Below are 72,089 nucleotides of genomic sequence, written 5' to 3'. Positions count from 1 at the left end.
GAGTAAGTTTCATCTTGATTAACAAATGTCTCATGACCCTAAGAATGAAACCAAGCCAGAATCCCAGTACGTTGCCCACAAGACAGCTAAAAGACGACCGTAAATATTAAAACATAACATTTTTCAGATTCTACATGTTTCGATTTTTAAAAATCAAAACTGTTTTCAATTGGAAAATTGTCCAATTCTAGTTCCCTAACTTCTTGTATAATTTAATTTGAAATGGATTTTCCTTTCCTGTATCCCTTTGCGAGATAAAAGTGTATAGGCTCCTTTGGTAACGTCCCTACGACTTGACTGTGTATACTTTGGAAATAATATCAAGGGGTTCTACTACTATGTCCTTTTCAGCCCAATATAGAGACATTTAGTGATAATTCAGTTTCTCTGGGTCTTAAAGTTTGGCAAATAGGTTTGTAATCAATTCGAGATACTATTTGTCTTAGGAATTCAAGTTATCTTTCATTGACTGGGAACTTCTTTTGTACAATGTACTATTCCTTTCCCTCCCTTAATTTAATCCTTATTCCAGCCATGTGGAGTGGATATTTATCCTCATTTCCGCGACAAGAAAATTATTTGATGAGGCTATTGGGATCTATTTATCCAGTTAGACGTGTCATGCCAAAACCAGAGTCTTTTCGCAATTCTGGGTGATTTCCAGAGATGTTCTTTGTGCAGACACTATCAGAGCTGAGAAGTGGACGAGTCAGAGACCCACCTGATCTTCTCACGAAACCATCATTTTACATGTATACTTCTGCAGGCATGCGGCCAGACAAGCAGCTATAGGGAAAGGAAATGCGCCTGGGAAGTTCCAGAAGCATGCGGGAAAGTGAGTCCCACTGTGTCCTTTCCTTTCCGTTAACACAAATAAAGTTCCGTCCAAGTTTGTCTTACCACCCCCAGAATTAGTTACAATTTTGGCTACCTAATTTCAGGGAAATTAAGCAGTCTTTTTTTTTTCTTCTGTACAAAATGTTGATAAGAAGGAGTAAACTGCCGGGCCCTTTTGTCCTGTGATCTTGACCTCTGGATTTCTAAAGAATGTACTCGTTTTTCTTTGTCACCAGCTCTGTTGGAACTGAAGGGAAAAGAAATTGAATTCTGTAAACAGTTCAGAAAGACGCAGTCTGGTTCCAGGAAAGGATCCACGCTGGCTCTTTATTCAACATGGCTTGAGCTGGCAGCTTCAGATTTGCTGGGAAGCCCCTGAGTAGCTCGGAGAGCTGATTGTACAAAGGGCAAGTGCTGTCATTAAAAACAATGACTGTTTGGGCTCCTGAGTGACTCTGTGAAGAAGAAAATATTTATTAAAGTTTGATCTGTATATTCGAGGAAAAGCTAGAAACCCAGAGATGGTAGTGACGGCGGCAGCAGCAACAACAAAAAGCAGTGGAGAAAAAGAAGAAAAACGCTCAAGTGATTCCTATTTATTATTGTTATTGGGATGGTTTGTGTTTTACTCTTGGTGCTATTTTCCTTTAAAACAAAGGCAAACTGGGAAGAATAATAGTGGAGCTACTTAGGTAAAGAGGGAATTTTGAGGTCCTTGTTACTTGGATTACAATCCTAGCTTCTGTTTCTACTTCTAAATACAAGTCTATTATATGATTTATTTAACCCATCTGTCTGATAAGGCTTTTTTTCCCCTTCCTTATGATTCACTGCCTTAAATGTGAATTAAGCAATGACAAGACCTTTGTTTAAAGGCCAGCCTTCACAGACTTTTAATTTCCCTCTGGATCTCACAGCTAGCCCTCAAACAATTCCTGTTCAAACAGCTGCCAAAATGCTTTCCCAGAGAAGGGCCCTAGATGCTGAGTCGTAAATCGAGGAGGGCTGTGATCAAGGCAACAACCTTTTCTGGCTTGGAGCTTGCATGCATTTGGCAGGCTACCGAAGAGGATTAAGTAATCATTCTCCTGGAACCAAACGGAAATGGACCTGGACACCAGCTCTTTGGGTAAATGCTTCTTTTTTTTTCTTTTTTTAGGGAGGGGGAGGATTGAGACAGGGTTTCTCTGTGGCTTTGGAGCCTGTCCTGGAACTAGCTCTGTAGACCAGGCTGGTCTCGAACTCACAGAGATCCGCCTGCCTCTGCCTCCCGAGTGTTGGGATTAAAGGCGTGTGCCACCATCGCCCGGCTAGGTAAATGCTTCTTAAACAGAGGTATACAAGGATCGGTATGTTTATCTGAGTTTGCTTTCTAAATCGAGAAAACTAGTTAACTTCTCGGTTGGTTGGCCTTAGACTTGGTGCCCCCACTGGGATCTGCAGTTAATTTCCATCAGAAATGCTTCTCTGCAGTTTTGTTTTTTTAATGGAATATGCCACTTGGGAGAGAGCACCAGTGAATGGTATCTCTGAGCCAAATCTGCCCAAGAACATGATTTTTCTCACTTCCAAATCCTTTCAAATTGTTTTAAGTAAAAAATTTAAAGTTAGAATATTCAGCTTAAATGTCTAGGTTCTATCTAAATAACTATAACAAGTCGTATATCTTCCTATACAAAGTCTGTATTTTTCCACAGTCTTATGCACCTAGAACAGAATAGTAACTAATGCTATGGACAAACACTTGATGGTGAACTTCACAACAGTCCATGTCTGCCCTGAAAAATGCAATAAGTGACTTCATTTACATTGTTATTTTCTTTTTCTTTTTTTTTTTTTTCGGTTTTTCGAGACAAGGTTTCTCTGTAGCTTTTGGTGCCTGTCCTGGAACTAGCTCTTGTAGACCAGAGATCTGCCTGCCTCTGCCTCCCGAGTGCTGGGATTAAAGATGTGCGCCACTACCACCTGGCTTACATTGTTATTTTCATGAATATATAATAAACACATTTTTCCCTGGGTCTCGAATTTAGGCTGAGAGTAATGTGGTTTAGAAAATTTCTTTAATATTTTTGTGCATGTATGTGTGTGTAAATGCCAATTTTTTTAAAAAAAACTTCCTGGCATTTTTGACATTTGAACTTAAACTTTTACGTTGCTGTTTCCCCTCTGTGGTAGGCATAGTTCTTTGTTATTGTCCTGGCTGTTTTATAAAAGCCAGAATGGAGACAAAAATCCATTGCTGCCGGGCGGTGGTGGCACACGCCTTTAATCCCAGCACTCGGGAGGCAGAGGCAGGAGGATCTCTGTGAGTTCGAGACCAGCCTGGTCTACAAGAGATAGTTCCAGGACAGGCTCCAAAACCACAGAGAAACCCTGTCTTGAAAAACCAAAAAAAAAAAAAAAAAAAACAACCCATTGCTATTTATAAAATAAGTCTTCTTTAATATTTTCAGTGATTTTGTTTCATCAACCTAGGCTGGAAGCTTATCAGGGATGGCTGGCATGGACCAAGAACTGAGATATGGAGATCCAGGGCCGTTTTGAAAGAAAACCAACCCAGACACGTGGGCTCACATGCTGTGTGTATGACGCTAGCTGGAGACAGGGAGAAAACTGAGGGCTTGGCAGTGCAGTCAGATAGCCAGCCGCCAGGGTGGGCCAGTTCAAATCCTCATTGGAAGAGCCACCTCAGACATCAGGAATCTCAAATAAAAAACACATCTGACACGCGCATCCCATTACGGTTCTCAGGCTTCATCTGTAGAAGTTTGAAGCCACATACAGTTTTATGACCACCTCATTTACCTCACACTGGAAAAAGAAATTTATCACATTCTATTTCACCCTTCTACCAGTTAATTGTAGGTAGTGATATTTCATTGGTATTTTAATAAATAAAGCTTGCCTGAAGATCAGAGAGTAACACAGCAGCACTGATCAGTCTTACAGACAAGGCAGTGGTGACACACACCTTTAACCCCAGAAGCCACACTAGTTTGACATAGAAACCGGGCGGTAGCAGTGCACGCCTTTAATCCCATCACTAGAGAGGAATATAAAACGGGAGGAGACAGCTCTCACACACAGTCTCATTCTGAGATTCCTGGAGGCAGAATCGCCATTTCAGACTGAGGTAGAGGTAAGAGCCAGTGACTGTTTTGCTTTTTGACTTTCAAGTTAAACCCCAATTTCTGTCTCTGGGTTTTTATTAATCGTGCTACAGTTGTATGTGTGCATTCTAATGATTTATTTACCTTTTTCTTAACATATAATTTCAGCTAATATATAATTCACATACAAGTATTTGACTTACTAAGTTGCTTTTTTAAATAAGTGAACTTGTCATATGTCTAACCTCTAAATAGAGAAATAAAATATTATCACTACATTTATGCCCCTTCCAAGAACTATAAAACTATGTAATAATATTTTAGCTTTATAAAATTGTTTAATGCAGCATATACCAGTTTCTTTATTGATCCATTCAGGAAAAGCATGCAGCTCCATCTTCCAGATGCCATATGAACACATTGAATCTGGGTGTTGATTCTGCTTCTGGTGGATGTTTGAGTTACTTTCAATTTGAGGCTATTATAATCTTGCAGAAACATTCATATTATGCTTTATGCTGATAAGAATTCATTCTTCAGGGCACGTGAAGAATGAAATTGACTCTGGCCTGGGCTATATAAGCAGAGGAGAAGAGGGAGGAGGAGGAAGAGGAGGAGAAGAGGGAGAAGATGTCAACTTCTATCAACATATATTGCCTGTGGAGGAGTTCTAGTCCACAATGTCACTAACCCTTGCAGCATTCCATGTTGACTGTTTACTTGCTTGCTTTTATTTTATCTGTTTGTGGTTGTGAAATATTTGAGCTGGTTTCAGTTGGCATTTGAACTTGTGAACTTGAACAAGTTGATTGATCATGTGATTATCTCCTGACTAAAGATGACTTTCAAGGAGTTTGCTGACTTTTAAATATTATATTAACTGATTTGTTTCCTTTTATTTCTGAATGTCTTTGGAAGTTTGTGTGTTCTGGAAGTGAGTCTATTAGGGATATCACTGCAGCAAGCATCGTTATGAATTTTGTGGCTTTCCATATCTCTGCCATAATGATACCATTTCACAATCTGACCTTAATGAAGGTTTAGTTCAGCATCACTAACTATGGTTCTTTTATGGTTTGTGCTTTTCTGTGTGCTTTGTTTAGAAAATCTGTACCTCCAGCAAGTTCATAAAGACATCCTTTAGTGTTGTAACCCCCGAAAGTCATAATTTGAGCTATCCACTTGGATACATGCTCCTTTGGAATTAGTTTGGGGCTACAGTGAGAAGGAAGGACATTTCTCATCTCCATGTGAACGTTAAGCTGTTTTGCTCACTAATGCTATTAAAACCACTTAACTTCTTTCGAATGAATCTTGCTATCTAATGAAGTGAGCCGTTATGTTTTGTCTTCTTTACTAATGGCTTCGTGGGTGTCCAACTTTCATCACCTATAACTATTTTGTTAGTAATTATTTTAGATTGTTGAACTTAAAAAGAATACCCTAATTAAAATTTACTTTTACATTTGCACATACGTGTAGGCACAGGTGAGTTTGCATGTCAGGGTCAAAGGGCAGCTTTTAGAGGTCGGACTCCTCCTCGTACCACAGGGCTTGCAGGGATGGAGCTCAGGTCTTAAGGCCTGGCAGCAAGCGCCTTTATCCACAAGGCCATAATGCTGGCCTGATTTTCATACTTCTGATAGCGTGTATAGAGCTATCTTGTCAACACCGACATAGGTAATACTTACACACCTTCACATATGCACAGACTTGCTTTGATCTTGGCTAGACTTGATATAAATTTTAGAGCAATTTGGTAAGAAGTAATATTTTCTAATATAGAGTCTCTTGTCTATTAGTGTATTTTCAGTATTTATATTTATTAGGCCTTCAGCCTCCTCTCAAATTTACTCTAATTTTTCGAATGGACTATAATGTCTTCATGAAATTTAAATGCAGGTCCTTGGTATTGTGTTTTTTTTTATTTATCACAACCTCACTAATAAAGTCTTTCTCTGATTGTATAACTGTATAAAAGCAGTTATTTAAGGCACAAAAATTTAACCTGCCAAAAATGAGGAGAAAAAAGACAATAAAAACTGAAGTATGATCTTAAGCATCTCGTATACTCATAAAATTTTTGTTAATATCATCTAATAAAAATCATATAAAATATGGGTCATATGATATACTTGTGTATCTGCCTTATCCCTTAGTACTGCAAATATTATTTTTCATCTAAATAAATTTACATTTAAAGATTTTCTAAAATAACCTTTGATAATATTTGTATTATTCTTTAATAATATTGTAATATTAGTAATTTGGGTTTTTCCCACATTTTTTTGTATTCTGAGAAATTCTGTAGCAAATATTCTTATAAAATATTTAAACCTATTGGGACAGAGAGTGGGTAGGCTTTTAGATGTTTGACTCATATTTCCAACTCATTCTTGCAAAATGTGAAGCCAGAATCACGCAAACTGCTGCATCATAAGATGAGTCTGCTTCTCTGGCTTCAGCAACATCACACCTTAGAAACTCACATTTGGTCGGTTCTCTCGGAGATGCTGAGGCGTGTTTTCTCAAGGCCATGAAAGCATTGAATTGAGTGACGTACACGGTAGTGCAGCCAGTGACAGGGCTTTACAGTGAGTGTTCGTTCCTCCATGTCATAGCATACCGGTCTCATGACACGATGATGTTTTAGATATTTCAGTCCTTGCTTTCAACTTCAAAGCCAAAGAAGGAAAGGCAGAAAAATGAGAAGAATAAAGAATATGAATTATACTTCATAATGTCCTGAATAAAATTCACCATTGACTTGTAATGATATTTCATTTATGTTTTAATAAATAAAGCTTGCCTGAAGATCAGAAAGTAAAACAGCCTCACTGGTCAGCCTTACATACCAGACAAACACTTTTAATCCCAGTAGCCACTAGTTTGCCATAGAAACCAGGCAGTAGTGGTACACATCCTTAATCCCAGCACTAGAGAGGATTATAAAATGGAAGGAGACAGCTCTCAGTCATTCTCATTCTGAGTATTCCTGGAGGCAGGATCGCTATTTTGGACTGAGGTAGAGGTAAGACCTAGTGGCTGGTTGTTTTGCTTTTCTGGCCTTTAGGTTGAACCCCAGTATGTGTCTCTGGGTTTTTATTAATCGTGCTACATTGGCTCAAACTTTATTTTCATATCGCATTTTAAATGGAACAATTCTGCGAGTACCTGTGTGCAGGTAAACAGTTTCTCTTTTTTCCTATGAAGTTATTCGTAAGTGTGAATAAGCACTTATTAACTTATTCAGTACAATATTGTTGTGACCAGCAGTAGAGGGGAAGGGGGAAGGAAGGTCTGGACCCATAGCAGCACAAAGAGAAAGTATTTTGTAGTTATTTCTTTCCACAGACTAAACCTTCTCCCAAGTTTCAAGATTTGCATAGCCCTCCCCACAGTTAAACAAGGAAGGAAGACTTGCTAGGGAGAAGAGAATCTGCCACTCTGCGGATCTGACTGCAAGCTGGACAGGGAGAGCCAGGAATGCAGCTTTCATCAGTTGTCCTGTGACTTGGGGGTGTGGTTTCTGGAGATGCCCCTGTCTCTGCACCATCTTTCCTCACTGGCTCTCTAAGCTTGATTTGGGTGGAATCATTTCTCTGGTCTGTCACTGATGCCTGTCTTGGGTAAACAGAAACATGTTTTTCACATTTCCCCAGGGAAAGCCGTTCAATGAAAGGCCACAATAATCTCAAGACCTCTCCACATGCTTGTCATGACAGGAGATCATGCTTCCCCCAAAATTGTGTGTGTGTGTGTGTGATATAACTTTTCAAAAGTTACTGGAATTCCAAATTTAGATACCAAGACAAAATCCCTGTCAAAAGAACAAGACAAGGCCCGGCCTTTAATCCTAGCTGGGAAGCAGAAGCAGATTATTTCTGGAGTTTGAGGCCAGCCTGGTCTACATAGGAAGTTCCAGGACAGGCAGAGCTATGCAGTGAGACCCTGTTGATGTGAGAGGTGGGGTGGATTTGTAATTTAAAATCATTTGCATGGCATTTCAGCTTTACAAGTCAATAAAGTAAAATTTAATAAATGTCTCTCAAGTAGCTCAAAGATAATTGGGCCAATATCAAAGTATAGGAAAATGCTAAAATATCAAATTCATCATCCAAATATTTTGTAGTATCCACCAAAGAAAGGTTTTTTGATAGATGACAGACAGACAGACAGACAAATGATAGATGGATATACACAGACACACATGACAAGAAGATGAAACAGAAATGTCCCTCTTTTCCAGGAGCCAACAAAAACATGGAAAACGTGAGACTTCCTGTACAAATAACCTTCCTAGGTCTTCTGAGATGAGATTAGTGTGAGCAATAATGAAAATACGAAGACCCAGATGTGTTTGTCACATACTCTCTATGGACCAAGAACTCCGTCAAATCCAATGCATGGCTCAACTCACTAGTCGTTAGTATCATTCTCATCCTACAAAAAGGGAAATCTGTAGAAATAATTGATTTGCTCAAGTCCACACAGCTCATAAGTGATAAATACAAACTCCAGCAGTCTTCTTGGTGGGAAAAGCAGAGTTAAATGCTCTTGATTCAGTGAGCTTTCTGTAGACACCAGAGACAAACTTGCCCATACTGAACTGCCCCTGGAGACTACGGTCCTTGGACAGACAACCAACCTGCTTGCCCTTTGTCTGGAAGACTGCAGATAAAGTACTCTTGTAGACTTTAAAGAGCGTGAGCCCCAGAACAAAGTATAGTGGTGTGAATTAATTCATCAGGTAAGGGTTATTGAAGGCACAGAGAGCCTGACAGATATGGTGGGCAGCAGCCACAGGTTGTGTTATGGGAGCCTGGAGAAGTCCAAAGTGAGGTGCGGTCATCATGTGTAAGAGTGGAGCTGGGAGTATTGGTGGCAACTTAAAACTGGAGAGTGAGCATTCCAGAGACAGAGGGAGTTGGGTCCTACGAATTTTAGCTTAATCACAATGGACAAAGCAAGAACCCTTTCCTCTTCATTCTTCTCTATGCCTCTCCTCATGTCTCTGTGATGATAAAGCAATCAAGAGGTCAAAATGAGAAAACAAGCCTTTTGTGGTCAAAGGCACCTGTACTTTTTCTAGAATATTCTGTTTTCTCTATGTGAGCTGTAGTCTTGATTATAAAAATCATTTGATTACACTTCTTCAGGACCAAGGTGAAGTTTATTTTAAGGTAGATTTATAGTCTGTGTGCATCACATTTTAAAAAGAAATTATTTCTGAGGGATTTATTTGAAAGACAACATCGATGTGTTGCAATGTGGACCTTCTTGATGGGTAACTGGTAACTAGAAAAGGTGGTGGGTTATAGGTCCCATTTCATGAGAAGGGAATGCCAGGGCAGGCTATCAGGGTTTGATATGTGTGCACACCAAGCAAACACGTTCCTCATTCTGTACCATAGGTTCATGTTGCTTATGACCAGTTAGAAAAGGCATAAGATACTGATGAGAGTAATTAGGAAATAAGTAGGGTAAGATTTGGAAAAGATTAGCAGAAGGCTCTTAATTGGCTATGGCTAATTGTTTCCTGGGACCAACCATATTTCGTCTTCTGAGAGGACTTTCCCCCAGCCCTAAGTATGTGCTGTTAAATGGCTCCTGCTATTCTACAAGGTCATCTTCACTTTCAGTCCTCAAGCACAAATTCTAATTGATCTTAATAAAAACTCAGAGTCAGATATTAGGGGGTGAAAAATGAAAATCAGAGAAGCAGAGCAGCCAGCCACTAGTTCTTAACTCTATGAAATGCTCAGACTGAATAGGTGTATCCTATCTCTCTATAAGTTCCCTAACTGAATATGGTGAGCTCCTGTTTCCTCCTGTCTTATATTCCTCTCTTCGTCTAGCCATATTCCTTCCTGTTTCCACCTCCCTAGTATTGGTGTTAAAAGCGTGTGACTCCCAATTTCTGGGATTAAAGTTGTGAGCCACCACCGCCCATTCTCTTTGAGACTGGATTGATCTCATGCAGACTAGGGTGCCCTTGAACTCACAGAGATTTATATGCCTCTGTCTCCTAAGTGCTGGAATTAAAGGTGTGTGTCACCACTGCCTGGCCTCTATGGCTAACTAGCATGGCTATTTCTGCACTCTGATCTTCAGGTAAGCTTTATGTGTTACAGCACAAACAAAATATCACTACAGTGTTTGCTGTCAGCACATGGACTTAGAGGGAAGAGCGCCAGAATCAATGAAATCAATTCAATGTGCTTCATTGGTGCTTAGTTCTATCTCAATCAGTTCCTTTCCTGCTTGTATGCTTTTTTAAGTTAACAAATGTTCACTGACTTATTCAGGATGCAAGTATGAGCAAAAGGGACCCAACTTTTTCTCACTAAAAGTCACTAGAATGTCCCTTTGAATTTAGAAACAAACAGCTAAAAAAAAGTGTAGAAAAGATAATTCATGGTGGCCTGGCAATCCTTCCTGAGTTAGGGCCAGAAGTCCTTTGAGATGTGACTTCTAAATACAATTTTCCTGAGCACTGCATCAAGCAGATTGAATTCCCTTTAAGTGAAGGCAGAGAAATCTAGATTTTTTTTTAGCATAATCCTCCTTTCATGGTTTTTATGTACTTGAAAGTTGTTGGATACTTAAATATTACAGTGCAGACCAAAGTTTCTGTCCCACCCTGTCCCACAGCTGTTCAATCCCAAAGAAACACATATAAGCATTTCATTAAGGAAATACCAGTAACAAATAAACTGTTTGGCCTATTAGCTCAGGCTTGTTATAAACTAGCTCTTACAACTTAAATTAACCCATAATTCTTGTCTATGGTTAGCCACCTGGTTTGGTACCTTTTATCAGTGAGGTGTTCTTATCTTGCTTCCTCTGTGTCTGCCTGACAACTGCATCTCTGCCTTTCTTCTTCCCAGAATTCTCCTATTCTGGCTGACCCACTTACACTTCCTGCCTAGCTACTGGTCAATAAGCATTTTATTAAGGAAATAAGAGTAACAAATTTTTACAATGTATGTTCTCCCACAGCACTACAGCTTCCTTCTTAAGGAAGAAACCCTTTAGTGTTGAAGGAATTAATATACCTCTGTAAGGAACATAGGTATTTCTGAGGAATTTCCCACTTTTGTCAGTGGCCTCTAACACCCTTTTGAAGGAAAGCAAAATCCACTCTCTTTGTCTTTTAGGGGTAGGTTGGTAGCAGAAACTGTTTCCTCTTGTCCTGGGATTGGCTCACACAAGTGACCAAGAATAGCAGCCTATTCTTACACAGCTGCATGGTGATAACCATTCTCAGAAGGCCCAAATAGGCAGGCACATTCTCTGAAAGATGTATACAGTATAGCTGGATGTACAGAAGAACATATTCAATAAAGTGGCAGGCACACCAAGAAATGTGCATGAGTCATAGTGTGAAAGAGGAAAAGAAACTAGGCTTGTCTTATTTCAAAAAGAAACAGAAATGCCTTAAGAATTTCAACAAAGTAAGTGCACTGAATCTGTAGGAAACCAAAAAGCAAGCAAATTCCTACAGTATGTTATAAAAATAAATATTTATGAAAGACTATGTTATATATGTATTATATAAAACATTATGCATTTTACTCTCCTGAGTCTTATAATTTTTCATTCATTTTGCAGTTTTTATAATTACCCCTACTTTAAGTAATTAAAGTAAAGATTAAAAAACTAAAAATGATAAGATTTACGTTATTTTTTTATGTTTTGATTCATTTACTTTTTAAAATTATTTTATCACGCAAACATAGAGGAAGTACTTACCAGATTTGACTTTCCATGGATTCCACAGCATGCCTCTGACTTCAGGTTCAGATGTTCTGAAATCAGTACTCTTAAATTTTATAGAATATGGTTTGAAAACATGCCAATGTGAAAATATAATTTATAACACATTGCATAAGCCAAGCATGATACTATCAAACAGTGCATGCTACATTTCTCTATAAAACTGAAGGATTAGACATGTCAATGCATGTGGCTTGCATGTTTCAGAGGCTGCACATGGAAGTATGCACTTGAGTAGAGACTGAGTACTGATTGACTTCAAAGGTAGTTTCACAAATACAGTTCAGGCAGAAAGTTAAAAATATGGTCTACTCACATTAATACTGAATTTTCATTGACAATTTGCTATTGTGTGTATATATATATATATATAGTGCATAACTATTTATTTTATTGTTTATTTTATTTATTTATTATATATTGTATATTGTGTATATTGTGTGTTGTAATATATATATATATTATAACTATTTAGATACCATAATTATAAATCAGATTAATACTTATGAAGGTCTAAAAAACCCAGTTGGGGAGAGGAGCTCTGAATTGTACAGTGATCAGGGATAAAACCTGGAAGGGTTATGAGTCATGTGAGAGGCTATTCAGCTGTACTAATGGAAGACTGTGATAACAAATGATAGTGAGAGTTGGTTACACACTAAGATCAAGGAGTCAAAGAATACTAGAAACAAAATATATTTGGGCTCCTGATGATTTAAGAAGTTCTTGGGGGAAAATAACTCACTGGGGCAATTGTTTTCTCAAGTGTGTTCTGTGTGTGCACACATCCGAGCATGTCATGATTGGATATTTTTCCAAAAGAGGCATGTGTAAGGTTGTGTCTTCATCATCCTGTATTCTTTCTTGTGTAAATCATTTTCTGACATTATTACAGGAAACCCATGTGATGTTTCCTTTTCTTCTTAAGAGGACAGGCTTCCATTAAGTTCCTATTTCTGAGAGATTTGTGCTATAATTGTCATTCTGCTTTTCCTGAAACTGTAAATCACAACGTCCTGAGTCAAGGCCGACTGATAAACCCTTAAGGTGTTTTCTGTGTTATTAGTTTTCCAATTTTTTTCTCATGCATTTAAATGTTTTTATTTTAAAAGTTAGATAAATATGTCAAATATAATCGTTGTATACTCTTCTTGGCTAATGGGCATAAGAATGTTTATTATTGTATACCATGGTATTATATTTTAAAGACAATGTAACTATAAAACATATGTATAGTATTCTACTTTAAATTTTCAGTGTAGGAGTAAACTTTTCCTGCATTTGTCATACTCCCTGGAGTAGGCCAGCACAGCAGCATCCTCAGCATGACCAAAGTCCACATAGCAAAGAAGAATGAGAAAAAAAAATAGCTTGGGTTGACAGGTACACAATGTTTTTCCTGTTCTTGGGGATTGGTTTTTGTTTTTTGTGGGGGATTTCTTTTGGTAAAAAATGGAAGGCAAGGTCCTACATAGAGTTTAGTCAAATCGAATATCAAGGGCAAAGCAGGTTCAATGGATGATGTGGGTTTGCTTCCTGGTTCATCGGTGATATTGTCCTGATGATGTCACATGGGAAAAGGAGCCGAAAGAACTTGCTGGCGTCCCGTTTACTAAGAAACTATTCATAGTCAAGAGGGGATCTGTCTTCGCAGCTTCACTATCCCTGGAGGCCTAATCTGCTTGTAACATCAAACTGGGAAGGCTGGGGTGGTGGTAGAATTTGGAATTCAGGGGAACACAAAAGTTCTGCCTACTGCAGTTCTCAACTTATGGAGATTCTGCTGACAACTGCTAATTTTAATTCAGTTCTTCATCTGTCAAAAGTCTGGAACCAGAGAGACTGGAGACTATATGATTTCAAATTGAGACTTCTTGAGCCATAGCCAATACACTAAGACCCTTCTTGCCAACCATTCTGTATTTGTGAAGACGATGGGAGAGTCCAAGCCAGTGCTCAGAACATGGGATTCAGTGTCGAACCCTGGCCTTGTGTCTTTTTTAACTTCTTTCATATGTGCTGCGTGATGTGGTTAGAGGGCACTTGATCATCACTGCTTTGTTTCATTAACTGACTAGTTTAAACAAATCTATTCAGTTCTAGGTATATTATTCATATTTCTAAGGACATTTTACAATAAGTATCAGTCATTTTTCCCACTTTACTCATTTCTCCTTTATTCTTACATTGTAGGAAAACTACATTTTCTTTCCCACTAGGTTGGTTTATATGTTTTCATTGTGATTAAAATATTTTTAAGTTGAGTGTGTATTACAAACTTCCCTGCTCCGTCTTCCCCACCCCTGCCCTGTGCAGTGTTTTGCATAATATCCATTGTGAATTTTTGAAGTTGTGTCAGACATGTGAACGCACACACACACACACACACACACACACACACACACACTGATTAGCCTCCTTGTGAGGTTAGGACTTTCTCCCCAGAGACTCCCAACATGTGACCTAAATCTGAAAGTAATTCTGCCTCCCCCAGACACCTTCAGATGAGGCTGCCATTCGATTCCAGGCAGTCTGCTCTGCAGATGTCCAGCATGCCTGCACAAAAGAGCTTGAGACAATTCCTTTGAAATCTCCCCCATCCTGTCTTTATGCACACACACAAATACATCCCATCGGTTCTGTTTCTTTGTAGAGAGCTAGCATCTAGATGTTCGTTTGGCCGTATTGTTGCTGTTCTGTATGTGGTGTGAGATGCAACGCAGAAATGGGTCTGAAGGTCATGAACAGTGATATAGCTTCTGCATTATTTTCTGGGAAAGGTTTCTTTGTGGAGACCTTGGGCTACGCTGTGAAGAAAGTGGGCAGCCATGTGAAATAGTTTCTGGCCACAGTTCAGTTGAGATTCCGGGTGACAGCAACCGACATGTGTGAGCATGAGCAACATCTTCTGGTGCCAGTTCTTAACTATTGCACTGCATTAGCACGCAGCAGGGAGCAGAAGGATGCTATCTGCACTCCCTGCCCCCTGCACCTGAGCACTGCAGGATTGTACATTTTTAGGCAAACTCAAGAGCCATGGCTAGTGTAAGCCGCTGTTTGGGGGTGGGTTGTAAGCAGTAGCCAATACATGGAACACAGTGGAAGGGAATGTACAGTTGAGCTTAGATCAGGATAAAGGGCTGCTGTAGTAACGAATACTAATATCTCAAGAGACCTAGTACAGCAAATGCTAATTTCCCACATGTACTGCTTTTCCATCGCAGATCAGCTACAGCAGCCACTAAATGTGACTCGATGATCTCAAAGTAAGAAAAGACGAAGAAAAAAGAGTGAAGGAGGGAGGGGACAGAGAGGAAGAGAGCGAGAGCGTGTACACTACACCATAGAACATAGCTCCTAAGGCTTCCGCTACAACAGGCACACACAATCTGGACACCTTTCAGTGGATAAAGGAGCAACAGGGCCAAAGTTGACAATAATTTAGTGAGGCTAGGAGCATGCAATGCAACGCATGGGATAGAGAAATCTACATGACAAGCCATGCATGTCATTGTGTATGCATAATTCCCTTGTGCTGGGGAGAGTAAGGAGTCCTTGGGATCATGTGATCAACCAGAGTGAACAAAGGAGTAAATAACTTGGATACACTTTGTAGTTTCAGAGAAAACACAAATCTTCCTAAAATACCAGTGCCTGCCTGCTTTATGCTACTGTGCAGTATTTCTCCTAGAGGTAAGACTGCTTCCCCGGTGTCTTCACCTTTGCTGTGTTTCTCCCCACTGTTATAGCTGTTCTTCACTGGCTAAGGAAAGGATGGGGGTGGGGTACCAAAATGAGTTCAGTTTTTCCCTAAAAGACACGAAGGATTATTGAATAGTTATGAGAAGAGAGAAAATAATCAGCGCTATATTTTAGAAAGACAGAACTGGTGATGATTTAGAAAATGGTTCAAGTAGGGTGAAACTGGATGCTGTCAAAACAGCAGTTCTGAGGTTCTCATCCAAAGGTTAATAGTAGAGCAAAGAACTGGGAAACGCGTAGGAATTTTACATTGACCATCCTGGCAAGAAATAAGACTCAGATTAAAAAAAAATGGAGGTTAACAAAAAGAAGACTAAAGAGCTAATGTGCTTCTTGTTGTGTGTTATTCCCAGCTTTTCAGAAAGATTAGTCCTGCTAATGAGGCCCCCCACGAACACTGGCACATAACCAAGCATAAGCTTTTTATTACTTTGTCGTCAATGCTCCTGTCATGAGCCTTGAATTCTCATTCCTTCCTCAAAATCTGCGTGAAGCAAAACATCAGACCAAATGAAGAAATGATGTCAACCTGAGCTCTGCCCACGTATCTGAGAACTCCTGTCAAAGAGCGTGATTGATGCTGTGATTGACGGAAAGGCAGAGTTGGCTCATCAGGAGTCTGTTCTTGGATCATCTACACGTAGGTGGCAAGAAGAGACTATCCTTCAAGGAAGGAGCAGAGAGGATGTACCTGCTGAAATTCCTCCCCGAAGCTATTTCCCACGCAAGATCAGGCCGGCCTACTTCTAGATGTTTCAATCTAATCCCTTCAGTGGCATTTAAAGATACTTGATTACAAACCTTGACAAGATATTGAAGCCAAGAAATGGTGACGAGAATGACCAACTCTAACTACAGATGATCAGGTGGAAGACACAGTACACCCAGGACAAGTCCCTTGGACACTCAGTAACAAACAATTAGAGTTAAGCAGAGTTTTTGGTACAGTGGAGATGGATGGACAGTTGTGGAAGTAGGTAGAGATGAGGGAGTCCGATGCATAAGGTTTGTGTGCTATAGAGAGTCCTTCTTGACTGTCATTGCCATAGGTACCACATTAGGGGCCTGATTTAAAATGACTCTATATACCATTTACCTTTGGGGAGGCTAAGCCTCAGAGATGTCATGTACATTTATCAAGGCTACATGGCTAATAAATGTTGAAGCTAGGACTTAAATTGAGATTTCCTTGGCCCCATGTTAGTCTATCTTTCATTGTTATCACAGGATTCCCAAGACTAGGCATTCCATAATAAAGTGTGCAATTGTTTTGCATCTGGCTACTGGAAAGTCTGAAGAGCATGGTACTAGTTTCTGGTGAGGCTTGATGCTGCCATCCAACATGGAAGACTACCAGGGGGTGCAGAGCAAAAGCAAGGAAAAGAGTGCCAGAGAAACCAGATGTGTTTTACAATGACCTACTCACCAATCAACCAATTCAACCCTCAGGGAACCCACTGTGAGCAAAGTATTCATTGCTGTCAATGACCTAGTCATCTCCTAAAGGCACCAAGTGCCAATTCCAGGGCACCGGGGACCAAACCTCAGCATGAGAGTTATTAAAGACAAACCACACTTAAACACCACCAGCTCTAGAACACAGTATTTCTGTTAGTCTACACTGATCTTGAAAACTGTTCATGAAACTCAATTATTTGTTTTCATTTTTATAGGCTATATTATGAACATGCTTCCTACAATAATATTTAAGATTTCAGGAAATGTAACTAATAGCTCTTACATATCTGCGTATTTTCTCATGAATTAATATAAGAGTCTACATGATATAAGTAAAAGTTTCTCCTCACATACAATGATTCTTGGTTCTTATCCTTTTTCGAAATTTTTTAAAAAATTATTTCAAAATGCATGTATCCTAACTGTCAAAAATATAAAGGATTTAAGTGATAGCTTTGACTTCTGGTGGTTGTGGGAAAATAGTATTTTAATTTGTTCAGTATCAATTGACAAACATTCTGAACTACACATTAGTTTTATTGTACTTATCTCTCTGACAATGAATTCTGTGCCTTGTCCTCACAGTAGAACACTTCAGAATATAGTCCTATTATGATACCTACTAATATAATTGAAAACCAGCATGGAATTTCTGTTCTGCAGACAGTATAGACTTTCCATTCACTCACCTGCTCTTCTATTTGGCAATATTGTTTGGTACTGTATCACTGAGTTCAGGTTCTACTGTGGCTCATCATTGATTACTCTCTGCTAGTATTCATCCCCTCATAAACCCCGTCACACACTGTGCCAGTGTCATTGTATGCTCAGTTGTGCTTGGCAAAGAGATGCTGCACTTCTACATAGTGAGGTTGTAAAATGGCTGTACATTGTGACCCTGTTGTTATTTTTTCCCCCTCTTCACTGGATTTCTCAGTCTGTGGAAAGACTTCTGCCATGCTGGGCAGACATTCAGGAAGCCTGTAGGGATAAGTCCCGCCCCTTGGGGGGCGTGTTCGCCTCCGGCTAATGTCTGCCTATAAATTTGGCGAGTGAGCGTGCTCCCAGCTGTCGCTTCTGCTTTCCTGGTCTCTGGGGGAACGGTGGTTCTGTAAGTCTATTTCTACATTAAAGCTATAGATATATATATATATTTTTACAATCTGTCTGCATTCGTTTACGCCGTTACAGAAGCCTGTGGAGGGTCCCATATAGAAAGGATCTGAAGTTTTTCATTAATCCAAGTAGCTGAAGCATGTCAACAGTTACGCGCCTGCATTTAGATATATTCACATATGGACGCACACACATGCACACATGTGTGCACATGTGCACACCCCCACACCACCCTACACAAGTTTGCAGCACTGACCAATATCTAGAATAATGCGGGATTCCCCTCTGTATGCTGTGAACATGTTTTATTACCATTGATTAGTAAAGAAGCTTATTTGGCCTATGGCAGGGCAGAATAAAGCCAGGTGGGAAATTTGAACACACACACACACACACACACACACACAGAGAGAGAGAGAGAGAGAGAGAGAGAGAGAGAGAGAGAGAGAGAGAGAGAAGATGCCTTGTAGCTGCCAAAGGAGAAAGATGCTGGAACCTTACCGATGGGTCACAGCCTCATTATGATACACAGATTAATAGAAATGGTTAATTTAAGATGTAAGAGCTAGCTGGAAATATGCATGAGCCATCGGCCAAACAGTGTTGTAATTAATATAGTTTCTATATGATTATTCAGGTCTGGGCAGCCAGGAAACCAATGCGCAGTTTCTGTCTACACTAGAATACAACCCATGGAATCTACTTAAGTAGCTCTGAGCTTCCTGATCCTCACTGCATAACATTTGTTATTGTACAATAACAATAACAATCAGAGCAGCTGTGGGCCACATACCCTAGATCCTCATAAGATTGATCCCAGGCAGAGGGTAGGGAGAGACCAAAGATGCCCCTTCCCCCTGGAGAGCTCAAGCAGTAAACAGTCACTGGGAGGAGGCATTTCTGGGTCATAGCTTTCAGTAAGTTGCACAGGGGATTTTTGGCATTGCTTTACCTTCAAATGGGCCATGACTCTCATTGATTTCCCAAGGTAAGCCTGATAAAACTTTTCTTTGTTGGGGGCTGGAGAGATGGCTCAGAGTTTAAGAGCACTGACTGTTCTTCCAGAGGTCCTGAGTTCAATTCCCGGCAACCACATGGCTCACAACCATCTGTAATGAGATCTGGTGCCCTCTTCTGGCCTGCAGGCAGACGTGGAGGCTGAACACTGTGTACATAATAAATAAATAAATCTTTAAAAAAAAAAACCTTTTCTTTGTTCTGCCGCTTTCGCTATTTGGGTTGAATAGACACAAACTTCTTAGGAATGAAAAGGAGTTGTTGATTGGCTAAATGAATGAACGAATAAAAATCCTCAAAGAAAAGACCTCACTTGAGAAAGAAATTTCATTAATAAAGATTCCAGTTTACATACCATTGCTCTTGATACCTGCTTCCCAAATCTTTTGTCGCTTCTGAAGAGATTTATCTGCACTTAAATCTAGTATTAGTATTGAATCTGGAGACTCAATACTAATGGAACCATGGTGATGTACCAGAATGATTACTTAGTAATGGAAAGGTAGTTTTTTTTTAATTTTTGCATGTGTCATACCATAATTTGAAGAGTAAGACCACATCTGTGCTTTTCATTTATTCTATCCACAAAACACAAGCACAGAAAAAAATCTCCCGACTCTATCCTGTGTTGATTTTGACAGGGCAGAAAGGAAGTTACAATGCCTATGAGATGACCTGCCGATGCCATTACCAGAGTCATCCTTTTTTCTGAATCGTTGTCCAATCGTGGGTAGAAACCCTAGGACACAAAAGGGCTCATATTACACCCCCACCCCACCACACAAACATGCAGTTGACATTTGAGAAGCATTATAAGCATTGTATTTCCCTTGTAAAGACGAGGGAAACAGAGAGCTTTAAACTCGGCTATCCCGTGATATAACTGGTTGCCATCACATTCCTTGTCTGAGTATGGAGCAACCAACATCTGCTTCTTCATTTGACCAGTTTTCACTGTTTTGAAATACTTTCTTGAAAGATGCCATATATAAGGCTTCTCAGACCAAGACAGTTCCTGTGAAATGCTCTGACTAGTTGAACCTACAGACATAGACATCTGAATCCCGACTCCTGATGGGGCGCTGGAGTCAGGGGCGAGCAGGGGAAAGTTGCTTATTGGATGGACACCAGTTTTCCTTTGAAGCAATAAAAGTTTTTTGGAATCAGATGGAAGTAGAAGTTGCACAATATTTTGAAATACTAAATACCACTGAATTGTATACTTTAGGTTTTTATGTTATGTGATTTTCATCTAGATTAAAAACAAAAGGATGGGAAGAAGGGACTTTCCGTATTCCAAGTTCTTAAGAAAGGCCTTTCTCAGTGAAGGGATGAGTAAGGTGTGATGTCTAGGTCAGTCAGGGGCTAGGGCCGTGAGAGAGGAATGGAGAAACCGCAGGCAGAGTGTGCCCTGTGCACTCTGAACGCATCCGAGATATTGTGCACTGGCCCTGGGCCTAGAGCTGGAATTTAAATCTTCCCCCACTATATTTTTCTGGGAACCAGACTGAGAATCCTCTGGGATGGAGGTGAAGGAGGAGGGATTAGGAAAGTTCCATTGACACCAGCCAGCAAGTCCTGGCAGTCTGTTGTCATGGTGACAAAGAATTCCAAGAGGGTCATGGAACATCATTGCTATGTTTTCTCACTGTGTCAGCAGAGGAGACCACTCCAGCCTCTACCAGAAGACACCGAGTCACGCATTTATAGACAAGTGTGAGCGCATCAAGGTCCAAAGGCAAAGCTAAGAAGAATTCCACCGATTCTATCAGAATTCTGTATCGTGAATATACCTGCGAATCAGCTGGCCTTCGCGGGTTCTACACCTGGCTGTCATCTACTTGTCATCCAGGGAACATTTCCTTCCCAAGTGCTTCCTATTAACTTAGGAAGGTGGTGACGATATAGACGTACACCGTTAGTCAATTTAAAAATGGTGAAGCACTTGCTCAACTTTTGGTTACATAGTGAAATCAGTCTCTAAGTTGAAAATAACTTCTTTCCATGGGTGTTGGCATCATGAAACCTCTCAAGTTGTGGCCCAAGGCCTTGTATGTTGTCATAATTGCAGGTTAATATGCAGCAGCTGATTATGTCCAGTGTCAAGCCTACTAGAACATGCCTGGATCTAGGGATATAAATTTTAGAGTCCTGGGCATCAAACCCAGGGACTCACGGGCGTGAGTTAAGTGCTCCATACCTGAGCTACACTATCCACGCTTCCCAAATGTCCTCAGTTGATTTTTATGAACATTGAGCTTAAGAACCAGTATCATAGTACGTTACAATGTATCACATGCTCACATATGTATCTCCTATGAAGGACTGAGAAAGCATGACTTCAATTTACAGGCATGGAAACCAAACTTCAGGGATGTTCAATCTAAAGTTAAACAGCTAGGTCGTGAAAATGGGGTAGCCTTTGACCTAGGGAGTTGCCCTATTCTAGATACTCTTGTTTTACTCTATTCTGTTCTGTTGGCCTGTTGAGTTGGAGAGTCAAACTATGACAAAATTTGCATCCAGCATCTGAGTCGGCGCTGGAGTCACAGTGCCATCTTGTGGCCATGTGGAAACACAGCACCTCTTTCCTCTGACTTGCTGTATTTTTTGGTGATGGGTTTGGAGTCAGTTTCAACCTTCACTGTTGACTTTTTACTGACAAAATCTTGGGCCTTGGATTTTATAGCTAAGACATTTTAAACCCAGATTACATTGAGTCAGGTGATTCTAATCAACAGTCAAGAGCCTAGATCCTCTCTTCTTAAAGTTGCTCGTTGCTTAGGGGCCTTCTTCTTACTCTTTACATTTTTCATTTCTTGGATAGTAGAGCCATTTTGCCCACTTGTGTGATTTCTGGCTCTGGTCGATGTTTCTACCCAGAACTGGAGGAATCTTACAACAAAACTCAAAGTATCAGAGATGTGGGTAATTTTAGTTCAAGTCCCCAGAACTCACGTAAAAAGCCGCCAAGTGTGGCACGCGTGTAACATGGGTGATGTGAAGTGGGCAGAGATGGCTGGCTGCTAGTCTAGGTCCAGGTTCGGTGAGAGTCCATGTCTCAACAGAATAACATGGAGAGTGAGCGACCAGAGCACCTCTTATTCTCCTCTGACCTCCCTGTCCTCGCACATCGGTATGTGTACCTGCACACAAACGTGTAAACAGTGCACATGAGCATGCATGTGTGCACACACATACAGATGTCACATGAGGAAAGGGAAATTACAGTTGGCAGAATGAAATCACAACAAATAAAATTTAATTAAAAAAAAAACCCTGCTTTTGGAAAGGACTTCCAGAGAACTGTAGAATCCTTAAAGAAGCAATGGTGGAATAAAATTGGGACTAATTAATCTGATTGCAACCTTGGCTGGATTTAAAAGCACGTAAGAGGCATGCCTCTGGGTAGGTCTGTGAGGTGTTTCGTGATAGTTGTTTAAGCGAAGAGGGAAGACCACTCTGACCATCGGGGGCCCCCATCCCATGGGCCAGGGTTCATAGAGAAGGCTAGAGAGCACCAACTCTCTTCCGTCGCTACTCGCTGAGCGCAGTCACAGTGAGGCCAGCTTTCTCACAGTCCCTCAGGCAGGCCCTCCTTGTCATGACGGACTGTCCACTCAAACCGCAAGCCAAGCTTCCTCTCTCTGGTTGCTTCTCATTGGGTATTTGTTTACAACAAGAAAACATAACAGAGAAAATCCCCCACATCATGTTTACATGAAAAAGCAAGCGGAGACAAAATTGTACAGTCGAGCATTTAAAAATAATCACAAACATTAAAAACAATAAAAAAGGAAATGGCTTATTTTGGGAAAATAATGAAACATCTCCCTAAATGCAATCTGTATATATGTTTTCAAAAAGCATGAGAGAGTAGAGAGAAACCCAAGAAACTTCACTAGGTAGTGCTGTGCTTCAGAAAGAATGTAGGGAACCATACAGAAGCATGCTCAGTTGAGTTTTCAGAACAGAAAATAAAAGGAAGAAAGAGAAGATAACTGTGCCTTTCTCAAAAAAGACAAAAGAGAGGACCAGAGTGTTTGCTGTGAGATGGTGTCTTCTACAAAACCTCACCAACAAGACGAGGAGCTAAACAAGAATGACGTCAGGTAACATGCTAATGTGGTTAGGGGCAAGTTAGAAGGCCCCAATTCTACACAAAGGACTACAGACAACTACAGAATGCCGAGAGCAGAAGTAATCTTCCCCCAGAGAAGAGCACAGAGCTGCTTATCCGACGCCAGACAGTCAGTCCTGCAAATCCACATACAAGTAATGTTATACAGACTGAGCAGGTTGTGTTTATGTATATAGAAATGTATATGTATGTACACATATGCCTTTAACAACAATTAATGGAAGAAGAAGCCATGAGGTTGAAACAGAGAGGAAATGGGAGGGTTTCGAGAGAGGGAAGGGAAGGAGAAATGATATATTATACTCTCAAAAAATAAAAAGAAATAATCTTTTAAAAGATGCACCGCTTAGCAAATGAATTAAAAGTAAATCCACTTTAATCCAAACAATTAGGAGGCTGAGGAATGAAGAGTGCCACAAATACCAGATGAGCCTCAACCACAGATAAAGACCTCCAAAAACAAGGAGGAGGATGGGTGGGTAAGGGAGACACAGGGAGAGAAGGAGGACAGGGAGGAGAAGGAGGGAGGGGAGGAAAAAGAGGAGAAAGAGATAAATAAATCCACACTGAAACTTTTTAAGTAAAATTGCAGAACACCAAGGAAGTGTAGCAGAGGAAGCTTCAAAAATCTATCAGCGGGGGAAGTAAAAGGGTTACCCCAGAAAGGAATAATTAGATTAGCAGTGGGCATGTCACCAACAAGCAAGAAACAGTGTTTATGAACCGGTTTTTAAAGTGCTCCAAAGAAACTGCAAATATCTTGCATCGAATAGACTTCCCCTTTCCATTCCTTATTTGTTTATCTTGAAAGTAGGGATGGATCCTAGGGTCTTAGAATGCCCAGAAAGTGGTCTACCACTGAGCTGCATCCCAGCCCCTGGCGTAAAATTCTGATCCAGGTAAATTTACATTCAGAGCTGAGCATGGAAAGCAGTTGTAAACAATGCTGCCTTGTATGCCTTATCCACATCACAGTACAGAAATCGGCAGTTCAGTACTACATGGTGCCTGACCAAACCAGACACCAGCGGACTCTGTGGGGTTGCTAAGGATGTTTAAGTATGCAACACCCACAGGGTCTCTGACCTTTTGCAGATAGTCTTTTTCTGAGGTCCGTAAAGAACATTTGGGTGATATTCCTGCTCAGAATGTCTACCGCAAACAAGATGTGGCTCATTCAAACAAGGTGACTTTGGACCAAGAAGCCACATGAAGTCCAGAGCACAGCCGTGATTACTGGTGTGGGAACAGTCGTTCCTGCAGCCTCTGGGTGACGCCCAAGGGGAAAGTGTCACATCCTTATGAACAAAAGCCTTTTCAAAGGGACTCAAAGTTCTTGGTTCAAATTCAAACTCATCAAAGTAGGCACAGGAGGTTCTCACAGCTAATTTTACCTTGTAGAGTGGGTGTTTCATTGCTGACTCGGCAACTGTACTGAGCTTGCCTTTCTCCTGCTTCCAACTACGAGGCTGGATAGGGCAGCCCACACTGTCATCTCTCTGGGAGAAATGGAGGCCAATCCCGACGCCACTCAATCTTTCTTCCTAAAGGCGATCTGAGACCACAGCGGTCAGATTCCTCAAGAAAAGTTGTCATCTACCAAGCTAGCAAGGAGACATTGGCGTTCAGGAGGTTGTCACACTGGACTGTAGAGAATGGATGGAGTCCTCGAGGGAAGAAGGCTGCTCAGGATGGGTTGCAATCTACTCAGACGGCCCCCGAGCCTGAGACAGTCAGGCTCCAAGAGCCAGAGATGTTAGGTAAAAGAATACCTACAATGGTTGGAAGCAAAACACTTCCCCAAAACTAACTCACAGATGGGAGATGCTGCGCTTCCAACTCCCTGACAGGAAAGCTGTCTAGCACGACACACCCAGGAAATCCAGACTTCGGCTAGTAGTGATAATTGGCCATAGAGTTGCCGTTATTCTAGGGCTCTATAACTGTTGGATCCACGGAGGTTGCTCAAAGATGGGGACAGACCATCAAGGTCTAATAAACCAGAAGCAAACTTTATTCCAGGAAGAAAAAAAAAACTTCATGGAGCACAAAAGGCTTATCAGCTAGCTGAGACCACAGCCAGAGATGGATTTGTAAGGCTGTGGCAAAGGCTGGTTTTTGACCTCCTCTTTTATACCAAGCATTAGGTAATAACAAAAGAATTTTTACAATCTCAAGGTAAAACTCAGACACAAATTGCCCTTCTTTGCAATTTCCATTAACAGAGTTTTTCAGTTAAACTAGTATTTGTATTTAACCCATTGTTTTCCCCTGGCATTCCTTGGTAGTGTTTACCAAGGCTCTGCATCTTTCCTAACACAGCCAGTTTTGCATAGCAGGGAAGGGTATGGAACAATATACAACCAACGAATCAAAAGTCACGTACATCCCACCATTTAAAAGTTAATTCAGCTCACATCAATTTCTGGTCATGAGTGGCCAGGAACGGGGGTGCAGTATCTAAAAGCAGATCCTCAGTTTGCAGAATGACCCAAAGTTTGCAGAGGGCAGCTTCAGTCTTGCAAAAAGAGCTCTGGGCTGGAAAGCAGAGTAACCCACTGTTAACAGTTAATCCTTAAGCTGTTGAGAAAGCTGTCGACAGTCTCTTCTCATTCTCCTAGGCTTATAATTTTATATTTCCTTATTTCTGGAATGTGCACATTTTATTCTTGGACCCTTCAATAAGAGAAAGGTAGACATTACCTTCTGCTGTAGCTACTGTTCTCCTGTACCTACCTGATCTATGGAATGTGAGAAACTAAAATGAGATGTGTTTACAGGTGAAAATAAGCATACGTTCTAAGACTTTCTGGGGGAATGTAAGCTGTCTTATCAATAGTGCTTTGTTAGTAATGTTTTTTTTTTTTATTTTTAAAGGGACTGTTGCTTTGTTTAACTGTGTTGCTAGGGACTGAATTCATGCCCCCCGTTGTGCAAAGCTGTTCTTCCAGTTCTAAATGAAAGTTTTAATGCTGTCTGCATCCTAAAAGGTCAATTCTTGGAAATATTGGGTTAAATAAAAATATTATTGTAATTAAAAAAGATTAAAGACATGAAAGAGAAGTCAATGATAGGAAGAGGATCACTTTTTCACACACTGACCGAAAAGGGGGAGAAAGGGGCACCTCCACATATGGGAGACCCTCAAAGCCTCCTTTGGTTGTTTGGTTGTAAGGTATGAGCCGAGCCGTAGTCACCTTACGTTATGTGACTCTGCTAAATAGCTTCTGCTAAATTTGATTTTAATGTGGAAGCTATTGTCTCATGAATTTCTGTGCTCAGATGATATTCTCAAAAATGCAAAAAATAAGGGATAAATAAATTTTAAGGGCTTCTTGGGATGAAAGAGAGGGAGGGAAGGTGAGGGAGGGAGGGAGAGAGAGGAGACCTAGTGGTCATCAAGTCGCTATAGTATAGTATTTGAATCTGCTCCTTTCAACTCACTGAACACACACACACAGAAACTCACCCCTTAATGTTTGTATTTTTTTTTTACCAGTATTTGAGTGCCCCTGTATAATTATATTTAGCAAATGGTTGTGTTCTATTTAGGAGTATTCTTGGTGGCAGCAGCCATGGAATGAATCTTTTAACTATTAAGAGGATATACAAGAGGAATTTGCTCTTCAGAAGTTAACAAAAGGTTTAACGATTTATTGAACAGGTAACATTTAAGTGGTTACTAGAGCGAAGGAAAAATAAGACAACGAGCAAGACAACAGAGAATTAGAAATGCCAAAATGATACTTTAATTAAAGAAAATTATCTCCTTTATCATATATTTCCATACATAGAGGAAAAGAATCGTTCGTTAGTGGAAGATCACTAGGTAACTGCAAGTGTGTGTGTTTCCGTTTATGAGTCTCCTCAGTTCACAGTACGCGAACATAAGAGACACTGCAGATTCCAATTCACATTTAATACAACTTTCATAGAGGTTTAAATGCAAAGATACCAGCATAGCAGTAGATGTAGAAAATGGTTTGTCTCAGAACCTGAAGAGAATAACAGAAGCAATTCCTAGAGCCTTGTGGGCATCTCAGCTTTGCTGAGCATCTACTGTCATTTGCAGGCAAAGAGAACACACCAGGAATTGCCAAAAGGCAATCAAGTGGGCTTTCATTTTTGTCCCCACCACTGGTGGTGTAGGCATGAGTCCATGCCTTAACCTACCCCTAGAAAAGTAATGTAGCTCTCCTGAATCAGATTAGAATTTCCAAGGCAGTTCTGTTTTTTTTGGGGGGGGGGCATTATTTCTTTAGGAAAGTTTTCAAGTTTAGGAGTGGATATGTTTGTATCAAGTTGAACAAGGAGAAAACTGAGAGGTAGTGAGGCTGGAGTAATACACTCCTATTAAAAAAAAAAGCACTTTGACACCCGAGAAACAAAGTGATATATAAATATAATATATTCAATCATTCAGATTTATTCTACATTTTCCACACAAATTTAAATCAGAAATATTACTTCACAAACACCAATGGTCTGCACACACACAAAAAACATTTTTGCAACAGAACCTTATATTTAATTCTACATTTAAATATACATGCTAGCTTTGCATGTGTATGTTCTAAGGCTGGCTAGCCAAGTCTCTGTATATGGTAAAATCTCTACGATTATCCTGGAGTTGGGTTGGGACAAATCAACCTTTACAGTGTGTGTGACTTTATAGCCAACCTCCTGCCTTTTATGGCCATGGAGCAGAATGGTCCGTCACAGGCCAGCACACACTATCCACACTCAAGGCCAGAGCATGATATTAAGTTTATATGCTTCTGTGTAGACTTCTGTGTGGGTACATAAATCACTATGGCGGCGGCTCTTGTTCCTGCCCATCCTCCACATGCATTTCAACATTACTCAAAACAGAATCATGAAATCTTCACATTTTATAAATATATTGTCTCTACAAATCTAAGGAAATAGAAAATATTCTCAACAAAAAGCCAAACAACATTTATAGATTTCCATTACTTAAAATGTTCTTCTTTGCTTTGTTTTTTTCTTTTGTTATTTTTGAGACAAGGCTAGTTCAGAGATCACTATGTTGCACTGTCTGGCCTTGAATTCACAGCAATGCTCCTGACTCAGACACCAGCCACAGTGCCACAGTGCTGATTTAAAAGATTCTCTCTCTCTCTCTCTCTCTCTCTCTCTCTCTCTCTCTCTCTCTCTCTCTCTCTCTCTCTCTCTCTCTCTCTCTTTGGAACTGAGGTAGCTTTCACTTGAGTCTTTGTCTTTCATTCATTTTCATTTCTGGTGTCTGCAGTTGCATTTTCAATGTCCGCCTGGATTATGGCCTGAATTCTATCTGCAAGAGCATAGCATTTCATTCTTCTGAGGCCTTTAATTAAAGTGCAATATGCATCCTTCCTCCCATGAGCTTGATACCACCCCTGAAGCAACTGGATTTTCTGCTCAGCTGTGTGTTGGAGATTGTCGTTCTTGATCTCGTCTATCATTACCTCAGACATCCCATTCTTCCGGACAAATGTCTTAACTTGATCTAAAGACATTTCTTCAGCAATATGCAGGATGTATTTACGCAAGTCAACGTCTGAAAAACAGAAAATACTCTCTGAAAATGTATTTCTATGAGGGATTTCCTTTACTGAAACCATGTTTATGTCTCCTCTCAAAATTTGGAGTACAGGTGAGTCCTATAGATACAAAGAGAACTGCTCGCTGCAGCTTCTGTAGTTTAATCTCTGAGCTGGGCATACATGCTATCGTTACATCTTCTTATCTCAGTCATGAAAGCAGAAGTTTTAAAAAAGGAATCATGTCTAATGCCCCCTAGAGACGTGATAAACAGACCCACAAACCTAAAGGGTCAGTTCTTCCTATCCCTGAGTCAGATGTCAAAGGATAGGAACATATAGAATTGGACATGTTGTTGTAGAGGGGAGAATGTGCTAACTTTCTATGGCTCCATTTGACCTGGACATCAGTTTACAGGGAGTTTTGTGATAGAGCTGATTGGGAAGATATTGTTCTTAAACCTTTCATAATATGAAGTCTTATCACTACCTGGTTTATTTTTAATTAAGGCTGTTATAAATTTAAACTCTTTATAGAACTGACAGTTCAAATATCAGGAAAGCCTACAATGTCTCTGAAATTTAAAGACTATTTCCCTCTAAAATCTTAGAGTCTGTTCCAGTTTAGGCTGATTCTGACAAAGCCACTTCTGTGAAATAAAGTAATAGAAGGACTTACCTGGAAGATTCATTGGCATGTCTTCCTGGAAGGATTAAAACAGAGAGAGAGAGAGAGAGAGAGAGAGAGAGAGAGAGAGAGAGAGAGAGAGAGAGATTCATACTTAAATGTCATTCAATTCTTTCTAAATTCAGAAGGAAATATAATACAATTGTCTGGTATATATATAATATACACATGTATATGTACATATATATAGAAAATTAGACTGTTTGGGTAAGATGAGTTCTTTCAATCATTCAATTTTGATCCTATAAGGTTCCATCCTCCTGTGGTAGATTCTATCTAGCATTAGCGCCATGGCTAGCTAAAGAGAGCCATACTGTGGCCATTAAGTGGACTTTAAAAGCAAAACCTTGGCTGGAGTTTGGAATCTGAGTCCCGCACTGATGGGGGAGTGTCATATATCAATCTGTTGATTTCCTTGGTTAAGCAATAAAGAAACTGCTAGGCCCATTGGATAGGCCCACCCTTAGGTGGGTGGAGTAAACAGAACAGAATGCCGGGAGGAAGAGGAAGTGAGGTCAGACTCCACAGCGCTCTTCTCGGGAGCAGACGTCCGCCATGCTCCCGGCTCCTGGGCAGACACACGCGATGAAGCTCTGAAGCTCCGACCCAAGATGGACTTAGGCTAGAATCTTCCCGGTAAGACCGGTGCTACACAGATGATAAGAAATGGGCTAGTCCAGGTGCGAGAGTTAGCCGAGAAGAGGCTAGATAGAGATGGGTCAAGCAGTGTTTAAAAGAATACAGTGTCTGTGTAATTATTTCGGGGCATAAGCTAGCCGAGCCGGGCAGGCGGCTGGGGTTTTGGGGACACAGCCCAGCCGCGCCCCATATTACTACAAATGACGCCCAGACGTGTGGCTAACTGAGTCCACAAAAAACTTGAGAAGGCTTAAAAATAATGGAGAGAGAGTTTAACACAGATTTTTGCTGTTTGTTGGTGGCGTGATGTAGAGAGATTTCCTGATTCGGCAACAGCAGCAGAAAAAACGCTGTGTCATTTCAAAGCGTGGCTTCCTGGGGCTGTGCCGCCAGTGCAAACTCTGGCTTTATGTTTGTGTTCCCGCTTGGGATCGGAAGGAGAGTGCTCTGAGACGGTGCGATGATTCAGAGCTTCCCGCCTGCTCCTGGGCAGAAGGCAGAATCAGGCTTAGGCAGGCGGAAGAGCATGGCGGATTCCTGCCGCCATACAGAGACGTGTTTTTAGACTGTGCAGTGCTCTGCCTGTCAGATTTGGATGTTACTTGGATGAAAAGAATTTCTGTGCTGCACGCTCAGTCTCAGAATTAAAGTGCTGAGTGCCGCTCCTACCTGGTAGCCCCAAGAGGCTTCCTGACTCAGCTTCAGCTGCAAAACCCTGCAGCTCATTAAGAGGTCCTGCCACGAAACACTTAAACGGCGTTGACGAAAAGCTGAACGCATGCTTTTCGGTTTTCAGGCGTAGCAGGAAAAAAGGTGCGCGTTTAAAAATGCCGGCTTTCTGGGCCATCCTGCCAGGGCAAACTCTGACTGTTTGAGGCAGGAGGGCCGGCTACCAAGAGAGGACTTGAGTGTTGTCTGTTGTAGCTCGCTGGCTGGCAGGGACCTTGAAACGTCAGGTGTGGCTATAAACATGGCTGCAGCCTGTATACCAGCCATGAGGCTGGAAAGCTAAGGAATGGACTGGATCTAGCTGGCAAAGCCACGCCTTTAGTCCTACTGAGATTGCTTGGCAAATTAAAGACTCACGTGGTCAGAAAAAGAGAGATATACAGTAAAGAGAGATTCAAAGACAGAGAAAACTTCTGAATGGTTTAAAGTGTGTTAAAAATATATGCAAGCTGAAAGTTGAAGTTCTTAAAGCAAAAAACAAAAAAAAGGAAGAGAGTTGTTGTGTGTACACACCTTTAATCCCAACACTTGGGAGGCAGAGGGAGACAGATCTCTGTGAGTTCAAGGTGAAGTAGTGTACGCCTTTAATCCCAATGCCTGGGAGGCAGAGACAGGCGGATCTCCGAGAGTTCAAAGACAGCCTGGTCTACAGATATACGCTCAAAAAGCAAAAAGTTAACCTAGGAATGTCACAGCTTAGATTCTTAAGCACCTAGTGATTTAAAGGCGCAAATCAAAAGTGCTCCTGGATAGTAAAAAATTGCAGATTCACAATAGGACAGATTCAGACTGCTAAACGAGTCACACTGTTGGATGAATGTACGTTGGCTTGGGAGAGAGAAGAAAAAGAATATAGAGAATAAAGTTAATGGTTTAAAAAGAAAAAAGTAAAAGTAAAGTCTTTAAAGAGACAGAGTACAGATAGTTATAGATATAAATAAAAATAAGCCGCGTAAAGATGGAAAATTCACAGAGAGTCTGGATTATGTACATTGTGTTTTCTTTAAAATTTTTGACTGTGAAGGAGCTAAGTACAGACAGACATTTCATTATATGGGCTGCCAAGTGGAACCAGAATGGATATCATGAGGGTATGATTTCAGAATTTGGGTCTAAGGATATGATGCTTTGGAGAGAGTCTTCTTTTGTTTTCACAGAGGATGAGACCCTGTTCATTTCTTCAATTCCAATTTGGTATGATGGACCACGTCCTCCTGAAGGGTTGCTGTGAACATCTTCAGAAAATTGCTTTGCTCAACTGCCAACTGAGATGAAACTAGCACACAGGTTATACCATGAAAGACCTAATTAACGACGCCCCCATTCAGCAGGAAGCAGTTTGGAGAGAAAAAACTGCGCCCATGTTCCCAAAAATGGTTTATAAACGTTCTTTTACATTTAAAGGGGGAAATGATATAGGTATGAATAATTTGCATTGGTATGGATTTTAAGGTCAACTTTGTTATATGTATATGCATATTTCTGCTATTGATTAAGATATTGTGATTGTGTAGTTCACTTAAAATGTAATATATATAGCTTGTTAATAGAAAATCATCAGTCTGTAGTCATGTTAGTTAAGATTTTCTAGATGTGCATAGATATATCTTAGATAGGCATTCTTCATATCTTTCAAAGATTATAGAATATGGCATTTTAAATGTTTTAATAACTTAGGACTTTTCATGACAATGAGACACTCTGCTCCTGGCAGCACCAATCTACTTCAAGAGGAAGATGGGCATCGAAGAGGCTCGTTATGGAGTTTGATAGCCATTTGGGCAAGAAACTGCTCTTGCCTGGACTATTGCATAAACTGGACACAGAGAACCCCCAGAGAGAGGACTACTGAACTTGCCTAAGGTGAGATGATCTTTCGGGGTTCCTGATTCATGAAAGAGTCTGCAAGACATTCTGCAGGACACAACAGATAGTGACTGAACTGACTTTGAATTTTCCTGCTTTATGGAAATGTCTGCTGGATACCATAGGCCTTAAGGCTGAAGATGGATGCCCCAACGGTACAGAGGAACTTTGGGTGACTGTACAGGCAGCGAGATGTCTCTGTCATTTCTAGAGTTTTAAAAGTTGCTTTTTTCTTGTTTGCTTATTGTATCTTTCTGGAGTCTTTGATGGAGTTAAGAATAGTTAGTTATGGTTATAGTTTTCCTTAGTTATGATAAAGATTATTGTAACTTTACTTGATAACTGTTTTGTTATATGTAATTTTGCTAGGTTGAAGTTAAAGCCTTTCTTTTTTGTTTAAACAGAAAAAGGGGAAGTGATGGGGGAGTGTCATATATCAATCTGTTGATTTCCTTGGTTAAGCAATAAAGAAACTGCTAGGCCCATTGGATAGGCCCACCCTTAGGTGGGTGGAGTAAACAGAACAGAATGCCGGGAGGAAGAGGAAGTGAGGTCAGACTCCACAGCGCTCTTCTCGGGAGCAGACGTCCGCCATGCTCCCGGCTCCTGGGCAGACACACGCGATGAAGCTCTGAAGCTCCGACCCAAGATGGACTTAGGCTAGAATCTTCCCGGTAAGACCGGTGCTACACAGATGATAAGAAATGGGCTAGTCCAGGTGCGAGAGTTAGCCTAGAAGAGGCTAGATAGAGATGGGTCAAGCAGTGTTTAAAAGAATACAGTGTCTGTGTAATTATTTCGGGGCATAAGCTAGCCGAGCCGGGCAGGCGGCTGGGGTTTTGGGGACACAGCCCAGCCGCGCCCCATATTACTACACCGCACTTTGACTATAGCATTTCTGGAGGGAAAATAGCAAGGTGAAACATAGTGCTTTGCACATCCCTTTTCCAGCTCTCACTGGCAGGCTTCCAAGCTCCTTTATTGCTCCTTATAGCATTTGTGTAAAGCCTTGGAAGGGTTTATTTGATTCTGGAAACACCTCTTGTGAGCTTGCCTTCAGAAATTCAACTTTTTTCAACCAGCTTCGTCATATGCTTTGAGACTGTTTAAAACTATCTATTCAGCCTGTTTCCTTGCTGCTTTAGCTTAACCTGCCTTTAAAGAAACAATCCAACCGATGCTACGCCTTGGCCTTCCCGCGTAATCAGATTTTTTACAAGCTAACTTTAATCTTGAAGTGGGCTCCTTAATCATGTCCCTCACCCAGATGTTTGTGTTCATGAGTGCTGGGATGACTCAGCCTAACACTGGTCCCTGGCAGTACCAGTAGACTGCCAGCAGCCCCAACAAACATCCACTGTAAATGCTGAAGGCAACATGTAAATACAGGGTGAAAAAATCTTCTTGTGGCTTTGAGTGTCCCTTGGGATCACTAGGAGTCCCAAGCCAACTTTTTCCCTTGGAAAACTCTGGTAAAAGAGTCTTTAACTCCAAGTTCTATGTTTCTTTCCAATTATGCTTTCTTGTGCTGCCTAACAGATAGTGCACATGGTCTCTTTGAGAAAGAAGTGGATAGGTCAGAACAGGCCCCATCTTGACTCAATTGTCTATAGAGTTAGATGCTTTTATGTAGCACCCCACAAAAACTTACTAATAAGTTCACTGCTGTCGTGTTAAGTTGTTATTATGGTTGCTCTAACTGTGCATGAACAAACACATATATGTTTTAAAGAAAGCACTAATTTTTGTTTGTTTGTTTGTTTGTTTTTCAAGAAAGCCAATGCAACTTTGCATACTCACAGAATTTGCAGTCCCAGATTCAGGGTCCCGATGACATTTTCTCCAATACTTTTTATATAAAAGCACTGAAAGATCAAAGAGACCACTGTGAGAATCAGATGCCATTCTGATAGGAAATCCTCACACTGAAAGAAGTGAGTTGAGGAGACAGCTTCACGTTCCACCAAAGGAGGAAAAATTAGAAGATTCTGAGTCCCTGAAAGCTGGTGTATCTTCCCGTCACTAGGCTTCAAGGTGATTTTCTAGACTAACAATAATGAGACCCAGCTTTCCCTTAACCTCTGACATTCTGAAGTAATTTTTGGACAAAGTGTGTTGTTGTAGATTTTAAGTTAAAGGCACAAAATAAGAAAGAGTAATCAAAACATAAACATAAAAATCAAATAGACATTAAAGTAAATAGTTTATTAGGGGAGGACAGCCCCAGAGAAGGTCAGTTGACCAGGTGTCATTGTCACTCTCTCCCTGGCTTTCCTGTGCCTTCTCAGTGGGCACAGCGGCTACTTCCCATGTCATTTCAATCTACGGTGTGAACAAAGAGAGGACATACCAAGCAATATTGCCAAAACGAGGATGATGATGATGGGCAGCCATATTAAATAATGTCTGGAACCTGTGGTTGGGAATATTGGACATTTGATACGAAATTAAGCAGCTTTTAAGATAAAGTGAAGCTCTGTTCTCTCACTCAATAACAAACCAATAAGCTTTTGTTCTGACATGATGATAGGGATGTTAAAAAAAAAATAAGCAAATGATTACTTTCTTGCTTGCATTTGGTGTTGCTGGTCGATGTGCACCTCTCAAGGATCCCATGTTCACACCTAGGGGGAAAGGCAGAAGAAGCTTAGAAGGCCTGCGTAGATTCCTTCCTGTCTTTCAATGCACATTACACATTAGGATTCCATGTTCACACCTAGGGGAAAGGCAGAAGAAGCTTAGAAGGCCTGCGTAGACTCCTTCCTGTCTTTCAATGCACATTACACATTAGGATTCCATGTTCACACCTAGGGGAAAGGCAGAAGAAGCTTAGAAGGCCTGCGTAGACTCCTTCCTGTCTTTCAATGCACATTACACATTAGGGTTCCATGTTCACACCTAGGGGGAAAGGCAGAAGAAGCTTAGAAGGCCTGCGTAGACTCCTTCCTGTCTTTCAATGCACATTACACATTAGGATTCCATGCTCACACCTAGGGGGAAAAGGCAGAAGAAGCTTAGAAGGCCTGCGTAGATTCCTTCCTGTCTTTCAATGCACATTACACATTAGGGTTCTTTTTATTTGCCTGTTCTTCTCCGGCACTTGTTTCCTTTCAGACATTTCTAGATCACCATCAAAAGATGGCACAAGCTAAAAACTGTGATCGAGTGTTTGGTTGAACGATGTTAAATCTACTTTAAGATATAGGAGTGAGAGAAATGGCTCAGTGGTTAAGAGTGCTTGTTGCTTGTGGAGGAGATCAGAGAGCAGTTCCCAGAACCCACACCAAGCAGCTCACAGGCACCTCTAGCTCCAGCTCTGGGGCATCTGACAGCATCTTCTAGTCTCCCCACCATTGCAATCACATGCATATCCTTGTGTCACATATTTGAAAAATAAATATGATATCAAGAGTTTTAAAAGGTAATAAAAAACTGATATGCAAAAGAATAGAATAGACAAAAATAAACTTAAAATTGGCAATAAATTGAATTCTTAAGATACAAGAGCTTGGGGGCTGGAGAGATGGCTCAGTGGTTAAGAGCATTTGCCTGCTCTTTCAAAGGTCCTGTGTTCAATTCCCGGCAACCACATGGTGGCTCACAACCATCTGTAAAGAGGTCTGGTGCCCTATTCTGGCCTGCAGGCATACACACAGACAGAATATTGTATACATAATAAATAAATAAAATAAATATAAAAAAAGAGTGACTAGATTTAAAAAAAAGATACAAGAGCTTAAAATAAGCTATTTAAAAAATAACTTATCAAGAGCAATTTTTTACAAAGTCTTATTAAAATGACCTGAAGGGAGCCACTGCATAGGGTGCTGCCCAGGGCTCCAGCAGGGAGTGATCAGGGCTGTCAAAAGGCACTTGTGGGATTTTTCTTCAGATGAGTAAACTCTGACAGTCCGAGTTCACAGCCCACTTCTTCCTGAGGCCTACACAGGTGTGCAGAGAGATCAGGAGCCCGTAAGTTCACCAACAGCACAGTGATAATTATACTATACCTCAACGAGTGCCATCGAGAAGAAAACTGAATCAGAATTAAAAAGTGTACAGGGGTATCATTGTGCTATTACTTGGCCAAGTTAACTACTTCCCCACAATCCCCAACTTGCCCTTCACCACTCTCAGACACTTGGAGCTAGAGAGGAGAGCAAAGGTAGCAACTCAAATGTTTTTCCTAATAAGATTTGAAGCATCATGCCTCTGCTTCTCAAACCTATTAGATGAAAGCCCATTGGTTCCAAAGGTGAGTTGCAGGCTTATGGAATGACAAGGAAATAGCAGTCCTAAGCATTCTCTAAGAAACCAGCATCTTACAAACCAAAAGCTACTTTTCTTTCAGTGTTGAGAATTGGACACAAGACCTTGCACTTGCTGGGCAAGTGCACTACCACAAAGGGTGCCATGAGATGCAAAAGATGGGTTTGCATGATCTCTGGAGAAATGTGGCAGGTGGGTGGAGCTAATTAAATATTCTTTGCATTCCATGAGTGAGAGAACTGAAGTTCAGGTGGATTAAGTGATCTGCTCAAATTAACCCAATTTGTGAGCAGTGCAACCAGGTTTGCTAGATTTGAATCAAAAGCAAACCCTTTAGTATCAAGGCACTGTCCTTGTGATCCAGTTCCTTTCCAGGCTTTCCTAGCCTCCATCAGGAGTGTTGATGTACAATAAGCATTGGTCTTTTGACTTTCTTTGCCCTGAGAACCAAAACCTTGATGGCAGTGGCATGTCTCCCACAACCATCACCAACCTAAGCAGTCAGCAGTGTCACCTGGTTTTGGTAAAGTTCAGAGACTGGAAAGTTCTCAGTGATGTCTGGGGCTAATTGATGGTACCTGAGCAAATGAAAGACTCAAGACTAGAACTCAGCTCCTAACTCCCCCTCAGCATGGTTCTTCTCTAGAAGGGTAGCGTCTCTCAAGTTGTAGCTAGTGTTTTAGGCACTGAATACTGAAACTTACGAGATGCAGGGATCACAGTGTTCACAGACAGAAGCATTGCAATAGAAGTTGGATTTGCACTTGCATTTGGTATTCCGGGTCCGGGTGCAGTTTGTTTCCACTTCTAAACCTAGAAAGACCGTTTATAAAGCATTCATTGTAGCAGCTAGTTCAAAATAAGTTATGAAAATGATGGCCAGGATTTTCATGGATTTTTTTAGATCTACTGTTTATTATCAACTGTTACACTATCATACCTTTATGACAATGTTTACTAATAAAAAAAATGGCAGCACCAGATGGAAAGGACCAGCAATCAAGTAGAGCTGTTAGTGGACAGATAACCCAGAAAGCCAGACTGAGGTGGGATTCCCCTCTGTATGCTGTGAATATGTCTTATTACCATTGGTTAATAAAGAAACTGATTTGGCCAATACTCAGGCAGCATAGAGGCAGGCAGGAAATCCAAGCAGAGATAGAGAGAGAAAGAAGCAGTCTGGGAGATGCCAGTCAGTCACCAAGGAAACAAGACATGTAGAAAATGAGAGAATGCCACTGCCACATGGCAATACATAGATAAATAGAAATGGGTTAATTTAAGTTGTAGGAGCTAGCTAGTAAGAAGCCTGAGCCATTGACCAAACGGTTTATAATTAATGTAAGTTTCTGTGTGTTTACTTGGTATTGGACAGCTGGGAAATGAAAGTACAGTCTCTAGTTACACCAGGCACTCTCTATCATTGCTTAGATGGACCCTCAGTTCCTTTCATTGAGAACCTTGAGCCTTAAGTACATGGCCTAGAAACCATCATCATCATCACTGTCATGTCTAGCATGTTGGAATGCTACATGATAAGCCTAAATTAGGCTTAAACTGACACATGTTCAGACTCAACTTGGAGATTCTGATTTAATTGGGAGTTAACACCTATGCATTAGTATTGGAATAGCTCCTTGAGTAGCTCTAATGTACAATCAGAGTTTGGTATCACTTTTTAACAGTCTGATGTAAAAGCTTTATGAGAGAGAGAGAGAGAGAGAGAGAGAGAGAGAGAGAGAGCTTTAAAACTCGATACAAAGAGGTTTCTTTATATCAAACCAAAGTGTGGCTGTTGCTATTGCTTCTTTGTTTTGTTTTCATCTTGGTCTTGAAAATAGATTGAAATAGCTACAAAAATTCAGGTCCCCAAGTAGAATGATGTAGACCAGACCCCCAAAGATGAGGAGACATTATTCCCACATCTTGGGTTTCTCTTTACAGCCATGATCTGATATGGGATGCCCTTCTGTATATGTGTTGTTTTTATTGGTTGATGAAGAAAGCTGTTTGACCAATGACTTAGCAGAGCCAGGGAAATCCGAATATATATATATATATATATATATATATATATATATATATATATATAGAGAGAGAGAGAGAGAGAGAGAGAGTAGGTGAAGTCAAGGAGATACCATGCAGCTGACTAAAGAGAAAGGTGCCAGAATATTACTGGTAAGCCACAGCCTAGTGGAAATACAGAGATTAATAGAAATGTGTTAATTTAAGGTGTAAAAGCTAGCTAGGAATACACCCGAGCTATTGGCCAAACAGTGTTGTGATTAATATAGTTTCTGTGTGATTATTCGGGTCTGGGTGACCTGGAAATGAAAACCCAGTCTCTTCTTACAATGAACAAGGATCACAAGACAAGTTTAAATATGAAAAATAGCTTCTATAGGTGGCTTTGATTGCAGCTGGTACAACTCCACTCATAGGGTTATTTTGTCCTTTGCCTCCATTTGGGAGAATTGCTGAGAAGACCCTTAAAAGAGATTACTACCTTAGGATCTGACTCCACACGACCCAGCTAACCTCATTCTGCTCCTTCCTGTATGCTAGTATGGTACTAGTGTAGGTCTCGATCTCAAACTGTGTCATGTGTGGTTCTGCATGATCCACACATTTTCAATTGCTTTCTTAGATACATACCATGCTCTCCGTCACAGAATGTACATCTTCTGCATTTATCGGAATAATGTTCTTTGTCCATATATTCCTTCCCTTCTTTGCAGAGACGGCAGCTTGGTTTGCCACCACTGGTTGTACAGTCCAAATATTTCCATTCACCTATCATGGAGAAAAAAAGATATTAAATTTTTGGAGCTGGGGCAGTCTCCATGTAAGAACATGAGAAGTATGCAAAGATGACAATAACAAATCTTAAAATCAGGGAATGATATGTTAGGCTAATTATATGCAAACACACAGGAAAAGACAAAACACTATTGGGAAGACAATCACATTAAGAGCTTTCCAAAAATGAAAGGCAAAAAAATATTCCCATAAAAAGTAAGAGAGTTAGCAACAGAAACACGGGGAAAGAAACAATCAAAGACCAAATGCTCTTTTCTGGAGAGAAGAAAGTTTAGGTAGACAATGGAGGTGGCTGTCCTTGGCTTCTGAGAATATGAAACAAACCCATTTTGTTCTTATTCACATTTTATTTTCCCAAATTCATAAATCCTGATCATAAACAATGCAGTTTAAGCAAAGGAACATTGGAAATTTCTAGAAATCGCCATCAAATCTTTGATAGAGCACTTAGAGTCTGTAAGCCTAAGTTTTTGTCATGTAAATCATGAAGATTTCTCTGTCATTACTATTAGAACCATGCACATGCCTTTCTATGACCAAGCATTACAGAACACTGCCTTCTGGAAATACCAAGTTTTTTATATTAAATGCCTATTGAGTGTTAAAGGATCTCTAGGAGTTGAAGGAAGTCCTGCAGAAAGTAAGACAAAACATTAGCTTCCTGGACCTTCACCTTCTCAGGCAGAGATTCTAAGTGGCAGCAAGTGGCAGTGGATAATGAATAAAGAGGAAAGTTTTGCAAAATATACAGGGAAGTGTAGCAAACCGAATCCAAAAACACATAAAAAGAAATCATCCACCACGATCAAGCTGGCTTCATTCAAGAGATGTAGGGGTGGTTCCCCATATGAAAATCTATCAATGTAAGAAAAGAAACATATAGTCATCTCCTAAGATGCTGAAAAAGCATTCAACAAAAATCCAACACCCCTTCATGAAAAGGTCTTGGAGAGATCAGGGATACAATTAACTTATCAAAACACAATAGACGCAATATGCAGCAAGCCAACAGCCAACATCAAATTAAACGGAAAGAAACTCAAAGTGATTCCACTAAAATTGGAATAAAGCAAGGCTGTCCACTCTCTCCATATCTATTCAACATAGGATTCAGAGTTCTAGCTAGAGCAATAAGACAACAAAAAGAGATGAAGGGGATACAAATCAGAAAGGAAGAAGTCAAACTTTCACTATTTGCAGATGATATAATAGTATATACATATGTAACCCTAAAATCTATGAGAGAACTCATACAGCTGATAAAAAAAAACCTTCAGTAATGTGACAGGATACAAGATCAACTAAAAAAGAAAAGAAAAACTGGTATCCCTTATATATACAATTGATAAAGGGGCTGAAAAAGAAATCAAAGAAATATTACCCTCTACAATATCCACAAATAACATAAAATATCTTTGGGTAACATTAACCAAAGACGTGAAAGACCTGTGCAACAAGAACTTTAAGTCTTTGAATTAAAATAATTGAAGAAGATATCAGAAAATGGAAAGATCTCCTATGTCCTTGGATAGGTAGGATCAACATAATAAAAATGGAAACCTTACCAAAAGCAACCTACATATTCAATGCAATCCCTATCAAAATCGCAACACAATTCTTCACAGACCTTGACAGAACAATTCTCAACTTCATATGAAAAACAAAAAACCCAAAATAACTAAAAAAGTCCTGTACAATAAAGGAATTTCTAGAGACATGACCATTTCTGACATCAAGCTCTATTATAAATCTACAGTAATGAAAATAGTTTGGTATTGGCATAAAAACAGAGAGGTGGACCAATGGAATTGAATTGAAGACCCTGATATTAATCTACACACCAAAGAATACCTTATTTTTGGCAAAGAAGCTGAAATTATACTAAGGAAAAAAAGAAAACATCTTCAACAAATGGTGCTGGCATACCTGGATGTTGACATGTAGAAGAATGAAAATAGATTCACATCTATCCCCATGCACAAAACTCAAGTCCAAATCAAAGACAATATAAATTCAACCATACTGAATCTCATCAAAGAGAAAGTAGGAAGTAGCCTTGAACACGTGGGCACAGGAGACCACTTCCTAAGTATATCACTAGTAGCACAGACGCCTGAGGACAATAATAAGTAAATGGGGCCTTCTGAAACTGAGAAGCTTCTATAAGGCAAGGGACACAATATATAAGACAAAATGGCATCCTACTGAATAGGAAAAGATCTTCACAAACCCCACATTAGACAGAGGACTAATCTCCAAAATATATAAATAACTCAAGAAACTAGACATCAAAATACCAAATAATCCAACTAAAAAAAATGGGGTATAGATTTAAACAGAAAATTCTCAACAGTAGAATCTTAAATGGCCGAAAAGACACTTAAGGAACTGCTCAACATCCTTAACCATCAGGGAAATGCTAATCAAAATGACTCTGAGATACCATCTTACACCTTTAAGAATGGCTAAGATCAAAAACACCAAAGATCGTTTATGCTGAAGAGAATGCAGAGTAAAGAGAACACTCCTTCATCGCTGGTGGAAGTGCAAACTTGTACAGCCACTTTGGAAATCAGTATGCCAGTTTCTCAGAAAATTGAGAATCAACCTACCTCAAGACCCACCAATACCACTCTTGGGCATATACCCAAAGGATGCACACTCATAACATAAGGGCATTTTCTGAACCGTGTTCATAGCAGCATTATTCATAATAGCCAGCACCTGGAAACAACTCAGATGTCCCTCAGCTGAAGAATGAATAAAGAAAATCCTGGTACATTTACACAGTGGAGTACTACTCAGCAGAAAAAAGAAATAAAAAACAATGTCATTTTGAAATTTGTAAGCAAATGGATGGAGCTAAAAAAAACCAATTCTCAGTGAGGTAACCCAGATCCTGAAAAACAAACATGGTATGTACTCACTCATAAGTGGATATTAGACATAAAGCAAAGGATAACCATTCTATAGTCCATGACCCCAGAAAAGCTAGGTAACAAGGCGAACCCTAAGAAAGACACACGTAGATCTTCCTGCAAAGGGGAAATAGACAAGATCTCCTGAGAAAATTGGGATCATGGGGATAGGGGAAGAAAGGAGGGTAGAAGGGGAGGAGGAGAAGGGAAGGGAGGAGGAAAACATGAGGAAAATAGGAAAAAGTCTAGAGGGGGAAGGACAGAGAAGGATAGCAAGGAAAGAGATATCTTGATTGAGGGAGCAATTATGAAGTTAGCAAGAAACCTGGCACTAGGAAAATTTCCAGGAATCCACAAGGACGACCCCAGCTAAGATCCTAAGCAATAGTGGAGACGGTGCCTGAACTGGCCTTCTCCTGTGATCAGATTGATGACGATCTTAATTGTCATCATAGAACCTTCATCCAGGAACTGATGGAAGCAGATGCAGAGATCCAGTACGAAGCACTGGGCTGAGTTCCCAAAGTCCAGTTGAAGAGAGGGATGAGCAAAAATGTGAACGAAGGGATCAAGACCATGATGGTGGTACCCACAGAAGCAGCATATCTGAGCTAGTGAAAGCTCACTGACTTCAGACTGACAGCTGTGGGGTGGGGGTGGGGGACCAGGATAGGACCAAACTAGGCCCTCTGAAGATGGGTGATGGTTGTATGACTGTGTGGCTACTGGCAGTGGGACCAGGAATTTCCCCTGGTCCTTGAACTGGCTTTTTGGAGCCCATTTTCTTTGCAGGAATACCTTGCTCAGCCGAGATATAGTGGGGAGGGCCTTGGTCCTGCCTCAAAGTGATGTGCTAGGCTTTGTTGGCTCCCCATCAGAAGCCTTATCTTCTCTGAGGAGTGGATAGAAGTGGGATGGAAGGTAGGTGAGGAGAGTGGGAAGAGAGGAGGGAGTGGGAACTGGGATTGGTATGTAAAATGAGAAAAGATTTTTTTTTAAAAAAAAAACTTAAATTAAAAAGAAACCCATACAACTAAGAATTAGATTGGAAATAGATCAGAGATGTTGGTGCCCTTAGGCTCTGATTGATACAAACTATTCCAGCCTTTGATTACTCTGGAATTTACAATCCTACAGAGTTGGCCATCAAGATAAAATGCCACACACACAAAACTTTCAATTTTCAGTGCATTTTTAAATAAATAATCCATTGTGCGTCAGTGAGTAAAGACATTGTGGGGTTCTCAACACATATCATATTTTTCCTTCGTAAAAGTTTGCAGCAGGCATGAGATTTCCCTTTTAAAATACAAACAAGACAAAAGTACAGTAAAAGCACACAGCTGACATTTTTGAGAGCTTAGCATGCAAAACACATCACCTCTGTTTTAGCTTGCACTTTAAATTTTAAACATATAATCCAAAAATTCAAACTATAGAAATGGATTTCAAATTCATAGGCTAAACTGATCGTCTTTAGCAACTTAAAAAAAAAATACATGATTCCCAATTGCTATTTGGAAAACAGGAGCTGTGCAGAAACTTAGGTATAAGTGGGTTGTGTCACAGGGGAAACTGTCTTGCTATTCTTAGGAAAACCTGGACAGGAAAGTGCCCCATGGAGACCGTTGGAGTCTGTATGTACATGACCTGGGCCTGCTTTGTACTTTTAGTACTGCAAGCCTGAGAGGCCAGTGATGAAACCCACAAAAGCCTTTTGGAGGTCTATGACTACTGCCTAAAACCTGCAGAACAATCCTAAATGCCATTGGGTCTTATTCTTGATTTGAAAGTAACTGTGGTCAACCCCAAAGGGAAAACTGGGCTTACAGAATTACATTTTCCTTAGCCTCTCATTTGCTGGTACTTGAGAGAGTTTTAGTTTAAAAATGCCCTGCATTTCAAAACACTGAATTTTGAAAAACTTTTTTGTTGCTGTCCATTGCTTTTCTAGCGCATCTGGCTATTCAGCTGCAAAATGCAAATGTATTTTGCAGGCTTCAGTGCCAGGATAGAGAGCTTTAGTGAGAGACTAAAGAGAGGGGCTGAGTCATACCGCTGAGGGTGGAAATTCCTTGCTGAGGGAGCCCCAGATTTAGTCAGCTTTGAGAGGACAGTCTTTTAACCATCACTGTTGACTCTTTTTAGCTCCTGCGAAACAACTAAAAAGATGAATCTTCTCATTTTAGACATGTATGCAACTTGTGAATTGCAGTTTTTTTTCCCCACAAGCAGCCTGGACATGTGAGATAAAAATAGAAAAAAGAAAACCCCAAGATTTGTGTTTGGAGGATAATTTTATAGTCTTCCCCTAGCTCTTCTTTGTAATTCTATACACCATAGGATGGCCAATAACTGTATAACTAACTGTCCAACGCATTCTTACCTGTAGGACATCCCAACCCTTTACCCCACTTCCCTGGATGCTTCGTGTAACCTACCAGGCTGGCATGGTTGACAGCAAAATTGGCCCCCACGGTATAATCCTTCTGGGCAGTTAGGCTCAGTTTCACTAACATTCCTCCTCAACTTCGATTCCTCAGAGATGCTATCAGCCTCTTGTGATCCAGCAAGCACCTGTGAAAGAAAAACATACTAAGGATCTTAGTGATAATAGAACCAAGAGATGTGAGGAATATGTGTCACCCACCCGAAGTGACTGGATCTGTGTATGGGCTAAGCGAGGTCATGCTGATGATCGCCAGCGAAGGAGCACCCTGTGGCCCTGCAGGTCCAACCACAGGTTTTTCTAGCCCACACTACAGACACAGGGAAGCCCGGCTCCACTGTTTCATGCCTGGTGATGGGGGAGGAGAACGGGGAAAATCCCTTACTGTCTCTCAGTCTCAGGTTCTTCATCTCAACAGTGGAAATAAATCCCAGCTCACAGATCTGATGTGAGAATTAAATGGAACCATGTGTTTAAAGCTCTCAGCACAACGCCTGGTACTTAAAATAAATGTTCCCTGAAAGTGACAGTATTACTGTTGTTACTATCGACATAAAGTTCTAACAACAAAATAAAGGGAAAAGCTCAAAACAAACATAGTTTGAAACCTAGTTTTCACCACCAATAGTGACTAACTTTGTGCCTTAATTTCCTTATATGTTAATGAGACTAGTATTTTCTGTCTTTGAACATTAATTGTGAAGATGAAAGTGGTCATTTCTATCAGACTTGATTCTTACTCAGAGCATGTGTATGCTTCCTTCTTGCTACCCAACACAGAATCAAGGTTCTGACCAATATCTGATCAGTGTTTTACTGTTGACCAAGGACACAATAAACTTTCCATTAAATCCATATGGGTCTCTTCACCTTGTTCAGGAAATATATACTTATATATCTTTTCATTATAGAGAATGAATCTTTAAATCTATTTTTAATTGTTTTCTCCTAAAGACATAAATCCACAATTCCAAGTGAAGTTATTTCCTTTTTATTCATTTATTTATTTATTCATTCATTCATTCATTCATTCATTTATTTATTTATTTATTTATTTATGCTAGCTATAGAGTTGGAGTTCCTTATGGGGAAAAAGGCAAAAATATGTATTGAAGTGACTTAGAGGTGACACCTGCATGATTCCTTTCTCAGGATTTCTAAGTATATTTTATCCCTCTGAGGTGGTTTAAATAAGAATGACCCTGAAGATTCATATATTTGAAGACGTAGTCATCAGGGAGTGATAGTACTTGAAAGGATTAGGAAGTCTGGCCCTGTTTGGAGAAAGTGTATCACTGCAGGTAGGCTTTGAGGCTTCAGAAACCCCAGAGAGGACCCATGGCTTTCTTTTCCTGCATTCCCCAATATAGAACTTCCAGTTTCTTCTCCAGTACCAGGTCTGCCTGAGTGACGCCATGCTTCCCACCATAATGACAGTGAACTAAACCTCTGAACTGTAAGCCGGCCCTAAGTAAATGCTTTCCTTTGTAAGTGTTGCCATGGTCATGGTGTCTCTTCACAGAAAGAGAAGGCTAAGGCCCTCTAAACATAAATGTATGTCACTCCTTCTATGGATGATGTATAGAGAGCGTTATCAATCATTAGATTCTTTGAGCTACTACTTCTGAATTGGGTTTTCTCAAGATCATTTTCTAGGGTTTCCTGGTACATGATGGAGTGGGAGCTGTTTGTGTGGTTAGCTGTTTTGGTGTTTCTGAGCCAAGAGAATTTAATTATCTTTAGTCACTGCCATAGAATCCTCAAGTCCCTCTCAGCCTGTCCTTCCTCATCAGTAAAGTCTATGACCCCTTCAGGTCACAGGGTACCATGGAACCTCTGACTGAAGAAGCAGTAAGGAAGCAGTGAAGTGGACTGGATTTTCTTCTGGGATAGATGTGTCTTAAGATGCTTCTCTGACATGTAAATTTCTAATAGTGACATCAAAATATCAGAACACATTTGACTTGTCAGGAGTTTCTCACCACTGAAAGGTATAGTTAGAATGCGTCTAGAATTTTCCATCTCCTCGTACAGTGTTCTTTCCCTTGTACTCAGAGGTGAGTGAACTTAACATAGGACATGACTGACTTGCATGCTTGAACAACTATCTGTAAAGGACATAGAACCTGCTGCAAGGAGGAGAAGCCTTGAGCCTAAATATGCTGGCATTGCCCCCAAAGTATTGCCAACGCAACCCAACAGACAATTGTTAAGTCAAGTTCTGATAACATAAATATAAATACAATCAACTGTTAATGGAAAATAGGTAAGTTCCCAAAGGCAGATTTGCATATGAATTTTGCTTTAAAGTAAAATAATATGCAGGGATGTCTCAGAGTTCATTTGTGTGACTTTTTTTTTCACTTTTGCAGTGCTGAGGATTGAACCCAGGACCTCATGGATGTCAAGCATGTTACTGGACACCAAGTTCCACCCACAATCTACTGCTTTTAAAACACACTCAAGCTGGGCAGTGGTGGTGTTCACCTTTAAACCCAGCACTCAGGAGGCAGAACTAGGCAGATCTCTATGAGTTCAAGGCCAGCCTGGTCTACAAGAGTTAGTTCCAGGACAGGCCCCAAAGCTACAGAGAAACCCTGTCTCAAATAACAAAACAACAACAAAACAAAACAAACAAACAAAAAACACTCAAATCTGTCTCTTTTTCTAAGACATTTTTAATATGAAAGCTTACAGAAACTATACTTAATGGCATCAACTTTTCTTTTCAGAAAGGCAATATCTGTCTCTTGCTTTCTCAGTAACCAAAGATTGTGTGCTGGTCCTCTTTCAGACTGTATCCATCAGGCAGGACATCAGCTATGGTGACAGAACTGGGGACACTAGGGAATAGTAACTTATTTGGAAATATACCAAAGGATCAATTGTTCAAATAAGAGAGGTTTTGCACAAAAGTCATTGAAATTTTTATGACTCTTCACTCTCTGTCAAACTCATGTTGGTCAAGGAGTGATGAATTATTCAGTTTGGTATTTCAGGAATTAGCAACACATAGAAATTCTCAAACTTGGACTGGCAGATGATGGCTCAGTTGGTAGGTGCTTGTGATACAACCATGAAGACTCGAGTTGGACCCTCCAAACCCCACGTAAAGAGGCCCTGTCCCAGCACTGGGGAAATGGAGACAGGGTGATTCCTGGGGCCTGTGGTCCAGCTCCCCTAGGTGAATCAGTAGGTGCCCAGGTGCAGTGAAAAAAGCTTCTCTTAAGAAAATAGGGTGAAGACTCATTGCAGGAGATACCAATGTTAGCCTTCAACTTCCACACATATTCATTATCTACACATGGGGGGATTTGATACAAGAAGGTGGAGAATTCTCTAATCAGGAAAATACCTCAGGGGCTAGAAGCAATCAATAAATCCTACTGGCAACAATAATCAAAACTGAGTCAAAACGACTACCAGAGGAGGGGTGATTCCTTTCTGTCTTCGGCTATGTGGGCTGCTGTGAAGAGTAACGTTGGTGTTGAGTCAAACTTGCTTTTCTTTTCTATCAGTTCTGGCTTTTCAGTAAAAACAAGAAAATGACACAGATTGAAAGTCAGAGAGAGGGCATTTGTAGGGCTGGGGCTAGCCCAAACAGACAAACGTAAAGCACTCAAGCTTCACGCCCAAGTGTGTATATGTGCATGTGCCCTGTGGATCTAGAGCTTGTCCTTGGTATGAAAATTTTAACCAACATCTGAGAGAAACTATATGTGCAGGTCCTCAGTTCCTAGCATGAACGGTGAAGTAGGCGAAACAGAAGGACAGAAATCCAAACATTTATGGATTGTGCCATCAATACCTCTCCCAGAAAAGGATACATATATTATGCCATTTGGGGATTTCTAAAAGAATTGTACCTCTCGCCCCTACTTCACCCAAGTTACTAGGGATTCGGAGGCCTCACGTTCAAGGTCTACTGGGCTACGAAGTGAATTCAGTGCCAGCTTGGAAACTTTATGAGACCATCTCAAGATAAAAGGTTGGCTCTTGTTGTTTCTAAAGGAGGACTGGGAATGTAGCCCACTTACAAACTCGTAGCAAACTGGCCTAGCAAGTCTGAGTACTTTCCGAGGACCAAGGGCAGGAAATCATCTTCCAAACTACATTCAGAATCTGAGAAATGTAAAATCCGTAATCAAGATGAGTAAAGAGACTACAATCTCTAGAGCTGTCCCTGTGGCAACCTCCTATCAGAAATCACAGAGTTGATTTCTTCAGGAAATGTTCCTTATTTCCGACAACATCAACGAACCATGTCAGGTGCCCAAAAGATGGTCTGAAGTGCCTATCCTGACTGTTTCCAGAGGTGAGGCAAGCCACACTCCACACTTTGCATTTATAAATGTTGGCATTTAAAACCTCATCTTTGCTGAATGCAATGTGTTTGGTCAAAAGCATCACCCCAGCTCCCTAACACTCCTTTATATGAAGAGTTTGGAATATTATAGTCCGGGGCCTCATCCCAGCCCCTGGCACCCATCTTTGGAATACTGGGCAGGAACTCCACCTCAAGCCCCCTCCCCTGGGAGCAGACTTAGTGTCTTAGTCCAAATTCCACCTCCAAGAAAGCCCGCCAAATGGTGATCCCTCCCCAGTGAAGGTCAAGACCACTTTAAACTGCTCCCCATAGAATGTACACATGGTCTCCGGGTTTTGAGTGGTCTTCCCTTCTCTCTCTCTCTCTCTCTCTCTCTCTCTCTCTCTCTCTCTCTCTCTCTCTCTCTCTCTCTCTCTCTCCCCTTTGCCATGCTTTCCCGGTGCCACCCAGGAGCACTGCACTAAACATGGGCATCTTTTATTTGGTCTGATTTGGTCTGATTAGAATTATTTGCATCGGTGGAAAGGCTAGTTTAATATTCCTAACACAGTGATCTAACTGAAATAGTTTAGGTAGAGACTGGAGAATAGGGCAGGAATCCTACACAAATCTAAATGTTTAACTGTTTTTTGTTTTTGAGAAACAGAAAAAAAATATTAAAAAAGTTAAAGATGGGAAAAGTAGGTAAATTATGCCAAATGACAGGAAGGGAACAAGGGAAATACAAGTTAGTTAAATACCCATCTTCCTAAGTAAGATATTTTAAAGCAAGAGAAGCCTTGGTATTACGGTCTACTGAAAAAAGTATTATGTAAACAAAGGCAGTGTTGTGTACCTACCGTGTGTCATGCATTGTCTGGTAGATGCCTGAGAACTAGCCAGTGGAAAGAAAGATAAATTCTCTCTTCTAGCCTTGTTTATATAGAAGTGAATGCATTTGTCACCAGGGAAATGGAAATCTATCACTGGGAAAGTGTCTGTGAGCACATGCAGATGGATGGCGCTATTGGGTTTAAAGAACTGGCTGTGTCAGCCCTCAGATCAAATGCATAAGTCACCAACCAGAAAATCTGCATCTCAAGTCCCAAGGCAGTCTGGGGGCAGAAATCTGTCTTACTAAGGAGCTAAACAGGCCGGTGTTTGTTTATTAAAGCACTCAACAAACTGATCGAGATCCACTTACAATATGAAGGGGTAGCTACTTTACTCAGAGCGTATCAGTTTGAATGAATGTTCATCTTAGGACACATGAAGAATGCCTGACCAATGCTCTCGGTGTAAGCTGACATAAATATGAACTATCTCCAGAGAAGAAATACTGAAGAAAGAAAAAAATGCAATATGTTTGTCAGGGAGAAATCCTACTATACAAATAAGTAAAGGGAGCTAAGAGGCATAAGGAATTTGAGGACTTGGGGCATATTCATTAAGAAAAAGTGATTTCAGGTAGGGGAAAACCTACTAATATTACTCTGCTAAAGGTAAATAAGAATCAAATGACTCTTAATGCTTTATTGCTATACCTATTGGTCAGTGCCTCATCAGAGAAGCTTCTTCTTGCAGGAGATGGGAATTAATACAGAGACCCATGACTGGACAATGTTCAGAGAGTGAGATACTTTAGAGCACTTAGTCCTAAATGTGATATCTTTATCAAACCCTGTTCCTTGAGGCCCAGAGACCTATGTGGAAGAGGAGGCAGAAAGATTGTTAGAGCCAGAGGATGTGGGTAGCTTCAAGGAATCAGCGTCTTCCAGACACAACAGGAGTGATGAACTATGAACTCACAGAGACTGAGGCAGCACACACAAAGATCCGCACAGGTTTAAAACAGATGGAGTCCCATCACTGAGAGAAGGAAGTGACACTGACTCCCACCCTTAACCAAGAAGCTGTTTGCAATTGATACCACTGGCAAAGGGGAAATCAGTTTTCTAAGACAGAGTGTTGCTGAGTTTCTCAGCCACATTCGAGGGCAGGTTTTAAGCCCAGGACTAGTTAGCTAGCACAAAATGAACTCCATACTTTTTGTGGCTTCTTGTTCAACTTGGGCATTTATTTTGTTTTCTTCCCCTTCTTCTTCTTCTTCTTCTTCTTCTTCTTCTTCTTCTTCTTCTTCTTCTTCTTCTTCTTCTTCTTCTTCTTCTTCTTCTTCTTCTTCTTCTTCTTCTTCGCTTATTTGTTTTAATTTTCATTTTTGTGTTTTTTTGTGGGAGGTTCTTCTTGTTTGGTTTCGGTTTTGGTTTTGTTTGTTTTTAAGAGAGAGAGATCATAGAGTTGGGTGTGTAGGGAAATGGGGAGGATCTGGAAGAGGGAAATACAATCAAAATATGTCAAATAAAAAAGAAAAAATTTTTTAATAAAATATAAAAAGAAGGCCAGTGAAAAGTTACAGACCTAATGATGTATAAGGGACAGTCATATTCACGACTGGCTTTCTAGGGCTCCTGGCCTAGGAAAGAATCCCTTTGGTACTCACAGCCATAGAGGGATCATGTATCTCATGCTGCATTCGCAAACAAGCCTGGAATGTCAACTAGAAAGGCATCATGGTGTCTGCTCAGCTTCAAGCCAGATTTTAACAGTGAGCCTCCTTCATGATAAAGACAGGTCAGCAGTAAGATACAAGCACTGCTCTTGCCATGGACCAGAGCTTGGGTCCCACTATCTAAGTGCAGCAGCTCACGGGCCCCTGTAACTTCAGTATCGGGAATTGTGCTGCCCTCCTCTGGTCTCCATGGGCACCTCTGCACTCATGTCCACACGTCCACTCACCTACATACAACTAAAAATAAAATAAATCTTTTAAAATTACTATCAAGTTGAATGTTTCATTACCTACAAATTTTAATATTCCCTGAAAACCAGAAATTTTGTCTCTCTCTCTCTCTCTCTCTCTCTCTCTCTCTCTCTCTCTCTCTCTCTCTCTCTCTCTCTCTCTCTGGTTTTTAGATACAGTCTCTCTTTTTTCCTGAATTCCTTGTGACCATGTAATGTGAGAGCCCCCCCTCCCCCCACACACTTACTTACGCTCCCGCATGACACCCCTGGCCCTTTTTTACAAAATTCATTAACATCTACTACCTCTTCAGTTATAGTAAAACACTCATAAGACTCATCCTGACTTAGCTGGAGCTGAAGCAGAGCTCAGCGCTTGAGAAATGACTTTCCCAGAAACCCAAATTTAGCAGTGATGAACAAAGGACTCCAGCCTGGCACTTGGGCTCCAAATCTGGGCTGGGCCCTCCTGCTTGTTTGTGAGGATTTCCTTAGTCACTTTTGCTTCATTTGGGCACAGGAACAATTCTTTTCAGACAATTCTGAACAAAACTCAGCAGGTTAGTTTTATGTGCATCCTTCAAAACACGCTGGGAGAAAGAAGGATTTGGAAAGGGTTTCTCTTGGACCCAAAAGTTACCCTCAAGCATCCAGCCTGGGGGCAGGGGCGGAGGCAGAGCCCTGTAGAAGGACCACTAAAGCCAGGGCTGGGGTTAGCAGGGAGGGTGAAGCTTGTCAGTCCACCTCAGTTTGCTTGTCCTCCATCCAGGTGGGGCAGCATTTGGATGAACAACCATGGCTATGATGCAGTGTCTGGCACAGATGTGGATCTGGAATGTGGACACCTGAGTCTTCACATTTGTCCCCAGAAGAAAGGATTGTGAGCATCTGTCCCTGTTATCAGATGATGAGAAGCAGAGACCACTAGGCATTTCCTTGTCCCTCGGCATCGTAAGGAACTGTTTTCCAGATGTTCTCAAGCTCTCAAACAGAAGACATGCTACAGGAGTGAGTACACCCACAAGACCCAGCACCTGCCCCATATCACCATATCACCGCTAGGACAGGCTCACCACACCGTCCCAGGAAAGGAGTGATGGTACTCAAGAAGCAATAGGGCAACGACAAGCAGAGTGACTCCTGAGTGACTGAAAGAAATTGTCCCCTTAAAGACCTTGGGCCTCCTGGTAAAGCTGGTGCCGAGGATAAAATGGCAACTAATCTTGAGGCTGAAGTAGATTTTAAAAAGACAGAAAGAGAAGAAAGCACTCCCCCCCCCCCCCCCCCCCCCCCCCGTTCTCAGGTTCAAAACAAACAGGAAAAGATGTTTTTAAGTAGAAGCGGTGGGGTGGGGGAGGTGTTAGGTGTTGAAAAACGTCAGTCCTCTAAATGGCAAGAATGAGTTGCCAGATGCCTGGCTCAGTCAGTGTTCGGTTCTGATACTGATACTGATGCTGGCATCAGACTTAATACAGTTTGTAATGACACAGTAAAGCCTTTGCACCATGGAAGGTAATAAATGAAATAAAAAGCCAAACTCACAGGGCGTCTTTTTCAATGAGGCCATAGTGCACAGTTACTACAGGAAAATGCTCCCTTAACGAGACGAGAGGCTAGAAACTGAAGATGGAAAGGTGGGAAGAAGAGGAATAAAGGGATGCCTGGGCCAATCATAGTTCAGACATATAATCCCAGCTCCTAGGGAAGTGGAGGCAGAGGGATCATAAGTTTGATGCTAGCCTGGCCCTGACATATAGAGACACTGCCCAAAAAGAAGAGAGAAAGGGAAAAAAACAAGAAGCAAAGACAAACAAGCAAGCAAAAGAACATCAACAAGAAATGCTCTTAACACACATCAAATTATGAATAATGCTGATTGCTGAGAGTATGAGTTTATTGCGTAATTGTGAATGAAAAGATTTGGTGGTAGCAAGACTGTATCTACAGCTCTGCAGTGATTTCTGGTTTGTGTTCTCTGCTAAGATTAGGAGCCTGGGTGATAATGGTAGTGAATCTATAACAGGAACCACCTAATATATCAAAGACATATTTTGAGTGTTTAAGTGAGCAGCATTTGATCCTTCATAAAAAGTCAATATTTTGTCTTCTGGTTTTGATGGCAGTCCTATCAGTTTACTGAATGAAGCATCCTAAATACAACCTTTGTTTAGTTGATCCTATCTCCTCAGCTTAGTGTGTTCAGGACTGTTTCCCTCTCCCTGGTCCTCTGAGACTCTGAGACCTGCTATGTTATCCCTTGAACTATCAGCTTTGATTCATCATGAGGGAAAGTCTATCTTATTGAAGCAGACTGGACAGAAAGGAAGGAGGCTCTTTCGAGGTATACTGAAAGGAACTGTTGACCTGATTGGAAGCTCTGTCACTTAAGTCACTGCCAACTTGCAACGGCGGTTCGGGGTAAGCTGTATTGGTGTATTTCCAAAGAGTCTCTGGTATCTTTCTTTAAGAAGACTTACTATAAAAGGATGCCTTCTTACCCATGTTCTAACAGGTCCCTGTGGAAAATGCACCCTGAGTCACTGGGACAGCCACGAGACAGTCAGGAAACGTGACTTAGAAGTTAATGCTCGGGCTTCTCTAGAACTGGGAATAAGTAAATATATTTTCCAAAAAATTGCTTTGCTACCTGGAGAAGTGTGAACTGACTGTCTTCTGTGAGTTGGGTATTTTATTTTTATTTTTTGGGAAGAAAGGAAGGAAGGAAGGAAGGAAGGAAGGAAGGAAGGAAGGAAGGAAGGAAGAAAGAAAGGAAGAAAGGAAGGAAGGAAGGAAGGAAGGAAGGTAAATGTGACACTTCTAGTTATCCATAGAGACTGTGCTATGCTTGGGAAAGTACTAGAAAAGATTTGTATTTTTTTACATACATGATTTAGAAGTTTGCTTTTAAATTGTCTGTAATACTGCTTTATCTTTGTACCATACCTTGGTAAATTTGCCTTATTATGTAAATATTTTTGTGGCCCTAATATGTGAACACAATAGTAGAACAGAATGCTTCTAAAGTCATTTAAATGCATGTTGATGAAATTATCTGAAAGATAGACAACTCAGTTTGAAAGTGTGCATTTTAACTCGAAAGCTCAAATAGATGGGGGAAAACATGGTCCCTAGGGTAAGCAGTGTCCCTTTATATACTATGAAATTTGTTTTTCAGAATTTAAACAAGAGGTTTTGGGAAGTGGGAGTTGAGGTTAATTTGAATGAATGGCAGAAACAGAAAACGAGAAAATATGTTGAAGTTGTCTATATTAGCAAAGCTTCCAGATAATTCCTAAGCTCTCTGATACTGAACCACAGTTTGGTAACTCACTGGTTTTGCAATTTTATTTAACATCCCTCTCTCTGTGGATTTATCATTTTAGAGCAGAAAGGACCTGAAGGGTGATTCAACCAAACCCCTCTCTGGTAAAATGTTACAGTGACTGGTGCAACCTCATGCTGCTTGTTGATCCAAAATTGATGTAGCTGCACCGTCCACCCACCGCAAAGTCTTGCATTAATGTTCTAACCCCCACAGCTCTTTAAAACAAGGTCACATTTTGAGATAGAGCCATTTCAGAAATGGTTTGGCTGAGTTTAGTAGAGTGAGTCCTAATCCAATTTAACTGGTGTGATGGTTTGAATAAGAAAGACACCCCCCCCCCCAATAGGCTCCTATACTTGAATGCTTAGTCACATAGGAGTGGCACTGTTTGAGAAGGATTTGGAGGTGTGGCCTTGTTGGAGGAATTGTGTCACTGGGGTGTGCTTAGCGGTTTCAAGACCAGGCCCGGTGTCTCTCTTCTTGCTGCCCGTGGATGGAGATGTAGAACTCTCAGCTACTTCTCCAGCACCATGTCTGCCTGTGTACCTTTCCATGGTGTCTCTTTACAGTAATAGAACAGCGACTAAGACAGCTGGTGTTCTTTTATGAGGAAATGTGAGTGCTCATAGATAGAGGGAGATGACAAGAAGACAGAAAGAGACAAGGGCCATTTGTAAGTGAAAAACAGAGGCCTGAACAGACCCTTCATAGCCCTCAGAAGGAGATGACCCCATCAGTGTGAGCTTAGATGTCCTGAGAGGAGAACTGTGAGAAACTGTTCAAGCTATCCTGCACTGGGACCTGGTTATACCAGGCCTAGGACACTAACATAAATGCAGAACTGCAGCCTGTCCCTTCTCTCACACTCCTGAGCTGAAAACATCAACAGCACATATAAACCTGGGAACATATCACAGCTGAAGGAGTTCTCACCTTGAATGGTCAGGGAGAGAGAGAGAGAGAGAGAGAGAGAGAGAGAGAGAGAGAGAGAGAGAGAGAGAGAGAGGAGGTAGAAAAGGAGGAAGGGAGGGAAGGAGAGAAGGAAGGATAGAAGAAAGAAGAGAAAAGAAAAGGAGATGGTTCTGAGAAACCCTGATATACATAAAATTCATCAAGTAATATATAAAACTTCTAACAAATACCAGAATCATACATGGTTCATTTTGATAAAAATGTTTAGGGCTTAGCAGCAACCCAGAGAATCAAGACCTTTGAATGGGACTGGACTTGTTGGGCTAAAGTGTTGTACCTGGATCCAGGAGCAAGCTGGGACTAAGCTCCAGGGGAATCAAGAACTGCTATACTAGCCCAGATCTGTTTTCCAACAGACATCGAAAATATCTAAAATTAAATGGTTTCAACTAGCAATAGAAATAAATGTATAAATTCATGGATATGTATTTTATACATCAACACTGTGTGTGCTAAACAAAGTCAAGTCTAGAACAACGTGTAGACTATTTCTTTATTGCATTGTTTCGACAGAAAGCAGAGAGCTGACAAGTTGTCATTGACCATTACAAGTACCATCACACACACACACACACACACACACACACACACACACACACCACACATTGCATCACATGCTTTGTTCTGTGTTAAAGCCCACACCAGACCTTTATTGTGAGATAGTCAATCTATAAAAAGCTGTTTTTCTGAAAGGTGTCACATGTAGTTGATCCGTGGAGCCCATCTTTCTGGAGTATGTCACCTGTGCTTTTCAAAGATGTTTCAATGTAGTCATATCTTGAGCTTTATTGTGCACACAGGATTGAATTGATTATCACGAGAAAAGTTTTCATTGAATTTTTGCTATCCTTAAATGTGCTTAAAATAAATTACTCAGAGTCAGATTCTCAAAGTGTGGACCAACGTGGACTGCCTTCTTGCCTCCCGTGGATTGTTACTATGCTGGCCACTGTGGTCACAGAGACCCCAGCAATGCACCTCCACTGAGCGGGCCTTAAACAATTGTTTGAGCCAACTGTGTCTACTGCCATGACTGCGGGGTGACTAGGCTGTGTGGCAGGAACAGGAGTAGTTATTAGAGAGTACGGCCTGCTCATCTCCTTTTTAAAAAAAGAAAGGCTGCTCATCATATAGCAGCAACTTCTTGCTTGCGTAGCTGGCAGTCTTCCTGACGGAGGCAGCTTCCAAGCCCCTTTCTTCTACTTGAGAGCAAGGGTTTTGTGGGGTAACAGAATGGCGGGTAAATGAGTTTTCTTTCTGCTTTGATGAATTATACAAACACACTCACATGTGCTCCCAAAGAAAAGATAATACAAAACTAGAGGCTATGGTACTTATATCAACGTGTGTGTGTGTGTGTGTGTGTGTGTGTGTGTGTACCTGCACAAGTGGAGGTCAGAAGGCAATCTACAAAATTGTTCTCTTTTACACTTTTTGGAGTCCGAGGCCCCAACTTGGGCTGTAAGGCACTTCTATCCACTATTTTCTTTTTTATGGATTGTATTTATTTGTTTATTTTATTTAGGGTGATGGGATCAACCTCAGAGCCTGGCATATGCTGGAAACACTATCCCTGAGCTACTTCTTAGACCCAAGAGACACTTATTTATAAATTATAAGATTAGTAAGCAAAATTATGGTAATCCAAGCTCTTTTAATAAATTACCTCTCTATAAAATATCAAAATTATGCAATTATCATAATTACACAGAAATACACACAGGTTAATCTACATAGAAAGTATCAAGGAGCCGACCATACATTACAATGATTAAACATTTAATTATGTACCTGTGTGGATACGACTCAGAAACTATAAGGCTGATTTATAAAAAAAAAGATGAGTAATATTTTTCAGTATTTACGTTAAATTTCATTCTGTTTGGGCAATTTTTAAGAATTTATCTACTCAAAAAGAAGAAGAGACGGATTCATTATCCTAAACTTTGTTCCAAGTTACTTTTTATTGCATTATTTTATTGCCGTCTTAAACCACATGCTTTTTGTTACTTTTCAGTAAGTTGTCTCTGGTCCGTAATGTAAAACATGTGCTTGGTAAGGGACTTTTGGAACCAAGATAATTCACCCAAAGCATACAAGCTAAAAGGGGCTTTTCTCGGGGGATTTCCTTATTCAAGTTTCTAATTCAGAAAAACTGTGATTCTCTCCAAATGGCAATTGGATTGTGATGGTCAGACTCCCCATGAGCATGCCCAGGCCATCAGAACGTTGTCTTGACACACTGGCACTCCGACCCTGAGACCGTTCACTCTCAGTGAGACAGAACCAAACCCTGGTTCATCAGCTCTTTTTCACTTTTGACTCTCCTGTAATTTCAGAGTCAGAATAAAAATTATTTTTCTCCATTTAAGTCTCCATCTGCTCTGAAGGTTGTAGTTCTATCTATTGTTGACAGGGACGGTAGGAGACATTCTGTCTGTTAACTGCAGCTGGTGAGAGATGCTGATGGCTTCCGAGTTGATTCTGGTTTTACAGTCTGACCATGATTTAAAAACGCTTGCTTTGGGTTGAGAGGGCAACTTAGTTGGGAAAGTGCTTGCCTTGCAAACACAAGAGCTCAAATCCAATGTGCCAGAACCCACAAAGCTTAAAATTTTCCACCCTTGTTAAGGCTTTGATTTGTATTTAGTCTAGTTATTGCATTCATAAAACTTTCAAGTCCCTTGTGGGATAAATAAAGGCCTTCTAAAAAATGGAAAAAATATTTCATGTTTGTAGAGTTGTTTTAAAGGAAATAATTAAGTTATAAATGAAGCAGCTGTCTTTGTCCACCCTTTCAAAACAAAACAAAAACACACGGTTTATGATTTTTCTGTAAGACAACTTGTAAAAGTGCTGTTCTCTTCTAAATCGCCTCCCATTTTCTTCAACCATCAGTTTTAACAACTGCTCTCAGAAATAAGAGGAAAGTGGTTGTCTAGTAAATAATTCGTCACATTCCTAAATAGGGCGGGATGAAACCTTTAAAAACCTGTACCACTTCATAACACACACACACAACACACAAGCACACGCACACTGCACACACACATGCATGCACACAGGACTCATAACACACACGGTGTAAAATAAAAATAGACTGCCTTTCTATTACCTCTGAAAATTTGTGAAGGTTTGGGGACTTCAGACTTACTTATTGTACAAAGAAAATTCCCAGAAACTATGACAAGAAAAGGGGTCTCTAAGAAGTAGAGAGAAGAAAGAGAGGCAAAGAAGGGGCTAGTTGCTGTGTCTGTAAATGGTGCTGAAGACAGAAGGACTTGGGGAAGGGAGAAAAAGAAAACCCATTTCCAAATCTACTGCTTGAAAATTCCCTGTATTTAACCAAACTTCCTTTTCTGTTCCAATTCACTCTGCCTCTATTTCACTTATGCTACAACCAAGAAAGCCCTATTACACGGGAGGCATATTTTAGGAGAAACACGGAGTGATACAAGGCTAGAATAATGGGGGCTTGATGTTGGACAAGTCCAGGCTCTAAGTAAGGAAACTTGGGAGTCTCATGTGATGGATTGGAGACACTATGAAATGCAGCAATGATTATAGGTGACAGGGTTATTATTACAAATTTGTTACTCCTCTGCCTTTATAACATTATTTAGTAAATTTTAATTTCCTAGGCCATAAATCATAAAAACAACAAATTATTCTTAACTCTAATATTTATGTACTAAGGTGTGTGTAAATATTAACATGTGCATACATGTATTGTGTGCATTCTTTAGGCTGTTTCCTGGCTTCTTGAGGCAAACATCTGTGATAAAGACACGATTATACCTAAGTTGAGCACAGCTCCAGGCTTTTGGCAAAGCTCTAAGAACTGAGGTTGTTTCCAAGTCACCCCCACTGCAGCAATGGATCACCATGGAGTTTGCAGTGGGGAGAATCTTAAGACAACCTAAAGACATTTTTGGAGGTCAAATATGATACACTACTTCTTAAAGAATCAAAGGGATTTTTTCCACTCCTTCATAAGGTGCCAGGTAGAAAAACTTTTACCATTCTGCTCTTAGTATATTCTGGATATCAGATGCAACCAGCAAACTGTCTATTCCAAAACAAAAAACAACAACAAAAAAAACCCAAAACACTTCAATTCCTCAAACTCCAAAAGGCAGTACAAATATCCATAAATGAGTTCAATCTGGACTATATAAGGATTTCTGGCAGTTGGCTAAAAAGGCAGTCAAAAAGAGCCAATTTCCCTTACCTCTGGCAGAAGGCCTACCAGTGTGTCACAGTGCATGCTGGGGTCACAAGTGCCCTGTTAGCATCCTGGCTCCTCACCTCCTCTCCTACCCTCAACTCCCTCCAGCTCGTGGGCTTCCCTCCCCACAGCACTCATTCTTCTTATAGCCCTGCTATGCCTGCTGTGTGCTGCCCCCTCTGCTCCTGCTTCTCTGGCTGTCCTTTCTCTATCCCCTCCCTTCTGTTATTCTCCCCCTTTCTCCCAAGTAACCCAGGCCATATCCAGACTGCTGGCCAGGCTGTCTACTTCTTTCTCTCTGCTCTTGACTCTTCCAGATGCCTCTGACTGTTCTTTCTCTCCTATCTACAATTAAAAAACCTTTCCCTAACCATACTATGAATCGGTCATGTCATCATTTTATGCATCAGTTGCCCAACAGGGCACACAGAGACCCCTTTCCAAGGTGCCTAGCCTCTCCGAATCAAGCTGCTAACTTGACTCTGCTAAGATATGGAAAATTTGGTTCTTCTGGCTCCTAATGCCCAGCATCCCTCTTCAGCTGCTTCTTCTCTCTGCCTGCTCTCTCCTTAGAGCTACCTATTCTATCCTGTCAGTTCCTAGAGACTACTGCTGTCACAAAAGTCCTGCTAATGTGTCAGGCAGCTTCTCTCTCCCTGTTGGGAATCTCAACCCATGCAAAGGGATGCCTCTTCTCTGTGATTTTGGACGTTTTTCCCTGGCAAGGCTCTCAGTCCACTTGGGGATGCCCTGGATTGAAATTCTTGCCACCTTCTCTCTTCCATCCTTCCTCTCCCGACATGGTCTCAGCTCCCTCCTGGAGCTTGCTCTGTCTCTCTTGTCTATCTCCTCGCTCTAATCCTAGCTCCCTCCTTGCTAGCTCTGTCTCTCAACTCCATCCTGAAGCTAACTCTGTCTCTAACCATGGCTAACTATTTGTCTCTCCTCATCTCCCCATGGATCTTCCTACTTTTTCTCTGTACTTCTCATTGGCTCACTGGGGGCTACTGTTGGAGACCTGCAAGGTACATCAGGCATATTTCCATGCTCTCCTGGGCCTCTAAGATAAGGGAATCTTCCCGCTGGTGGAGTTTCCTTACATCTTTCCTACCTGCTCTTCACTGTGTTTCTAAAGAATCTCCTCTCTCTCTCTCTCTCTCTCTCTCTCTCTCTCTCTCTCTCTCTCTCTCTCTCTTCTCTTCTCTCTCTCTCTCTCTCTCTCTCTCTCTCTCTTTCTCTCTCTCTCTCTCCTCTTCCCATTCAGAATGCCCCTCCCTCCCCTTCACCTCTTCTCTCATCTCTTTTCTTCCACAAACTCAGAGATTCCATTAAATCTCATTGTCTCACTGCAAATGGCTTGACCTCAGTACATCTCAATGGCTAAATGTGGCACACTAGATTTCCAAATTTTCACACATTGTAACAACTTCTGCCACTGCACAAACGATCTCCAAATCTCTTATCCATAAAGTTTCTCTGCTCTCCACTCTCAAAAAAAAAATCTCTTAGTTCTAAGCCTTCTCTGCTCTTATGTCTGAGCCATCTTTGTTCTGTCTTCTCTAGTCTTTCCCTCTGATGACTAAATTCAGTTTTACAGAGAATCAAATGCCCTGTGTATATGGATAATATTTAAATATTGTCAAATGCTATTCTGCTTTATTTAAAAAGAATTCAGTTCCGGAGTTCGGTTATGGCCTTCCTCTCCAGGTGTAAGAATGAAAAGTTTCCTACAAAATCTGTCTTGGGTCAGGTAGGGTCACTTGCCTTTGTGACCCGAAGAAGGGCAGCAAAACAGAATAACACAGGAAAAGACACTCTGTGCTCTAAAACAGCCGAAACATAAGCTGTTCCCAGTACGGCTCATTGTTCCTTTACTCATACTCCCCTTCTCGAAACTTCCTGTATCTCAGGATTTGTAAATTCACTGGGTGTGGTTAAAAAAATTAAAAAAAAATCTTGTAAAATCTGTAACAAAAAGTTAACTTAAAATTTGTAACAAAAACCGTTGATAATTTAAAAATCTATAGCACACTTACAGCACAGGAAGTCCGCCAAGCCGTAGACCGGCGTTGATCTGTGAAGCGGGTCCTGCCATCACTCACCTCTGGCCCTGCCCACCAGTTCCAGGCAGGAGTCTTGGTTTAGATACAGAAGACCCCTGCCCAGAACCTGGGATCTGTCTGGAAGGGAACTCTGTCTAGTCCTCAGCACCCCAGCTGCTGTTAGAGTACCTGGTGTGGTCCCCGAGAAAGGCCACCGAGGCTGACAACAGTTGCACTGTCAGTCAGAACTTGAGCCCCTCACAGATAAGTTTGCTAACCGAGGATACACAGTCCTCATCAGTTCCAAGCAGGGACTTAGAATCAAGAAAAACTAGAGATGGGAAACCTTCATGCAGACCGCTGTTCTCGTATGTCCCTTCCAGGGGTAGATCAACGTGGTCTAGGGCAGAGAGAGGAGTCAGTAGATCAGGTTGTCGAAAAGTAGCTAGAAAAAGGCCTTCGCAGATTCTAATTTTTGGCACACCCTGCCAAGGACAAGGTATCTGCCTGTTACACAAAGTAACATCCTAGCTCCTCTCATCTTCTCCCCTACCCTAAACTCCCTCCAGCTCACAGGCTTCCCTCCCTGATGATCCTGCTGTTCTCTCTCTTCTCTCAATGTTCAGTTCCTGCTTCTCCCACTAGGTTTTCTCTATTCTCTATCTTCTGCTGTTCTCCCCTGTCTCACAAGAGCTCTGGGCATGTCCTGTCTACTGGCTATGTTCAGTCTACTTCTTTCTCTATACACTCCAGACCTCTGGCTGTTCTCTCTCTCTCTCTCTCTCTCTCTCTCTCTCTCTCTCTCTCTCTCTCTCTCTCTCTCTCTCTCTTTCTCTCATCTATAGTAAGAAAACTTCCCCTTAACCATGCCATGAAGTAGGCATGTCTTCAGTTTATACACAAACTGCTTGTGCCTTGGCTTTAAAGCTGAGTTCCAGATCAGCGCTGCCACCAAACAGCTGTACTATCTCTGCGGTGTTTAAGCTCTCTGAACTTCATTTCCACTTGTAAAAGCGAGCAGAGGCTGGGCAGAGGTGGTCTTCCTCCCTTCTCTGCTGCCGTGAAAACCGATTTCAGATCATTGTACTTCGGAGTTTTTAGGGTCCCAATAAGACAGTTTGTCTAAACTCAGAACAGGGTGAGCCCCTCCCCCCGTCCCAGGTAGAATCCCTTTGATTGGCCATGATCAAGCTAGCTCCTCTGAGCCCCTAGGGGACTCTTCTGGATTGGAGAAGGACCGTAGGGTTCTTATTTCTGTGCCTGCTGCAGACACCAGGCTGAGACCCAGAGCCCAAGGGTTACCGGGACAAACTTGCCGTGGAGCGCTAGCAAAATGCAAGTGAGAGAAGAAACAGGGCAAAACAACAACATAAAAATAGCCAGTAGTCCAGTCACCCTCAGTTTCACACGTGAATTCCCGGAAGGGAAGAAAATTGGTTTGCTTGTTTTTTCCGTGTTGTCACAAGAACGTAAACAAATCTTCAGAGACGTATTAGGTTTATTAATCCAAAGTAACTTCCTTAAAGTTACTTTCTTAAAGTTACTTTCAGAAATGGTGCCTTCTGACTCCTGGGTTGTAACCACAGCCCAGAGTCGACTCACTTTCCCGTTTGAACCAATTGTCAGAAGTGCCAAGTCCACTCGTGCCACACAGGCTCGGGGGGAACCCCTCTCCGGCCACAACATGGATCTCTGCCTGGGCATATCTCTCGGCCCGAGTCCCTCTCCAGCCATGCCAAAGCCATTGAAGACTCGGCCAGCACCAAGCTCTGGTCGTACCCCACCCATACTCTTGCCAGAAAAAAAAAAGCGCTCGAGCTGTAGGGTCTGAGCCCAGGATTCAGCACTGAGCCAAGAAAGAAAGCAGCTCCCCTGCCTTTCTGAACATCTGGACGGAACGGGGTGGCCGTCATGCCATGCTAGCCCCATCTGGATTTCGGCGCGGTGGTCCACAATGGGCAGCGTCCCACATCCCAAGCGTCCCGAAGCTTACCAGAGAGAGGACAGCCCAGATCCATAGCATTTCTGTGCCTGTGAGGGAAAGCCAGCCTAAGTCTCCACCTCTCAGCAGGGTTGAGTCACTTACGCGGGCAGTCCCCACCCCCTCTGTCTCTGGGACTGTACTTTGCCTGGGCCCCGCCCCTGGCGTGCCTGAATGTAGTTCTCAAACGGCTTCCCTGAGCTCTCCGCAGAAATCGCTTTGAACACCTGTATGTCAGTTTTCTGAGGGACCAGACACAACCTATGTAAAGCCCCTGAGTTTGGAAGGAAGTCTTCTGGGGTCGGGGAAAATCCACTGATTCATCGACTCACTGGGGCGGGGAGGGAGTGAGGAGTAGTTAGAGAAGGGGTTGATTGCACAACCGGGCATTCCCCCATCCTGGGTGCTTCCACAGACACGGCCTCAGTTCAAGTGAGAGCCTTTTGCTCCTTTTGCCGTTGAACCCTGGAAAGAACTCCTGAGGGAATTGGACCTTGAATAACTGCTGGAGACGAAGACCAACCTGCCCTCCCTCAGCCTTCGGTACTTTGTCAGTGACTGGACTGTTGAGGCTCCTGGACCAGTTGGAGAGTGGACAGAACGGTAATAACCATAGCAGAGGTGCAGACACTGGAATCCTGATGAGGCAGGGTCCTTCCACAGAGTCCATGATTAGTGCCTGGAGTGACAATCACCAAATAGAAGGTAGAGATACTGGGCTGTGGGATCATGAGGGAAAGCCCATCTTGGTTGCATTTCCCAAGTGGAGAACAAACCTAGATGACTGATGGTCAATCACACAGCTGTGATTAAGACAATGATAACCAAACTAGAAGCCGTAGAGCCGCAGAGGTTAGGTATAGAGTGAGGGACTGGAGGCCAGGGGAGGGAGGATAGATCTTATCAGGAAAGAGAAATAGAACAGATAGTTATAGCTGGGCGGAGAGGGATCAAATTGGGAGGGGAGAGAAGGAGAATTGAGGAAATAGAGAGGGAGACAGCTAAAATGAACTGCTATTTGGGAAGTGATATGAAAACTGGTAACAGAGGAAGCATCCTAACTATATATGCATATATAGATATAGCTATATAGACATACAAAATGGTGTTCTGCCTGCAAGATATACTAGTGGTACAAAGTTTGTGAGATTAACTAACCACTACCTTATTCAACTTTCGGCCCCTTCCACAAAATGAAACACGTATCTGACATTGCTTGGGTGACCAAGAGTCAGAGGCTAGACAGCCCAAGGACCTAGGGTAAAACCAAATACACAAATACACTGCTCTAAAAAAAGAAAGAAACGCTTCAATAAAATGACTCCCAACGCTATTCTGCTACACTCGTAGATCAGGGCCTTACTCAGTCATCATCAGAGAAGCTTCCTCCTGCAGCAGATGGAAGCAAATACAGAGCCCCACAGCCACAAATGAAAGACCCAGGAACACTCAGCTCTACATGAGCTCTCTCCACCAAGTCCCTCTCCTCAGAGCTCAGGGAACCCAGTGGAAGGGGAGGAAGAAGAGCCAGAAGGGATGGAGGACACAAAGAAAAGAAGATTCTTAATCAGAATTAAGAGGGAAAAAACCTCACACAGCTAGTTGTAGTATGCATTGCTATTACTTCCTCATTTTGTCATTGATTATTTCCTGACCAATTTTCTTTGAAAAAAATCAATTCTTGCCATTCTTTATTGTTCTAGTTAATTAACACAGCTCAAAGTCACTATTATTTTGGAAACATAGATAGCACTTTAGTGTTGTGTGAATGTTCTAGAACAGTAGTTCTCAAACTTCCTAATGCTTCTAGACCTTGTAATACAGTTCCTCACCTTGTGGTGACTCCCAATCATCAAATTATTTTACTGTTACTTCATAACTGTAATTTTGCTACTGTTACATATTGTAATGTAAATGCCTGATATGCAGGATATCTGCTATGTGACCCCACGGGGTCTCGACCCACAGTTATAAAGTAAGTTTGTTCAAGGGCAGCACGCAAAGGTCCTGGTCAGGAAGTGGTTCCTGGACCCCACTTCTACTGGTCAGAATGTTTGCAAAATCCCCTGAGTGCTCACCTCATATTTCCACCTCTTCTCTGGAGGATTCATTTAATTAAGAACACACACACACACAAACGCACACGCACGCACGCACACACACACGTATATACGCACACGCAGACACACATGCATGTACGTACGCATGCACACACACACACACACACGCATGCACACAAGCATACATTGAGAGGAGGTGGGGGAAAACATCCTGCGGCATTTTCTTCTTAATTTGTTTTAGTGCTCTGAATCTGGGTTGCCACCCTCCTTCCTGTCTGTGTTCCTTCATTCTGTTTAGCAGGTGTCTCAGCATTCATACCCACACCCTACCCCTCCTCCCCCATCTTGCATCATCTTCCTGGAGTAACCCTGAAGATGCCTTAGGCTGTGCCCGCCTACCACTATTCTGAAAATGGAAGGAAGGAGAGAGCATTTGAAATAAAGCATTCCCTGCAAAAACAAACGGGAAAGAGGAAGGAAGGGGAAGGGGAGAGGAAGGAGGAGAAGTAGAGGGGGTAACAGGGACGGGGTGGGTGGGGGTACAGCACGCTTTGTAAAATGGCACTTGATAAAACCAACAGCCCTTGAGTATCAGTCAGCAACTTTCACTTTCGATTCCGTTTTTCTTAATACTTTACAGCTGGGCAGGGTGAGCGATTATAGAATTACTTTAAAGGTGCTGGCCAGAAAGGGCAGACAACCTGAGGTTTATCCTCAGAACCCACACCTGAAGGTGAAAACTAACTCTCAAAGGGTGTCATCAGACCTCCACATGTGGGAACCCTGACACTCAGATCATGCAAACACACAAAATAATAGTAAGGTAAAAAGGTGTTTAGAGTTTCTTAATCTATGATTTCTCATAGTCTTTAATATTTTAATATATATCGTTATTGTCTAAGGAGTGATCATACCTGCTGCGCCCCAAGTTCTTCCTTATGGAACTTTTGAGGAGTATACATTAAATGAGTAACTCTTGAATGATGATGTTCTGGGTGGAGTACTTTGGATATTTGCACTGGTTAATTTTTGTCAACTTGACACAAATAGAGTAACCTGGGAAGAGAGAGTCTCCTTTGAGGAACTGTTTCCATTAGATATCCTGTGGGCATGTCTGTGGGAGCACCTTCTTCATTGCTGACTGACATGGAGGGCCCAGCCCACTGTGGGCAGTGCCACCCCTAGGCAGATGGCTCTGAGTTGTATAAGAAAGCAAACTAAGAAAGCCAGTAAGAAGTGCTCTTTCCTGGCCTCCCAGGTTCCTGAACCAACTTACCCCACTGATTGTGATTTGTGAGCGCAATATATAAGATGAAGTAAACCCTATTCTCCCTAAATTGCTGTTGATCAACGTTTTATTTCAGCAACCAAAAGCAAGCTAAGACAGTCTTTCTAAAGGTTATTTCTATTCTGCCAGTACATTTTGGAGAGTCACCATGCCTTCAAGTGAAAAAAAAAAAGGAATAAATAAATGATTTTGTGTATCCAAATGTTACCCATGCATGTCACCGTGTCCTCTTTTACTCTCTGCCTTATTCCCCGAGACAGGTTGTCTCATTGATCCCGGAGCCTGATGTTCTATCACCTAGCCTGACTGGAGGCTCAGAAATCCCAAGAAATCTTATTTCTGTCCCCACCTCACCAAATCTGGAGTTACAGGAGGATGGCTATACCTGACTTTTCTGGTGGATGCTGGCGATCTAAACTCAGGGATTCATGCTTGCATCGCAAGCAATCTTACCCACTGAACTTTGTCCACACCTCTAACAAATGCACTCTGTAATAAGGTTTCAGGCACTCCAGTGGATGTGAGGAGCGTTTTGTACACTCACACTGTCTTACTTGAGCCATGCCATGCAAGTTAAAGTACATTTTTACTGTAAGAATAACTGCTTCTAAATATTTTACCTATCACTCACATATACGTCTGCCTCCATAAAAAAAAACTTAATAGGATAAAAACCCATCAGCTTTTACTGTGGGAAATATTTTTGTTCTCTCTTCAATGGAGGAAGTTTTAAATCTTGTTGTTAGCCAAACTGCTTTGACTAATTAGCAATACATTGATTTAATAGTTTCCAACCATAGTGAACATCCTTGCCTATTTTTTTTCTTTTTTCACCCTACATCTCTTCTCCTCATTCCTAGTAACAGGATTTCCAAGGTGGTTCTGGAAAAGCTGCCCATCTCCCCTCTCTATGACTATCTAATAGGAGTAGTTGTTTCAGTTAGAGTCAGTGCTTTCCAGGGAGTGAGAAACAGAATCAACAGAATAGAGAATGGATGCATGGATGGATGGGTGCATGGATGGATGGGTGCATGGATGGATGGATGGGTGCATGGATGGATGGATGGATGGATGCATGGATGCATGGATGGATGGATGCATGGATGGATGGATGGGTGCATGGATGGATGGATGGGTGCATGGATGGATGGATGCATGCATGCATGCATGGATGGATGGATGCATGGATGGATGCATGGATGGATGGATGCATGGATGGATGGATGCATGGATGGATGGATGCATGGATGGATGGATGCATGGATGGATGGATGCATGGATGGATGGATGGGTGCATGGATGGATGGATGGGTGCATGGATGGATGGATGGGTGCATGGATGGATGCATGGATGCATGGATGGATGGATGCATGGATGGATGGATGGATGGATGCATGGATGGATGGGTGCATGGATGGATGGATGGATGGATGGATGGATGGATGGATGGATGCATGGATGGATGCATGGATGGATGGATGGATGCATGGATGGATGGATGGATGGATGGATGCATGGATGGATGGATGCATGGATGGATGGATGCATGGATGGATGGATGGGTGCATGGATGGATGGATGGGTGCATGGATGGATGGATGGATGCATGGATAGATGCATGGATGGATGGGTGCATGGATGGATGGATGCATGGATGGATGGATGCATGGATGGATGGATGGGTGCATGGATGGATGGATGCATGGATGGATGGATGCATGGATGGATGGATGCATGGATGGATGGATGCATGAATGCATGGACAGGTGAATAGACAGGTGATAAACGTATGATAGATCTTTAGAAATTGGTTCACATGATTGCAGGATCTGGTATGTCTAGAGTCTATAGTATATGTCAGCCAGATTGAGACCCATGAAAGAGTTGTAGTTCAAATCCAAAGGCAGCCTGCTGGTGGGCTTCCCACCTTTTCAAACATGATCAATCTTTTTCATAAAACATTGAGCTTCTTGGCTAAGGCCTAGTCACATTGTAAAGGGCTATAATTTTATTTTTTAAAAAAAACCTATAGATTTTGATTTGAATTTCATCCAAAATAGAGTGTCTCAAAACATAAATATTATTTGACTAAATATATGGGTACCACAGTCTAGTCAGCAAAACAAAAAATATCAACCATCAAAGAAAAGCTGTCACCGGCTCTGGAATCAGGGTACATATGTGTGTTAGGAACTCCACTTGGCCAAAGAAAACACTGTATCATATTCAGTTGGAGTAAACCTTGGGGTCATTGGCTGGAAACAACTGAGCCACAAACTCTTTCTCACTGGCTTTGAAATGAAAATGAAGACATCTGTGAGATGTGCTATTGGTATAGTTGGTTGTGGGAAAAAACCGTTCATAGTTTGACAGAACTAAAAGCAGAGTGCTCACACTGAAAGGAAGCCCTGTGGAAAGATGGGGTCTGGGGTTCCCCTGACTCCTGGATGACTTATCCTTAGGACTGAAACTTGGTTTCCCCACAACTGCTACCCTGTCAATTCTCAATTTAAATGTATGCCAAATTCTTGCAACTCTCAGGTTCTTCAGGTACCATTAAAGCTTAAAGTCAATATAAGAAATCCTTTCTTACCGATAATAATTGCTCAACATTAGCTATTCTGTTTTCAAACTTTAATGAGAAAGATTACCTCCACACTCCCTTAGAGACTGCCTGACATCAAGGGAGATGCTTCCTCTACTTCCTGTCACTAGAGGGCATCAGAACTTACACTTACCAAATAACTGATCAAATTTTCTATCAACCAATAAAAATGTATTTCGCTTCGTAGACAGGGAAAAGGAAGAACTTTTAAGTTCACAAGTAACATGCAGTGCTGGTCATACAGATATTTTCACGCCCCTAAACTATTTCTTACGGGTCGAGACTATGTTTACAAAATGCTTAGCACTCACAGAAGGCAGCTCCAAAGTACACATCGCTAGTCCCGAGGTAGTTTCATTGGAGTCACAGACAAGATGAAAAGGAAGATTAATTATCTGGTTTCTATTGTCCTTTCCTGAACTACATCCTGTACAAGCACGGTCACATGCCTGAAGGAACAGCACTAAGAAAAGAGCTCCAGAGCCTAACTGATGAGTCAACCATGCCTAGCCCCTGAGATGTGGAAGAAACTGTATAATCTTCAAAGTCTCCCACCATGAAAACTGGTACACCACCAACATCCCTCTTGACCAATCACATGGGGATGATGATGTATTGAAGAGTATCCAGAAACTGTTAAGTTTTTTTGGCCTAATAAGCCTCTCCGCCAATGCAATAATCCAAATCAGACCAAATTAGAAAAAGGCCAGGTTTAATGGACGCCAGTGCTCCCGGGTGGCCCTTCAAATACCACTCCCCTTCCCCAAGAAAGACAGGGAAACCAGGAAGAGGGGAACGGAGAAACAGAAGACCACATGTTTGTTCTTTGGGGGGGCAGTTTAAATAGCCTGTGGGAGTGATCTTGACCCTCTCTGGGGAGGGGTCACCATTTGTCAGGTTTTCTCAGAGGTGAAGTTTGAACTGAGGCAACTCCCAGGGGAGGGGGCATGAAATGGAGCTTTCCACCCAACATTCCAAAATGGATGCCAGGGACTGGGGTGAAGCCCCCAGCCAAACATTCCATACTTTTTTGGTTAAAGATGTTAGGGGCTGAAGGGATGCCTTCAACCAAACACTGAGATGCATTTATGTGGACCGGGATGGGGGTGGGGAGTGGGGACACTGGCAGGTAGGTAGGTGGGGAAAATAGCTGATCAACAAACCCAGACATCAACACCCAAGTGAGCGTCCTTCCGCTGCCATTTCTGCATGTAGGGCTGCACCAAATAGAGCCATTCCAGGACTGCAAGCATGACAAGCGCACTTACAGCCAGGTTCTCAGAACTGACACACAGAGGGAACTTGTCTTCGGAAGTGTCGGAAGTGCTGACCTGGTGTTGA

At 41.5% G+C, this 72,089-nt stretch overlaps 1 protein-coding gene across 3 annotated transcripts; it reads right to left on the bottom strand.

Annotated features, from left to right (window-relative positions):
* Positions 1-25,325: 25,325 nt before the first annotated feature.
* On the bottom strand, positions 25,326-64,913 carry Fas (Fas cell surface death receptor). 3 transcript variants are annotated; one of them, XM_075973868.1, is made up of 10 exons: positions 64,807-64,913; positions 45,134-45,269; positions 39,610-39,747; positions 37,659-37,767; positions 35,248-35,309; positions 35,036-35,098; positions 34,486-34,550; positions 29,443-29,467; positions 28,689-28,780; positions 25,326-25,758 (listed from the first exon to the last, which is right to left on the bottom strand). In XM_075973868.1, the coding sequence occupies exons 1-10, from the start codon at positions 64,834-64,836 to the stop codon at positions 25,681-25,683; spliced, it is 798 nt and encodes a 265-aa protein (XP_075829983.1). In that variant the 5' UTR covers positions 64,837-64,913; the 3' UTR covers positions 25,326-25,680. The 3 variants fall into 3 exon arrangements, with proteins under 3 accessions (XP_075829983.1, XP_075829981.1, XP_075829982.1); XM_075973866.1 differs by lacking the exon at positions 25,326-25,758 and having other exon boundaries at positions 27,607-28,780; XM_075973867.1 differs by lacking the exons at positions 25,326-25,758; positions 35,036-35,098 and having other exon boundaries at positions 27,607-28,780.
* Between the last annotated feature and the right edge of the window lie 7,176 nt (positions 64,914-72,089).

This window comes from Microtus pennsylvanicus, chromosome 5 (assembly GCF_037038515.1).
Source record: "Microtus pennsylvanicus isolate mMicPen1 chromosome 5, mMicPen1.hap1, whole genome shotgun sequence".
In the NCBI taxonomy this organism is placed as follows: Eukaryota; Metazoa; Chordata; class Mammalia; order Rodentia; family Cricetidae; genus Microtus; species Microtus pennsylvanicus.
The sequence above is the reverse complement of the archived record's forward strand: the minus strand, read 5'-3'. Positions and strand labels throughout refer to the sequence as shown.

What these genes read in the sequence shown, in the direction of transcription:
- Fas (XM_075973866.1), bottom strand. Translation starts at nt 64,836, where the DNA reads ATGCTATGGATCTGGGCTGTCCTCTCTCTG. An exon ending in CACTGTGATCCCTGCATCTC is followed by an intron (nt 35,310 to 37,658) that starts GTAAGTTTCAGT and finishes CTTTCCCCCTAG; the next exon opens with GTGTGAACATGGGATCCTTG. An exon ending in CGTTTTGGCAATATTGCTTG is followed by an intron (nt 34,551 to 35,035) that starts GTATGTCCTCTC and finishes TTGATCTTTCAG; the next exon opens with TGCTTTTATATAAAAAGTAT.